General features: G+C 44.0%; 1 protein-coding gene across 28 annotated transcripts; it reads left to right on the forward strand.

Annotated features, from left to right (window-relative positions):
- The first annotated feature begins 31,991 nt into the window (after positions 1-31,991).
- Positions 31,992-60,041, forward strand: TPM1 (tropomyosin 1). Of its 28 annotated transcripts, none has more exons than XM_090270722.1 (10): positions 31,993-32,208; positions 32,985-33,110; positions 33,301-33,426; positions 45,303-45,436; positions 47,529-47,646; positions 48,873-48,943; positions 49,203-49,278; positions 50,246-50,308; positions 50,610-50,679; positions 52,105-52,187. In XM_090270722.1, the coding sequence occupies exons 1-10, from the start codon at positions 32,095-32,097 to the stop codon at positions 52,185-52,187; spliced, it is 981 nt and encodes a 326-aa protein (XP_090126848.1). In that variant the 5' UTR covers positions 31,993-32,094. The 28 variants fall into 28 exon arrangements, with proteins under 28 accessions (XP_090126834.1, XP_090126838.1, XP_090126848.1 ...); XM_090270721.1 differs by lacking the exons at positions 49,203-49,278; positions 52,105-52,187 and adding exons at positions 49,725-49,800; positions 58,671-60,041 and having other exon boundaries at positions 31,994-32,208; XM_090270703.1 differs by lacking the exon at positions 32,985-33,110 and adding an exon at positions 53,574-53,639 and having other exon boundaries at positions 31,995-32,208; positions 52,105-52,183.
- Positions 60,042-65,950: the final 5,909 nt, after the last annotated feature.

A 65,950-nucleotide genomic window follows, 5' to 3' on the forward strand; every position in this document is an offset into this window, starting at 1 on the left:
AATATCTTGGCCTCCTGGGGCAAAGGTCAGACTATGGTGGAGCCCAGGGTGAGGCAGTTCAGGAGCAGCTTCCCCTCTATAGAAAGTTTCCTTCTGGATCTCTGAGCCTATTTGGCCACTGATCTTCCTCAATTGTATTTTCACTTTGTATAAGCCAGGGATTAGAACACTGTGGTCCATGAATCACTCACCTGTTTTTGTAAATATCTACTATCTGGACTTCTAAGGAAAAGTGTGCTGACTCCTGGTAGAAACGGTCACAGCATTGTTGGCTAGCACAGCTGAGAGCCGAAGGGGCAGCATCAGTTGTCCATACTCTATTCCCAGCGCAACAGAGAACAGAGGGACACTGTAGCTTCTCTCTTGCTCTCTCTGAAGATGGACTTTACAACAAGACGAAGAGTAGAAATGTCAAGAGGAATCTCACCAATCCTGACATGAGTCCATTGCTGTCTACCCTCTTGCATTAGTTATCTGTTACTATGTAACAAATTACTCCAAAACTTGATGCCTTAAAACAATATGCAATTATTCTCTCTCACAGGTCCTGTGAGTCAGGAATCTAGGAGTGGTTTAGGTTGGTGGCTTGGGGGTCTTTCATGAGGTCAAGATGTTCCCTGGGGCTGCAGTCTCCTGAAGGCTTGACTGGGGCTGGAAGATGTGATTTCCAGGTGGCTCACTCCCGTGGCTGCCAAGTCACTGCTGGTGTTGACAGGTGGCTTCAGTCCCCACCCCAGCAGCTCTGTTTTCTGCTATCCCTTCTCTGAGTTGGGGAAGCTGGTCCATGATGTTTCACCTTCTCTAAGAGTTGGCCCTGAGCCTAGGGTGTTTGTAAGAAGTGATTTGCAAACCTCATCCCAGGCTGCTCTAAGAACTTACACTCTCATCCCAGTGTGTGCAAGAGATTGACACTCCTCCGCCACCCCACCCCGACCCCAGCACCAAATCCTGGCCATTGGGTGAGGGCACTTATGCTGGTTGCATGAGTAATGCAGATAAATGGGAACCTCAGGCTCAGGGGATCATCCTAAGATGGCAAGAAACCTCACTTGTTCTGAGAATCCCTTCTGGAACTTACAGTCAACTCTTCAGGGCCCTCCTTTGCCCTCCAAAGCATCAATTTGACACTGAAGAATACATTTATTATGTTCACAGCTTAATAGCATCCTTATTTTTTTCTCATCTAGAGTGTAAGCTGCCAGAGTAAAGAGCCTTCTTACATGTTTCCTGCCCCTGCACACGTGGCCCATTGCTTAGAGAGGAATCAGAGCTTACAGATGTTTGTCAACTAACTGCATTGACGGCATAGAATACAGGCTGCAGACCCTGCCTCCCAGGACCCAAAGTAGCAAATATCGGGGTCAGTGGGACAATGGAAAGCAGAGGGACCTCTCTGGGCCAGGATGATTAAGAAAGTCTGCTGGCAAGAACACACCCGCCCATGACAGCCTGTGCGTTTATTCAGGTTGCAGACAGGACATCTCAGAAGCAGAGCGGAACCCCAGCAAGTGTGCTGCTCAGAAAGCTGGTGCTATCTCAGCTGAGATTTCAGGCCTGCTGGAGCGAGGTCTCAGGTTACACCCCATCTCCGGCTCCTGAGCTTTTGATGAGAGCAGCTTCAACACAGAGCCGTCACCACCACCCCATCAGTGCAGGAAATATTTGCCAGAGAGCGTCACCCTCCAGGAGAATGACAACTGAAGATCAACGTCTCATTTGCTGCAGGACTCTTTCAGTTTGCATGGATACCTCGACACTTCCTCCTTCCCAGCTGGCTCAAAGATGTGCAGACCCTCCACGCACTTAGTGTCCCTTTTAAGTTTAGGAATTGACTTATCCATAATGTCTCCTTGCAACATCCTTGCAAGTGCCCTCGGGGGCATGGCCTGGATTACCTGCATGTCAACACTGTGAGGCAGGACGAGGAGAAGTTTTGATGAGTGATTAATAATGGAATAACTACAACAGCTAACATTGTGCTAAACATTTTACAAACACTATCATAAGTAAGCCTCAGAACAACCATACAAGAGGGGAATGTCACTATCTCCATTTTCAGGTGAGTAACTGAGACTTAGGCATTTTAAGAAACTTCCAAAGTCACCCACCTGGGAAGTGGTGAGACCAGGATTCAAATTCAGGAGTGTCTGGTTCCAAAGCACTGCCAGCTTGACTCTCAAGTATTTAACCTAGTCAGGGAAACAAATATTAACATAGTTTTAAATTATATATTATGATGTGATATTTATCATAAAAATATGTATGTAGGAGTGATTCAAAGGATGGTAATTACTTCTGTCCGTAAGGGAGGAAGAGAGATTAGGAAAAGCTGCACAAAGGAACATTCAAAAATAGAACTTTAGCCCTGACTGGTGGGGCTCAATTGGTTGGGCATCGTCCTGCAGACAGAGAGGTCAGTGGTTTGATTTCCGGTCAGGGCACATGCGGTTGTGGGACAGGTCCCCAGATGGGGGGTGCAAGAGGCAACCAATTGGTGTTTCTCTTGCACATCAATGTTTCCCTCCCTCTATTACTTCCTCCCTTTCCCTCTTTTTAAAAATAAATAAATATTTTTTTAAAAAGAACTTTATTTTCTACTTTGAAAGCTTGAGCCATCCTCTACCCACACTGGCATCTACTGACTGAGTCATTGATCATGTGAGCAAGATCCAGGCAAAAGGAACCCCTTCTTGGAGCCCTTATTTTACTAGGTATCACATGTCACTAACACAAAATAAGTTACTGTATTAAAGAACATGAGAGTGCTTCTGTCGCTCAGAATCCAGAGCTCGGCCCATAACCGTAACCATCTGCTCTCATGAGTAACACCCCTGAGGCCCCAGGGAAACACTTCTCCACATCTCTTGCCCTGTGTCTAGGGAATAGGAAACTATTCAAATGCCATGACGTTTTGTGGGTTGTGCTGCTGCCACAACTGGAAATGGTCTCCTTCCTTCAGAGGGTGGACAGGATTTGAGCAGCAGACACATTTAGGGAAGAGCAGACAAATTGATGAACTTCTATTCTTCCTCTCAAATATGAATGCAATAATCGTGCAAAATGAAGTATTCTTTCCTAGCAATGCTGAATGCCTGTTTCTCGCTTCTATGTTCTAATGTGTGGTTCTGAAGATACTCAAAAATTAATGCAGTATTCACAAGAGTTCCACATGATGGCTAGGGAATATTCTACAATAGCACACAAATCACAATAACGTTAATTTGGAAATTTGCAGGCCTATCCATACCATACAGGAACCACAATACTAATTCTTTATGTTGTCTACAGCCAGACACCGAAAGCTAGAATTGTACATAGTTTTGTTTTTATAAAAATCTTTTTTAAGATTTCATTACATTTCCAAAGAATTAAGTAAATTTTATCTAAGTCATGTTGACTTTTAAAGTTGACAGGAATTTATTATAACTTCTATTTTGTGACTTCATTTCAACAGATTATTTTGCATATTTGTTTGTGTGAGTATTCAATCACATGAAAACATTAGGTGGGTCCGCTCCCCACTCCAGCCACACTCATTCATCTCCACCATGACCCTTCCTGAGCAAACAGTGAATTCACCAGGTGTGGAGCCTCAGCAGCAGCACCTGGCCAGCAAGAAGACGTGTAACAGGCACCCTGGCTGGGACAGGAGGGGCCTCAGTTATAAGCTATTACTGCTCATTGCCTCACTCTGTCTTGCTTTGCCTTCTGAACATCTCCTGGTACCTTACTATTCACCTGGTTTCCTGGTCTGCCTCAACTCATAACTTCAGCCACTGTGCTCCTGAACCTGGTCCTTGTCAACTTAGCTTTGATGATTACAACCCCTGCTTCTCCCCCAGTAAGTATCCCTTGACATCCATTAGCCTGGCATGATACAATTCATTAATACAAAAATACGCGTTTAAAGAAGGCCTCTTCACCCTTGCCCAAGAATATGCAAAGAATGGCCTTATTTATCATTCATGTTATGTAAATTATTGTATAGACTACCCTGATCCTGGCCTCACCTTGCCCCCTTTCAGGATAACTCATAAATAAACCTAGAAAGCAGATCATTTAGTTCATCACACTCTTTATAACTGGGGAAGCTGAGGCATGAGGCAAGGAAATGAGTAGCCCATGATTACCTAGCAAAAAAACTTGAGCCAGCTCTCCAGGCTCCAGGCCTGGCATCCGTTCACTGTCCACACCATCTACTGGGACAAGCATACGGCATTCCCGCAGCATCCCTCTCCACCCCAATAAATCTCTCCATGGCATCCCAGAGAACAGTCATTGTAGTTGTAGGGGCGGGAACTGTGATGCTGGGTGTGCAAAGGGAAGGCGAGGGAAGTGCAACGACACGATGGCACTCTCCAAAGCTGAGCTGCAGGGAGAGTCTGCCTGCCTTTCTGGTAACTGAACATTTTCACAGTTCCTTTGGCCCAAAGGTTATTTTTTTGTTGGGAAAAATGGGAAATCCTCCTTACAAGATGGTAAGAAAAATAACTTCAGCTGGACTAATCCAGAGACAAAGTTTCTTCAGAAAGTGGAAGAGGATAGAGGAGTCAGGGGAACAAATATTTATTTTAAATAAATTCAGACTGTTTCTCCTGGGTCCCTTTATTTGCTCATACCTAAGAATTCCCCACTGGCTTGTTAGTGAAAGGCTGGGTCACATGCTTCATAGGGGGAGCTGGATGGTCATGACCCTGCAGAAGCTCAAGCTGACTGGGGTCCCCTGCCTGGCCATGGCTGTTAGGAGCTGCACCCCACAGACCCTGGGCTAAGAAGGAGGCAGCCTCCCCTTACACAAATAAACCCCTCCCTAGAGATGAGATTATGAACTGCCCAAGACCCTATTTATTATCTTCAATAAATTTATCACCTCAATGAATTACTGCTTTTGGCACTGAAATATCTCGTTACGATTTGTTTCTTGATATCAGAATAATTTATGTCCATTTCATCAATTTCACAATCTATTAATTTTTATCTCATTTTTCAGTTACTTAGCTGAAGAAAAATTAATTTCCTTAAGGAAAAATCCGAGTTAGTATCTATATTTAAAATTCTCCACGTATGAGACAGACCCAAAAAGAGAAAATGGAACTGTTGGAAAACACTGAAACTGTCAACAACTTCAGTTATCACGGGACAGAGGTTTCTGTGGAATTCAGGAAATCAACTGGACATGACACCTGTTCCAAGAACTGATTGATGTTGTTACAGAATACTTGCAGCTGCATTGTCATGAGTGACTGTGAATGTTGTCAAACAGCTGGTTATCTCCTTCTAGAATGTGTTTCATTTGGTTGAATGAAGTCACAGATAAATGGTTTTCACTTGCCGAAATGTTTGGAATTGCCTTAGAAAGGCCACTGCAAGTGAGAGGCCTTACATGTCACTAGCTTCACAGTAAATCCTCCCTGGGAACCATAAAAGGGGGTTAGCCCAGTCTCCTAAGGTCATTTCACCTCCAGTTTAAGTCACTCACCTCACAGCCTATAGGCATGGGAAATCCTCGCGAACTGGGGTCATAGCATGGTCGTGTGATATGTGTTGACCATGGGGGAAGGGGCATCAGATTCAGGCTGAGTCACTTTGTGCAATATTTTACATGTCTGAAATAAAATAATATCAATAATGCTTTTGATGCTTCTATAAAGTCGTCGGCAGCCGTCCGTCTCGAGAGACGATGGCGTAGCTTCTTGAGAGTCTATCTGCACCGCCGAGAATGGCTGTGCAGTCCGATTCGGGAGTGACAATCCCTGCCGCACTTGGTACAGGTGAAGGCAGATGGCTGTTGTTGCTGCTGCTGACGCTGCTTCCGCCTCGATCTTTTCTGGACCGCCTCCTCGTTGCGCGCAGCCTCCACGCGTGACGTACCTTGCCTGACCGCGAGCCTCCAGGCTAGGCGGTCGTCTGCTTGAACTTCCCATGTGTTGAGATTGATGGAGCATTGTGTCATGTCCTTTTTGCAGATGTCTTTGAACCGCAGTTTTGGGCGCCCTGTCATCCTCTTGCCTTCTGCTAGCTCGCCGTAGAGGAGGTCTTTGGGGATACGGCCTGCATCCATTCTTTTGACATGGCCAAGCCACCTGAGGCGTCTCTCGCTAAGAACTGCATGCAAACTGCTCATATTGGCTCGCTTCAGCACCTCGGTGTTGGGGAGCTTATCCTGCCAGGCGACCTGCAGGACGCGTCGCAGGCACCTCATGTGGAAGCTGTTGAGTTTCCTTTCGTGCCTTGCGTAGGTGGTCCACGTCTCGCTGCCATAGAGGAGAGTGCTGAGTACGCAGGCTTGGTAGATGCGCAGTCTGGTTTTCTCAGTGAGGCTGGAATTGTTCCACGCTCGCCGGTTCAGTCTGGCCATAACTGTGGCTGCCCTGGCGATTCTCCGGTTGACCTCCAAGTCGACTGACAGAGAGCTCGAGATGGTGGACCCGAGGTAAGTGAAGTCGTTGACAACCTCCAGGGTGTATCCGTCGATGGTGATGCATGTAGCTTCAGTTTCACTCTGTAGCTTCTATAAAGTAGTGTTAATAATACTAGCCCTATCTACCTCATAAAAATGAGGACCAAATTGTATAAGATCTGGATAAGTACTTTATAAATGACATGGCATTTCCTGAAAGTAATCTATATTGCTCACTCAACCATGCATTCACTTTTATCATGCATTTGATGTTTACTGAGTACCTACTATATGCCAGGCAATGTTCCAACATTGGAGATAAAGCATTAAACAAATATTATCTTTTTAATATATAAAATCGACTTTCTTCCTGATCTTTAAGCTGAATGGTTCTTTGTGTGGTGACCAGCATCCAAGACAATGCCTAATAATTCTTACCTCCTGTAATCTATGCCCTTATGTTGTCCCTACCACATTGGATTTGACCTATGTGACCAACAGAACATGGCAGAAATGACAGTCTGTGACATCCAAGGTTAGGTCATAAAAGGCATTGTTGCATCATCCTTGGTCTCTTGGATTACTTGCTCTAGAGAAAGCCAGCCACGGATGTCATGGGGATACTGACGTAGCTAAGTAAAGCCTTGTAAGGAGAAATGTGGTGTTCTCTCAGCACCCAGCACCAAATCTGACGTAGCTAAGTAAAGCCTTGTAAGGAGAAATGTGGTGTTCTCTCAGCACCCAGCACCAAATCGCCAGGTGTGCATCACTTGGTAAGTAAGTCCTCCAGCACAATCAAACCTCAGATCACTGCAGTCCTGCTGACATCTTGACTAAAACCTCGTCAGAAACCCCAAGCCCAGCTAAAACCCGACCCATGGAAAATGTGAGATAATAAATTTTTGTTTGGAGGTAGTTTGCTATGCAGTGTTAAATAACTTATACATTTAGCCAAATAATTCTTCCACAAGGAGAAATCAAGAGAATTCCACGTTTGGTCTCAGATCACTGCAAACTGACGTTTGCTGCCTCTCAATTGTCATTTATCAATACTTGAGGAACCTTGCTCCCATAGCACCAACCATATAGTCAGAGCTCCATAAAGAGCTGCTAGTTGGCTGTTAGATTAACAATTTTAAATTCCCTGAGCACAGCTATGGCTTAAAGGGCAGGGGATAGGTTACACAAGGTTAGCCAAGACAGAGAGAGACCCACCAAGGCAGGGCAGGTGGTCAAGGATGGTGTCAGCAACAGGCTGGCCTAAGGAAAGACTGGGAGCAACCAGTGGACATCCCAGTGGCTATGCAGAGAAGGACATCCAGGCAGATCTGGGCTGGAGAACCTGGACTGGAAGGAGCAGAGTATTGGTCAAGCATAATATGAGGGAAGGGCAAAGGGCAGGTACTCAAGGGCAAGGCTGCAGACATGATGACTGCTGGGTGGGGCATGGTGGGGCAAGATAGAGAACCCAGTCTTGGAGGCTTACAGAATCAAGATAGAAGAGGTAAACAAGTCAGCCCACACCTGGAGCTCAGGCCCAGGTGGAGCCGAGAGGTCTAGCAAGGACCAGCTACCAGGCTGACACAGTGGGGGCCAGCAGAACTACAGCTCCAGGTCTCTTCCATTGCTTCTAAGATCTAGCTTGACTGGGAGCGCAGAACCCAATCCAGTGTGCAGAGGAGGCAGTTAAAAGAGGCCCCATTAGTGAAGTAGAGGGAGGAGTGGGCAGAAATCAGTTCTGTCTGCAACTTGGGGGAGGGCTCTGGCTGATGCGTACTGTTTGATCTCTTTCCCCAGAGTGGGTGAGGCAAGGGGGCATAAACCAAACCATGAGTTGAAATGCTTGCTGATTTACACCTCTGATCCTCCATCAAAACTGTTCTTTTGTTCCTGTTACTGATCGGTGACTAAGTGGATGCTTGTATTTTCTCTATGCCTTCTTCTCCCGAGCCACATTGAGATGCAGGCTCAGGTAGACAGGTGGATTCAGCCTGTCATAGCAAAGTCTACACAGCAAGATAGCTCAGAAAAGCAAACAGACATGAAGGTGAGTTCTGTAAATTCTTTTTTTTTAAGTATATTTTATTGATTATGTTGTTACAGTTGTCCCAATTTTTTTTTCCTCCTCTCTGCCAAGTACCCCCCCTTCCCTCCATCAATCCCACCCCCCTTAGTTCATGTTCATGCATCGTGCATATAAGTTCTTTGGCTTCATCCTTCCCTATATCTATTTTGTAACAAACAATTATGCTTCTTAATCCCTGAACCATTTCCCCATTTCACCCCCTTCCCTCTCCCAGCTATAACCCTCTAAATGATCCCCAAACCTATGATTCTGTTCCTATTCTGGTTTGCTTAGTTGGGTTTTGTTTTATTTTCTAGATTCAGTTGTTGATAGTTTGTTGCCATTTTAATGTTCATAATTTTGATCTTCTTTTTCTTAAGTAAGTCCCTTTGACTTTTCATATAATAATGGTTTGGTGATGATGAACTCCTTTAGCTTTACCTTGTCTGGGAAACACTTCATCTGCTCTTCCATTCTAAATGATAGCGTTGCTGGATAGAGTAATCTTGTTTGTAAGTCCTTGCTTTTCATCACCTTGAATACTTCTTGCCAGCCCCTTCATGCCTGCAAAGTTTCTTTTGAGAAATCAGCTGATAGTCTCACAGGCACCCCTTTGTGGGTAACTGCTTTTCTCTTACTGCTTTTAAGATTCTCTATCTTTCACCTTTGGCATTTTAATCATGATGTGTCTTAGTATGATCCTCCTTGGGTCTAGCTTGTTTGGGACTCTCCATGCTCCCTGGACTTGTATGTCTATTTCCTTCACAAAATTTCGGGAGTTTTCCTTTGTTATTTTCTCACATAAGCTTTCAATTTCTCGCTCTTCCTCTTCTCCTTATGGTACCCCCATGATTCGGATGTTGACACATTTAAAGTTGTCCCAGAGGTTCCTAAGCCTCTCCTCATTTTTTTTCAATTCTTGTTTCCTCGTTCTGTACTGGTTAACTGTTTATTTCTTCCTTATTTTCCAAATCGTTGATTTGAACCCCAGTTTCCTTCCCTCCACTGTGGGTTTTGTGTGGATTTTTCTTCATTTCACTTAGCATAGCCTTCACTTCTTCCGTTATTCATTTGCCATACTTATGCATATCTGTCAAGCCTGTGAGTATCTTTAGCACCAGTGTTTTGAACTCTACGTCTATTAGGTTGGCTATCTCCCCATCGCTTAGTTCTCCCTCTGGAACCGTGATCTGTTCTCCCTTTTGAGCCATACTTCTCTGTCTCCTCATCTTGACAGGCTCCTGTGTTTGTTTGCCTATGTCTTAGGTAGAGCTGTCGCTCCTGTTACATTGTAAGGAGCAGAGCCTTAGGTATTCATCAGTACAGGGCAATCGTTTCACCACACTGTGGCACTGTATGTGGGGGAGGGGTCTGAGAGGGAACAATGCCACCTGCTCAACACTCGCCCCTTTTCCAGGAATTCTCCCACTTCCATATGGAACTGGCACTTCTCTAGCTGTTGCCGTGGCTGTCGTTCCTAGAATTGGTGGGTCTTTGGACATTCTAGGACTGTGGGGCCCTTTAAACAAGTGGACTCTGCTAAAAGACTGGCAGTTTCTTCCTCTACCCCACCCCCACTGGTTTGCACAGTTAGAAGCAATGAGGCTTTATTTTCCCTGGCGCTGGGGCCATGAGCTGCGTGGTCTGTTCTGGTGCTGGGAGCGCTTCCCAGGTGTTCCTCCTGACTTTAAAATGTGTGACTGCACTTTCTTCAGGCCTGCTGCTGCCGCCACCACACTGCATCCCCTCCGCCCCTCCTACTTGTCTGGATGAGTATTTCTTCTTTATATCTTTGTTTGTTTCACTTCCATGCACAGAGGCAGATTTAAAGGCAGGCACACTGGGCACGCGCCCTGGGCCCCAACTTCTGAAGGGCCCCACAGAACCCCAACTTTACACTTTTTTCTAATGACACCAAGTTTGGTTTCATTACTACACTGCATAAAATATGGTTAACATGTATTTTTATTTTCCCTGTCTCTCTTTTTCTTAAGGGGCCCAATATTTTCTTCTGCACCCAGGGCCTCAACTGACCTTAATCAGCCTCTGTCCATGTAGCTCAATTTTCTGGGTCTTTTGGTTGTCTCTAGTTTTGAGGTAGTTGTATTCCTTCTTAGTTGTGGAGGGAGATGCAGCGTGTCTGTCTACACCTCCATCTTGGCCAGAAGTCTATAGATTCTTGAGGACTCTGGTGAGTGTTCATCTCAGCTGGCCCCTAAGAATCAACACTTTCCTCTGCAGAGTGACCCAGTCACTGGGTGTCAAAGATGCTCTAGTATATAATTCCCTTCACCCTGTAGCCCAACATCTTTCTCCAACTCTGCCTTTACTGTTCTGCTCCTTCTCTTCTGCCTTAACCTTTTGGATTTGACAGCTGCTATGGGCCCCACGGTTTCAGCTTTGACCTTCTCCCCAATGTGATTTTTTATGGTCCATCTGGCAAAGCATCCTTGAGCTGCCACCCTAAGGAACACCCTTCCCCCTCACCCAGAACTTGGCTAGGCACCCCTCCAACTGATAAGCTTCCACCAGACTAACCCCCAAGATTCCTGACTCCTAAGTCTGAATTGATTTGGGATGAGGGTGCTGTACCACCATCCTGCTGTATCAAAATCTTAGGGGGAGCTATCTCTCCTTAACTATACCTTTACAGTTTTCCCTTTGTAGTCTCTGGGCTACTGGGGATATAAACAATGTCACCAAAATAGGTGGCAATGAAAAATCTACCAATGACACCAAATTGTGAAATTCCAATAGTGAGTCAAGGCAGGAAACTTCACTGAAAAAAAAGGACTTAGCACAGGAACTCTGGGAATAAGCAAATGGAAACAAAATACAGAGTGACCAAAATAAGACTATCACTTCCCAAATAAGGCAGACACTTCCCAAAATATACTTACCTTCTCCTAAAGCTAATACCTTAACCACAAAAGTATAACAATGTGAAATGACAAACTCAAATCCAAATTCCCTCCTAACACTGTAGAGACTGACTACCTGTGGCATCTCCTAGTTTTTCAAATATATCAGAGACAAATTTTCAGACATTCATCCCAAAAGTAAATTCTCCAAAAAAAGTGTATCAGCCAAAGATTATGCAGACTGACACTTCACTCTTCCATGTTAACCTCTGCCCTTTCCCACCCACCCTCAATACACAACGTTCAGGTCCTGGGAGAGTTTTCCTTAGCAATTTCTCTACACAACGTTCATCATTGTTAGCCGAATTGGCATGGATATTTGTGCCTAACTCAAGCCGTAAGAATTGTTGCTATTGGAAATGTTTTTGAATTAAATCAAATCAGGCTCCAATTCCTCAAAAAACAAGCTCAGTATGAAGTTCCATGTTGGTCATTTTTTGTGGCTTTCTTGCCATTTCTTTCTGGGGCTTTCATGACCCATGAGAAATAGAGACAAGGCCCCTAGTTGTGGTCCACCAGGGTCACTGTTGGAGTTCCTGGTGCACGCTGGTGGAGTCCATTCAAAGATGGACTGCTTCACAAACATATCCATGACCACCCTGCCAGGCTCAGTCATGGGACAGAGTCAAAGATCCCTTGGTGTGGTGTTTGTGCCATGGTCCTTAAGAATCCAGGCAGCCATCCCACCCTAGGTCTTGCCACCCTCAGGAATGACGGTCTCCCATCCCCTCCCACCCCCAGGCCCCAAGCCCCTGATCCTTTCTCCTCTAGGACAATCAAGCCTGCCTTGTACCTGGGTCTGGACCTTCCCAGAAAAGCCCAGGTGCTTTTCCTCTTACTCCTGGAATCACACACACACACAGAGGTGACCATCACCAGCCCTTCACCCCATCCACCAGAGCAAGCATGCAGGACTCAGAACAGGAGGGCTGGCTGCCCTATCCAGTGAGGCTCAGGGGAGAATTAGCTCCATTCTGCTGATGTGGCTGCTGCAGCAGGAAGGACAGAACCCTCACTTTATTTTTCAATAACTTGATTGTTAAGATCATTTATGATCACCTAAACACATTGCATGTTCTTGATTCTAAAATAATCTACTTCTTTAAAGAAGAAGGACCAATGGAATAGAACTCACTCGTGGCCAGAGCACAACAGGGGTGCAACGCAGCTTTGTTTTTGAATATTGAGGGCTGTGTGATACCCACTGTGCTGCTTTCAGCTCACTGAGATCTGGCTCATTACGATTTCAGGAACTAAAGGGAGGCTCCAAAAATACTACATCCAGGGACTGGCTGGTGCCATGAGCAAATATACGTTACTAAGAATTTGTCTATTTTGTTTGTTGAAACAATCTATTGCATGTTTGTCTGGCACTACTAAAGATTTAAAGAAATCATTGACATGACCTCTATCCTAAAGACTTCTATTTTCTACTTGGGAAGGTATGCAACCATGAGAAGCTTTAAGTTTAATAATAGTGTAAAATAACAATGAAAGTAATGTCCCAAGACACATTGGCATATCTCATTGGACTCCTGCAGTGGTGGGTATTATAATTTTGTAGATGAGGAAACTGAGGCCCAGAGAAGACATGCTGTCCTCCCGTAAGCCACGCCTTCAGAGGTGGAAACTAACATGGGGCCGGAGGAGGCCATGCCCAGCTGTTAAGCCCTGACTGGCTTGCTCCTGACCTGCTCTGACCTGCAAACTTTCCAACACACACACACTCTACCTAACGGGGCAACTGACTCCATAACAGTCTATAAAAGTTTTATTGTTCCTTCTTTTAGAGACGTTGCTAGATCTCCCCAGCACCTGTAAGTAATATAGCACTCCAACTCCTGCCCCTACCCTGTCATCCCTAACCATAACCCAGTGAAGCTGAGGAAACTCAGGGAGTTCTGAGGCACAGGCCTCCACCTGTGGGTTATCAACCCCCCGTCCCAGCTGCCCCAACCTGTTGAGGAGACAGTGACCATGGCCCTGGTGAGAGACACTCTGCTTTTCCAGTCTCATCTTCCACTCTCCCCTCCAGCCTCCCCAGGACATCAAAGACTTCCTATTATTTCCCGAAACCTCTGCCTCCCCAGGCTTCAGCTCATGTCATCGCACCCTCCTATGATGCCCTTCCCTCAAAGTATGCTTGTCCAATACTGCCCACCTACAAGAGCTAGGTCTAAACATCACCTCCTTCTTTGGTCCTTTCTCAATTTCTTCCATCTGTAGATGAGCTCACCAGTCTCCAAAATACCACAGAATTTCACCTGGATCATCCAAAGGCCTTCTTCACCATCTGCTCCTTATTACAATTATTCGTGGATTTGCCTTAGGGGATTAGAGTCAGAGTCCTGAGTTTGTGTCCAACCTCTGCCCCTTAGGACCTGTGCAAAATTGGGAACCTCATCCATAAAATGGGGTTTCTCACAATGAAATAATAGGAGGAAAGCATTTTATAAACGATCATGGGCTTTACTTGTGTTACACTTAACCACCCTCTGACTCAGATTGTACATTCATAAAAATGAGAAGTGATAGAGTCTCCCTCTTGGATTTGCAGTAAGAATTAAAGGGCTTACAGATGTAAAGCAAACTGAGCCCAGTCCCCTGCCCCTGTCTCTGCCCCACACAATATAAGCAGAGCTGGGACTGTCGACCTAGCACTAGCTCTTCACTCTGACCACAAGTTTCACGTTTAGGGTGACTTGTGGAATCAAGGAAGGAATTTCAATGCTCTGCAATAATCATCATCATCATAAACAGTTGGTGGTCCCTTAGTCCAGGAAATTAGTTTTCAGGGGCCAGGTCTGTACTGTGGTGGAACACGCCCTTCCCTCAGAGGGAGAAACTGCAGAGTATGTGTGTCTATAAAACCACAGCTGATTCTCAGAACCAGATGGAAGAGCCACCATCCCAAGTGGCTGGCTGTGGTGAGTGAGTCGAACATGCCCCTTTAATGGCAGTTTGGGGACCACTGGCTCTAGTCCTCCAGGAGCCATATTATATAGTTACTTCAGTTCAGATTTGGTACAGAGGGTGGATAAGTCACTTTAGACTTTAGGCCAAGGATTGACTCTGAAAAGAAAAGCAAATCACCGAGCTGGAAAGAGGCAGTGTGGACCACAGTCCTCTCTGATAACCTCAAGCCATGCCCCTCCCCCTTCCTCAGCAGCACCCCTCTTTTGGGGGGTGGGGCTTGGAGGTGCACAGCCTTCTAGCATCATGTGTCCCTATGCCTCCAGCCATAGTTGACATGACCAGGAGTGAACCAAGCCAGGCCGGTCCATATACTCTCTCCTGGAATTAGAGAACTGGGAACCAAATACACCGGTAGGTCTCTGTTGGATCTTTATCCAGGAAAACTCACTTACATGAATGAGCTGCAGAGTGGAAGCCCAGCAAGAGAGAGAATATGGGAAACTTGCACGTCATTTTGGAGAGAAACAGCTCAAGGAGGCAGTTCCACAGGAGAAATGTTTCAAAACACTCACCAGACACTGTATTTCTTTTATCTTGTTTCTTTAGTTAATTACCATGGTGCCTTGCATGTGGCTGCTGCTGGATAAGTTTGTTGACACTTGCATTAATAACCAAAAACAGATGGAGACCTAATCACAGTGTAGTTTGGGGGAGAAACAAATATGCAATGAGCTGCTCAAAATCAGGAACAAAATTGTTATCGAGTTCAAAAGTAGGAAATAATCAGGATAGTGGTTACCCTTAGGGGGATGGCATGTCAATGGGGCACAAGGGGCTTCTGGAATGTTCTGATTATTACTCTGGGTGCTGGTTACATGGGTCTATTGAGTTTGTGAAAATTCCATGAGCCATATGTGTACACTATATGTGCGTACATCATCGTATGTATGATAAATGTCAATAAAAAGTTTAAAAATAAAACAAACAGGAGTCAGTTCTAAACTTGACCCCAAAGCCTCATATAGTTCTTACAGGGCTTCAAGGTCCCACCTCCCTAGAATTTTCATACCAGAGATACCTGGTTAAAATAAAAAATCAAAATGTCCTGGAAGAGAATAGGAACCAGGGGATCAACTCACAGAAGAGCAGCCTTGTTCTGTGAAGAGACTTTGAGGTAAAAAAGAGTTCATTGCCAAGAAGACACCCCAAATGATGTGATAATAATGGTTTGGACTAATGTTTTATACACAAACAAACGTGTATGCACATGTTCACATGCTTTGCGCATTTTGATAAGTTCGTAATATAAAAGTAATATTTATTGAACCTTTCTACATGGAAGGCATTGTGGTTTACATTCATTAAATAGCTCAGTTATTACAACAACCTGATGAAATGGGGATTATTAGTTATCCTCATTTTTCAGATGAGGAAACTGAGGCACAGAGATTTACTGGTTTGGCTAATGTCACACAGCTAACAAATGGCAAAATTTGGTTGATCTAATTTCAAAGCCTATACTTTTTAAAATAGCACTTACCAACTCCCCAAAAAGGTACAAACAGAAGTGTGTATTCTTGATTCCTCTGTGTGAAATATAAGACAAAAGATGTTCCGTTTCATTCATCAATGGATTATACTAAAGACATATGTGGTAGCAAGACAAGTGAGCTTGTTTGTTTCAAGGGGTAAATAGGAGATAATTAATTAGCAGATCATTTTCCCAAATGTTAGAGGAAAAGTAGTAGACACACTGGTTCTGGTGTCACACTTAATCCTCATAGCAATATTTTTAATGTGAATTATACTTTATTTTTTTTTATTGTTTTTCTATTACAGTTCTCCCACTTTTCCCCCATTGCTTCTCCCCACCCTGCCCACCCCCTCTCCTATAGTCAATCCCCACCCCGTTGTTCGTGTCCATGGGTCATTTATACTAGTTCCTTGACTAGACCCTTCCCCTTTTTACCCTCCTTCTCTCCCTCCCCCTCCCCCCTTGTCACTGTTAGTCTGCTCCTTGTTTACATGCCTCTGGTTCAATTTTGCTCATTTGTTTGTGTTGTTCATTAGTTTTCTGTATTAGGTGATATATGGTATTTGTCTTTCATTGCCTGGCTTATTTCGCTAAGCATAATACTCTCCAGTTCAATCCATGTTATCGCAAATGGTAGGGGTTCTTTCTTTCTTTCTGCTGCATAGTATTCCATTGTGTAAATGTACCACAGGTTTTTTTTTTTTAAGTATGCTTTATTGATTATATTGTTACAGTAATTCCTATTTTTTTCCCTTTGCTCCCCTCTGCACAGTAAACCCCTTCCCTCCAGCAATCCCACCCCCCTTAGTTCATGTCCATGGGTCATGCATATAAGTTCTTTGGCTTCACCCTTTCCTATATTATTCTTAACTTCCCCCTGTCCATTTTGTACCAACCAGTTATGCTTCTTAATCCCTGCATCATCTCCCCATTTTTCCTCTTTCCCCCTCCCAGCTGATAACCCTCTAAATGATCCCCAAAACTATGATTGTGTTCCTATTCTGGTTTGCTTAGTTGGGTTTTGTTTTTATTTTTTAGATTCAGTTGTTGATAGTTGTAAGTTTGTTGCCATTTTAGCATTTATAGTTTTGATCTTCTTTTTCTTAAGTAAGTCCCTTTGACTTTTCATGTAATAATGGCTTGGTGATGATGAACTCTTTTAGCTTTACCTTGTCTGGGAAGCACTTCATCTGCCCTTCCATTCTAAATGATAGCTTTGCTGCATAGAGGAATCTTGGTTGTAGGTCTTTGCTTTTCATCACATTGAATACTGCTTGCCAATCCCTTCTTGCCTGCAAAGTGTCTTTTGAGAAATCAGCTGATAGTCCTATAGGCACCCCTTTGTAGGCAACTCTCCACTTCTCTTGCTTCTTTTAGGATTCTCTCTTTATCTTTCACCTTTGGCATTTTAATCATGATGTGTCTTAGTGTAGTCCCCTCTGGGTCCAGCTCACCCGGACTCTCCATGCTCCCTGGACTTGTATGTCTATTTCCTTTGCAAAATTTGGGAAGTTTTCCTCCATTATTTTTTCACATAAGTTTTCAATTTCTTGCTCTTCCTCTTCTCCTTCTGGCACCCCCACGATTCAGATGTTGGCACATTTAAAGTTTTCCCAGAGGTTCCTATGCCTCTCCTCATTTTTTTCAATTCCTGTTTCCTCATTCCGTACTGGTTGACTGTTTTTTTCCTCCTTATGTTCCAAGCCATTGGCTTGAACCCCGGTTTTCTTCCCTTCACCATGGGTTTTGTGTGGATTTTCCTTTGTTTTACTTAGCATAGCCTTCACTTCTTCTCTTATACGTTTGCTGTACTCAAGCCTGTGAGCATCTTTATCACCAGTGTTTGGAATTCTGCGTCTATTAGGTTGGCTATCTCCTCATCACTTAGGTCTCCCATTGAAACCTTGATCCATTCCTCCTTTTGGGCCATACTTCTCTGTCTCCTCATCTTGACAGGCTCATGTGTCTGTTTGCCTCTGTTTCTTGGGTAGAGCTGTTGCACCTGTTTCATTGTAAGGGGCAGAGCCTTAGGGATTCATCAGTACAGGTGACCCGGTTCACACGTTGTGGCGCTGTAAGTGGGGGAGGGGTCTAAGAGGGAACAATGCCACTTGCCCAGTACTCGCCCCTTTTCCAGACAATTCTCCCACTTCCATATGGGACTGGTGCCTCTCTAGCTGTTGCCCTGGCTGTCGTTCCCAGTGTGGATGGGTCTGCAGGTGTTCTAGGACCGTGGGGGCCCTTTAAACAAGCAGCCTCTGCTGAGAGACCAGCAGTTTCTGCCTCCACCCCAACCCCACTGGTCTGCAAAGTCAGAAGCAATGGGGCTTGATTTTTCCCTAGTGCTGGGAGTGTAAGCTGCTTGGTCTGGTCATGAGCTGGGAATGCTCCCCAGGTTTCCCTCCTGACTTTTTAAAACGCATAAGTGTGCTTTCCACCAGCCTGCTGCTGCTGCCACCACTGCTGCCACCACCACACTGTATCTTCTCCGCACCTCCTACCTGCCTGGATGAGTATTTCTTCTTTATATCTTTGTTTGCTGGACTTCCATGCAGTTTGATTTTCTGGAAGGTCTGTTTTTTTCTAGTTTTGAAGTAATTGTATTCCTTCTTAGTTGTGGAGGGAGATGCAGTGTGTCTGTCTATGCCTCCATCTTGGCCAGCAGTCACCATAGTTTTTTCATCCACTCATTTACAGATGGGCCCATGGAGAATGAATAATGTGCTATTAAATAATGAATAGGTTAACAATGACATCAAAGAAGAAATTAAAAAGTTTCTGGAAACAAATGATAATGAACACACAACAGCCCAAAACCTATGGAACACAGCAAAAGCAATCCTGAGAGGGAAGTTCATAGCAATATAGGCCTACCTAAAAAGGATAGAAGAATCTCAAATAAAATATCTAACCCTACAGCTACAAGAACTAGAACCACAACAACAAACAAAGCCCAGAGCAAGTTGAAGGAAGGAAATCATCAAGATCAGAGCAGAATTAAATGGCATAGAGACTAAACAAACAATTCAAAAGATCAATAAAACTAGGAGCTGGCTCCTAGCAATTTTATGAGGTGGGTGACTCCAAAGCTTAATAAGCCATTTTTACCCTCAAACAAGGCAATCTATACCTTGATGTTGAGTTCTGAAACTGGATCCACTTGGCTGTTAGGTTGGACAGGAGGGCTGGAATGTGGCCTGGCCTCAAAGTGCACCAGGTGTGCTCAGTGACTATGTTGGTACTTCTCAGAGCTTGTTTGTCTCTGGCAATACTCAGGCTCCCAGGTTCACCAGCTTTGCAAGCACCAAGAAAAAATGATGACACTGAGGAGCAAGCCCACTCTGAGTTTGATGCCTGAGAAGTCAGCAACTATACCAGCTTCCCCAGGGGAGAGAAGGACGTGAGTAACAGCTGCCCCACTGACCTCACACCTCAGGGAAGCACGTCATTCCCAGCAGGAGTTCACCATCCTTGCTCAGCCTTCAAGGCTGAGGAAGAGAGAGCGCAGTGAAAACAGACTAGAGTGACATTTGCTTTATCTCTTCTCTGGCTGCTGGCTTTCCTATTGTTATTAATGACGTGTAACTACAAGATATTACAGCTGTAATTTTTTTGAGATTTATTGAATATGGATTTAATTTAGGGAGAGATGACATCTTCACAATGTCAAGGCTTCTAATGTATGAATGTGGTCACTCTCTGTATTTGGGTTTCCTTTAATTTTATTGGATAATATTTTACAGGTTTGAGTACAGAGGTTTTGCACATGTTTTATTAGATTTCTTACAAATCTACTGAGGTTTGATGCTATTTCAAATAACATTTTAGAAATCTGCTTTCTCTACAACTGTAATTTTTAATGTACATGTGGAATATCTGTTTGCTCAATAAATATGTGTTGTAGGTCTATTCCCATCAAGCACTGGGAGGACTGGTATAGTCTAGTGGTCAAGAAGGTGAACTCTGGTGCCTGTCTAAATTGGGGTTAACTCATAGCCTTGCTCAGGCCTAGTTTAGTGAGAGTTCCCTGCTGTTATTACTTGTGTTATAAGTAATGTGGAAGTCCTAAGCTGGGTTCTGGTGAGAGGGGGTACAATACTCAAGGAGTGTTCGTGCTAGGAGAGGCATTAAATATGTACACAACTAACCCATGATTGTGAAATAGAAAACATGCAGACTATGATGTAATGGGTAATTCAGAGCCATATGCCTCTCTCTTTCAAAACTGTCCCTTTAGGAGGCACATGTTTATATTGTTGCTGGTGGTTAAAGAAGTTTTAAAACATTTATCAATTTATTATTATAATGGGAAAACATGTTCATTTTTGAAATTTTGGAAACTATAAAAAGTTTTTCAGAAATGTCTCATAATTCTATTATCTAAGAAAACTAGTCAATATTTTGCTGTTCTTTTTTTAAAATTATATTTTATCGATTATGCTATTAAAGTTGTCCTAATTTTTTCCCCTTTGTCCCCCTCTATGCAGTTCCCTCCACTCCCTCAGGCAATTCCCCCACCATTGTTCATGTCCATGGGTCATGTGTATAAGTTGTTTGGCTACTCCATTTCCTACACTGTACTTTACATCGCCATGGGTATTCTGTAACTACCTATTCGTACTTCTTAATCCCCTCACTTCTTCACCCATTCCCCCATACGCCCTCCCATCTGATTACCATCAAAACATTCTCCATATCTATGATTCTCTCTGTGTTCTTCTTGTTTGCTTAGTTTGTTTTTTAGATTCAATTGTCGATAGGAATGTATTTTTTGCCACTTTATTGTTCATAATTTTGATCTTCTTTTTCTTAAATAAGTCCCTTTAAGATTTCATATAATAATGGTTTGGTAATAATGAAATCCTTTAGTTTTTTCTTGTCTGGGAAGCTCTTTATCTGCCCTTTAATTCTAAATGACAGTTTTGCTGGGTAGAGCAATTTTGGCTGTAGATCTCGGCTTTTCATGACTTTAAATATTTCTTGCCAATTCCTTCTAGCCTGCAAAGTTTCCTTTAAGAAATCAGCTGACAGTCTTATGGGAACTTCCCTATAGGTAACTAACTTCTTTTCTCTTGCTGCTGTCAAGATTCTCTCTCTATCTTTAACCTTTGGCATTTTAATTATGATGTATCTGGGGGGTGGCTATCTTTGGGTCCAACTTGTTTGAGACTCTGTGCTTCCTGGACCTGTATGTCTATTTCCTTCACCAAATTAGGAAAATTTTCTTTCATTATTTTTTCAAATAGATTTCCTATTTTTTCTCTTCCTCTTCTCCTTCTGGGACCCTATGGTACAAATGTTGGACCTCTTGAAGTTGTCCCAGTGGCTGTTTATACTATCCTCATTTTTTTATATTTATTTTTTGGATTCTGTTTTCTTCCTGTTGTTCTGATTGGTTGCTTTTTGCTTCCTTGTATTCCAAATGATTTATGTGATTATCAGCTTCATCCACTCTACTATCGTTTCCCTGTAAATTCTTCTGTATTTCAATTAGTGTACCCTCTGTTCTGACTGGATCTTTTTTATGCTGCTGAGGTCCTCATGAAGTTCCTTGAGCATCCTAATAACCAGCATTTTGAATTCTGCATCTCATACATTGTTTATTTCCATTTCATTTAGCTCTTCTTCTGGAGTTCTGATCTGTTCTTTCATCTGGGCCATGTTTCTTCTTTGTCTCCTCATTTTGGCAGTCTCCCTGTGTTTGTTTCTATGTATTAGATACAGCTGCTTTGACTGTGTCTTGGTAGTTGGCCTAATGTAATAGGTGTCCTATAGGATCCAGAGGCACACCCTCCCCTATCACCCAAGCTGGGTACTCAAGGTGTGCCCTTTGTGTGGGCTGAGTACACCCGCCTTTTGTAGTTGAGCCTAGGTTGCTGTTGGCAGATCAATGGGAGGGATTTACCCAGCCAGTCAACTGCAAGGATTGGCTGAGACAACTTACCACCAACCTCAGCCATCTGTGGACGATCAACTGTGCATGGGCAGCGTGTCGGTAGTCTGATGTGGTCTGTAGCTGTCCACTGGGTCTGCAGGCTCTGGAGTTTCCTGGGTGGTGCAGACTAAGGTCAGTCCCCACCTATGTTTTGCCTGGGGCCACCTTCCCTGAGCTATAAGCAATCTGAGATGGCTGCTACTTGCACTGGGCTTGGAGATTCCCAGGTAAAGCCAACTGTGAATCTAGGCTGGCTGCTGCTAGTACTGGGCCTGGGGCTCCCTGAAGCCAGCTGTTGTTGTTTGATAGGCTTTAGGAAGTTGTGAAACATGAACCAAGACTAGCCATTCTTATGGAAAAGCTGCTTGGGTGAGCCCATAATAAATTGGGTGGGGCAGACTCTCTGGGTATATCCATGGCCAGTCAAATGATGTTAGCCAGGTTGATGAAGTCTCAGGTATGGCACCAAAAAGTGCTGGTTCTGTGGTGGGAGGGTTTAGAAAAGGGACAATGTCCTCTGCACACCTTGATGTCAGAAATTTCAGTTTCTCCCTGTATACCACTGGTACCTTTAAAGCTGCTACCCTGGTATTAGAGCTCAGAGTAAGTCTGAGTAGGTAAGTCCATGTGTGGGTTCTTTAAGAGGAACCGCTTGGGGGTCCAGAAGTTTCTTCCACTGACTCAATCCCCACTGCTTTTTACAGCTAAAAGTTGTGGGTACTTATCTTCTGGCACTGGAAACCTGGGCTAGGAGGGCCTGGTGCAGAGTTGGGACTCCTCAGTCCTTGGATATCCCTCCCAAATTTTTATCCACCACATGTGGGTGTGAGACCAGCCATTTCACATCTGTGCCCCTCCTACCAGTCTGCATGGATGTGGTTTCTTTAATTCCATAGTTGTCAGACTTCCATTCAACTTGATTTCTGCTGGTTCTGAGTGATGGTTGTTCTATATTTTAGTTGTAATTTTGATGTGATTGTGCGAAGAGGTGAGCCATGTCTGTCTGTGCTGCCATCCCAACCAGAAGTGCTATATGTTCTTGGATTATTTTGAAAAGTATTTTTGAGCTCCACATTTGCAGCCTCGATTTCATTAGACAATGTAGCACATTTTTAATACTTTACCTCAAGAGTCAAATCTTCATCCTTTGAAGGCAGGTTGATATTTTGGAAACATCCATTAGTTATCAGGAACCAAGTGCAGCAAATTTGATAAAGTGATTGATCTGGGGGCGTGTTGCTTTTGGCCCAAACACAGGATAGTAAAGCAATGAAATTAATTTTATTGGATGGCTTTTAAAATAGCACTAATGAAAGTTCCAGTGAGTAGCTTAAGATTTTGAGTTCACCACAAGCAATGACTTAGAAATAAAGGATCTCATGGAAGGCCAGAATTTTGAGTTGCTTGTTAAATGTCTGGTGCCCACTGTTATGCCTGACAGATAATAAGTACTTTAAAAAAAAACAGGTGCCCTGGAGGAAATAGACTACTTTATTGCTTTTAATTGATTTTTTTATTGCTGTGTGGCTTTGAGTAGTGTATATGCCAAAGTGAATTTCCCTTCCTCTAAGAGACACAGGTAATTATAAGCTCTCCAGAGTTGTTTGTAAGAAACTGAGAAATGCTTTTTTAAATAGCAGTAAATAAAAATGAGATTGCTAACACTTTATATAATCCATAAAAATATTCTACTTATACAAATTAAACCTTGAAGATATGGCTATACTTTCTTCTGACCACCACATTCAATACTATTTCCCTGCCTACATTCTCAAAGGAAGTGAATTCAGTAATCAGATTGATGTATAACTTTTCAAAATTTTTGGTTTGTATGTGAATACATATACATTACACATGTATATAATATGTATTGTATACCATATATGTAACTTTTTACTACATTGTATTACTGTATGTATGATTCACTGCTTGCATTTTCCACTCAAACTAAATGAGCACTGACCACATTAAAGGGCACAAAATTCATTTAACTATTTAAGATCCACTTCAGTTCCTTTTGAAACAAACTGTTAACTTCATAACCAGGCCTCCCAGGACATTTGCAAGAATTTAGAGTAGCCAGAGAAATTATCAGAGGCACATAAAAACTTCAACACCAGGCTAGCCCTGGAATTATCAGCCCAGTATTGTATGCCTGACAGTGGCACCAAGGAATGCAATGGATAGTATGGGCTGATGTCAAACTCCAGGATTAGAGATATCCTAAGACTCTCATTATCCTTCATGACCCATGGTGAATCTGTCCTCTACAAATGTATCAGGCTTCTTGAAAACATATTTCTATTTCCAGCTTGTCCCATCTTTGGAGAAAAATGAGTTCAATGCATTCTATCCACTATGAGAATGATGTTTATATCCCCATTACCATCGTCTGAGCTAGAACGTTCACTGGACTTTGTTTCTCATCTTCATATACTTGTATGGATATCAAAAGAGAATTTTTCTGTGTAGACATTCTCTTGCTGGTTCCATCTGGCATGAATAGTAAAGGGAAAGAATGAAGTTGGGAGCCAAGAACACAATCAACATCACAGAACTATCTGGCATTAAGGGATACAAACCCAGTGGTTTTCTCCAACCTCTTCCCAAGGAAGATGCCACACATCTCAGCCAGGGTCTGTAACAGCTCCACAGTCTGGGGGGAAATAAGAATAAGAAAAGGAACAGAGCAAGTAATGAAAATGACTCCCTCAAGAAAAGCGTCCCTGGGTGGTATTTTAGGACATTAGCTCAGGCTGCCTTGTCCTCAGTCATCTTTCTGGCATTTAAGCATCCCCTTGGGTTACAGATCATGGCAGGTGCTGGTAAGGAAAGAAGGCCATGCTAAAAATACCCAGCCTCTTCTGGAACTCTGCCGGCAGCCCAGAGCTCCTTCCTTGAGCAGCAGGACCTCAGAAAAAGAACAGGGAGTTTCCTCTGCCCCGTGCAGTAAGAAAGGTCTAACTCCCTTCTCTACTTAACTGACTGAGGTAGAAACAGTCCTCTGGAGAAAACATACTCAAAGAAGCATTTCCATTGAGAAGTGACAATTTCTACTAAATCAAGAAACAGTAGATATGGACAATAGGGGTCTCTAGAGGGGAGGGGGAGAGATCAAAGTGGGTAAAGTGGGTACAAATACATGGTAACAGAAGGAAACTAGATTTCAAGTGGTGAGCACACAGTAGAGTACATAGATGTCAAATTACGTTATACACCTGAAAATTTTATAATGTTATCAACTAATGTTATCCCCAATAAATTTAATAATTAAGAAAAATAAAACAGGCTCTCTTAAGGAGAAGCCAGGGTCCCAGTAGAAAGTATTTGGGAAGAAGGGTCTTGCTAGTCAACCAAGAAAAGGTCTTTACAAAAACAAGGGCACCCACTGCCTATTTTCAGTAACATGGGCCTACCCATAGTCCTCCAAACCAAGTAGCATTGACCAAAAATTAAGCTTTTGGCAGCGGGGATGGTATAGGCACAGGAACAAAATTCAGTAATCTCAATATTGAATTTTCCTAGTGCAGTGGCCCTCCTAGAGCCCAGAGGAGCAGTAGGTGGACATCAGGGTCGTCCATATCCACAGGTGTTTTTGCATCAGCTTTCACGGTCTACAGAGTAAGAATGTGGAGCTCTGCTAGCCACTCAGCAGGCTGCAGAGGTCATGTTCCCATATGTTCCTGTTAAGGACATCACTGGAAACTTGAGAACCAAGTATAAAAATATAAAAATGAACAGGTGGCCTCCAATACAAAAAGAATGTGGGATTTGCTGGAAGTAATGATTAAAACCATTCCAAAGTTTAGATGTGGCCCCTGAGGCTGGCTCAGGTGTCTGGACTGCAAAACCTGGGGATGCTTTTATTTCTGCACAGGCTGTGTCTTAAGGAGGCACTGCATGCTGTCCTGACCACATCGTCTGTCTTCATTTCCCCCAATCATACTGCCGGGATTGATTAGTGGTGCTCATTCCTTTGTCAACCCAAGGGTTTTGAGAGAAGCAGGTGTAGATTTCTAATGATTACCTCAAACTCTCCCTGGAAGCTACTAGGAACAAAATCAACATACCTGCCTTTCTATCTTTGTGAAGATGTTCTTTTTGTCTCATTTTGGGCCATAAACACAAGAGTAGGAGAGGTTTCCTTGGCCCAACCACACTCTCCCACTAGGTTCTCCCATTAGCGGAATATGGGTGGGTTCAGGAGTCTGGGACACAGTGCTAAACTGGTCAGGCAGGATCAGACACCCTTTAAGTCCCAGTCTCATTACTCTCATCTTTTTTAACCATGTTCATCTATAGAAAAGACCCTTGGCGGTCCCCTCTCCTCCCTCTTTTACCTTATAATGTGTTGCCTTTAAATATGAAATCAAATATTAATGTAAAAACAGGCTGTGTAATGGTTAATGAAAAGAGCATTGTGCCTGGGACCTGGGACATCCTCACTCTTGTCCCTGCACTGTCACCTCCCAGCTGGGTGATCTTGAATCAGTCACTGCCCTTGGTTTTCTAATCTATAAAGTGGGGATAATAGCATGCATCCTGGTGCTGTCATAGGAAATAGTGTGGTGATAATGAACTCAAAAGTGCTTTTTAAACTTTACATACATAAGCAATATTGCCCTTCTTGAGACAGCTAAATTATACCATACCTCAGCTTGATTGAATCTCTACATAGTTGCTGCTGTTGAAAGAAAGAAGATGAGATGTCAACCCTAACCAGCATAGCTCAGTTGGTTGAGCATTGTCTGCAAAGTGAAAGGTCACCAGTTCAATTCCTGCTCAGGGTACATACCTGGGTTGTGGGCCAAGTCCACAGTTGGGGGTGTGTGAGAGACAACCGACCAGTATTTCTCTCATACATCGATGCTTCTCTTCCTCTCTCCCTCCCTTTCCTTCTCTCTAAAAATAAATAAAATCTTATTTTTTTTAAAAAAGATGAGATGTCAGGCAGGAAAACTCATTGCCTTTTTCTCAAATGAGAGAACCATTTTGCCCTGGGGCAAATGCCCCAGGTAGCAAGCATACTCAGAGGCCTCACAGGACAATCAGAACAAGCTGGGTGTCACTAAGCAGTAGAAAGAGGCATCTACAATGGCCTAAAGACATTTCTCGGAGTGCCAAGCCCTCCCAAGAAGCAGAGCATATTTTCCTTGGGTCCTGATGGTAGTTTCACAAACCCCTGAGAAAGAAAACTCTCTTGTATTGTATATGAAGAGAACATGCTGTATCTTGTTTGGTGGGACAATGAGCCCTGAACATAGCAGGCTGCATTCCAGAATCCAGTGGAGAAGCAATTGTCTCTGAGTTTAATTATAGATTTTTCACTTTCCCTTAATTGCCTGAGTCAATACTGTTGACTCCAGGGGAGTCACGAAACACAGGTACAGCTCTTGCTGTTAAACAAGGTGTGACTATCAGGTAATGAGCTTTTTGTTCTGTTCTGTTTTTTTAAACAAACCCTTGATGTATATATTCAAGTGAGTCTTGACTCTCATTTCTAAACAAATATTGGGAAATGTAGTATAGCAGGCACGGGTGCTCTTGGGGAGGACAGTATATTTCCTATTAAAGTTCTCCTAGACCAGCTGAACGATGGAATCTTCACAGCTACAGGGCAGACCAGGCAGCATTTGGGACAATGGTAACGTTATTGGAAATACACATTAAATGACCCTCAGAGAGAGACTTTTATGCCACAACATACATAGATAAATACTTTTCCTACAGGAAAAAAAAAATCATGTCTCTTATCCAGTTTCCTTGATCCCATAAAGGCTAGTTAAATGCTTTGTACACAAAAGGTATCCAATAAATATTTGTGGGACATTTGTCCTACCCTCACAATACTTAAATTCATTCTTCAGAAAATAAAACAGAGACTCTATTTTGAATTGAAATAAGTCTTTAGAGCCTAGTTTTTAAATCTTTCCTTCCTAGACATTGTTTCTCTTACTTAGTTGTATGGCTAATAGCCAATAAACAATCATTCAACAAACATTTATTGAGAAATGACTAAATGCCAAGCATTGAGAAAAAAATTTCCTGGAAATTCCACAAATATTCTTAATGTGCACACAGAACCTAAGGGCCAACGGTGCTGTGCAGGCTCCCATGGAACACAGGCTTATGTAACCTCAGGAAGGGAAGGGAATTATTATAAGAACCCCTAGAACTGAAATTTGGTCATAGTCTCCCAGTTTTTCTCTCAGTGGTGCTTCTGTTTATCTTGCTATCTCTGCTCCGTTCTCCTTCCTCCACAACCAGGCTTCTTGGCTTCCCTATAACTTAATTGATGCATGGCCTATCATGGTGTTTCAGTCAGGAAAAGCTAGTGATGCTTCAGTAACAAATGACCCCCAGATTTCAGTGACCTAAAATAGCAAAGATTTATAGCTCTCTCTTGTTACACATCCATTGAGAGTTAGTTGAGGGGACAAGGGGGAGTTCTGCAGGATGTAGAGCAGAATGACAGAGCAGCAACAACCTTAAAAATGAACATGGTGAAGCATATGCTATCTCTTTAAGTGTCCACCAAAAGTCACTTCTGCTCACATTTCCTTGGCCAAAGTAAATCAAATGACCATACCAACCTTCACTGGGAAAGGGTGAGTGAAGATATCCAATCCTACCAAGACCCTAATTGGGGAGAAAGCCTAAAATAATGTCCAATTTCGAGGTCTATTTTAAAAATGAAAAAGCCCATGATTATGAAAATATTTATTTATTAACATAATTTCCTTTGCTTTCTAGAACCTCATTCCATCTGTCAACTAGCTTATAAATGCCATGCTTGTAAAATTCTTTAGGTTTTGAAGCAAAATATGAATCCAACTCATTTTCAACCTCTTTTCTTGATGTCAGCCTAAGACCGCAAAATGGTTCTGTAGTCCCCGAAACAAGTGATAATCAGAAGGAGCAAGGTCAGGAGAATATGGAGGATGAAGTAATATTTCCCAACCAAGCTCTTTCAAGAAATTTTTGGTGAGTCGAGCTGTGTGAAGACGAGCATTATCGTGATGGAAGATGACACCCTTTCTGTTGACTAAGGAGGGTCACTTTTTGTTCAAAGTTGCTTTCAAATGACAAAGTTGTTCACGGTAAAGATTAGCAATAATTATTTGATTGTTGTCTAACAGTTCATAACGAACAATTCCTTCCATATCCCACGATACACTCAACATGATCTTCTTTGGATGAAGTCCTCTTCTTGGTTGTTGAACTCTTCTTCCTCCTCGACTGACCCATGACTGGCATCATTTAACATTATGGTAAAGGATCCACTTCTCAGCACCTGTAACAAGCCTACCTAAAAATGGTGCCTGAAGGTGTCACAAAAGCAATGATTCACAACAAGCAGCACGCTGTTGCAGATTCTGTGGAGACAGTTCGTGTGGGACCTGTTTTCCAACAACTGAAACCTTTCTGATCCTTTTCAGCTGGCGTAGCATGGTTATATGGACTACGTTAAATTGTTCTGCAAGTTCCCTAGAGGTAATGGTGGGGTTTTCTGTGACAACAGCTTCAACTCTTCGGAATCAAGTTTTTTTGGATGATTCTCTTTTGGCTCATTTTTCAAACTGAAATCCCTACTTCGGAAATGGGAAAACCACCTCCTGCATATTCTTTCAGTCCCTGCATCGTCCCCATAGCGCTCTGAATAGATGTTGCTGCTGTACTTGCATTGGCACCTTTATGAAACTCATAGAGTAAAACATTTCTAATGTGGTCTTTAGATGGAACAAACATGGGTGCAAATGTTGCGGATGATTATGAACAATACTTTTATAATCTGAAAAAATAAGGTATAAATTAGTCACTGTGATATCAAAAAAATTATAAGAGGCATAAATTTAATAAATACTATCTAAATTTTTTTTTAAAAAAGTCAGACATTACTTTTGCACCAACCTGTATTTGTGACTAGCCTTAACCATTCCCATACAGGCATCTCCAGCCCAGGACTGCAAATCCTTTTAGTTTTGTCAGCCTCGGCTAATGATTCATACTTTCCACATCCTTTATTTCAAACTGCAATGAGAGAGTGTCCCAGTCCATCTTTGCCTGACAGGTCACAACACTAAGTCCCTGTTTAGCCTATGGATCTGTCCTTGAGCCATAGGTCAATCAGCTGGGGAACAGGAATATCCAACTCATATAACCGGTGCTCACCAATGGTGCGTTGGATGAATTGTCCGTAGAACCTGTTCATTTAAGGAAACTTGAATGAGTTCCTCTGCTATGTTAGGCACAGTGGATAAAGGCAGTAATATATGGTCCCCCCAAGAGTTTCTCTTGTTCAGTTGCCTCATTTTATACGTGAGAAAACTGAAACCCAGAGAAGAGAAACAACTGGCCCTCCGCCACCCAAGCAGCCAGAATTTACTGAGTACTTTGCTATGTGCTAGACAAAACACTTTTCATTCTTTATTTAATTTTCATCCTTGTAACAACCCTAAGAGGGAAGAATTGTTACACCTACTTTACAAAAGAGGTTGTAACATGGTTAAAGCAACATTGCAAGGAAGAGGCTAGTCCAGGTTTTTAGATCCCGGACTCTACCTCCTGAGTTCCTACTCTTGCCCCTATGCTGAGCTCCAGGCTAGGGAGTCAGCTCTCTGTGGTCCGTGCATTTGTATATTGCTCATAGGCCTTGAACTTTGTAACTGGGTTGACATATGGTGATTAAAGGATTCTGGTGAGTTTCAGTGCCGTGCAGCCCCTGCACATGCAGATCTACTGTTCTGACCATTAGGTCAGGCTATGTTTTCCCTCCTGGGCAGTTGGATTAGTGAAAGAAACCTGATAAAATCCCGGAGAGGAACTTGATCTTTCTCTGAAGGACTTACAAGTTGTTTGGCCTGCCTAATCTGCTCAGATACTGTCCAGGGAATATTCGGTATCCGTGTAGTACAGGTTGTGAATTATTCTGTGGGGACTGTTAACAAGACCCTCACCTCAACCAGTCTCAGGCAGGGCCTTGGGGCAACCCCCTTTCTTTCCCTCCCACCAGGCTCTGGAAAGAGCAGGCTTTTCCCCATTGGAGGCTGGGAGGAGTAAGAGATGTAAGGGAACTCCTACTGCCTTCAAGCTGAGCTCACTGTACAGAGCTGGGCCTGTTTCCTCCTTGGAGGTGAGACTATGGATACAGTGACTTAGCTGGGTTAATATTTATCCCATGTTTTGGCAACCTGGTACCTGAATGTCTAACATGGCAAAAGGCCAAATCCCTAAAATCAGTGCAAGAAAAATTATAAAAAGTTAGATGTGGAGGCACCTCGGGGATCATCTACCCCCTGGATTTAAAGATGAGGAACCTGCAGCACAGAGGCTAACTCCTCTCCTCACACAGTTGCTAGGCATAGAGACCAAGACCAAGTTGCCTGAGTCTAAACTCAACGTTCTTTCCTCTTCAACTCCACTCACCCTACCCTTTACAGAAGCACTGCACAGGCACTCGCAGAACTAAGCCACTGGGTCCTGTGTCCCTAAACTTTAGGGCCTAAAGTATTTGACTAGCCCTTCTGAGGCGAAGGGCACGCAGAAGACAGATTTCTAGACATTCTAACCCACACTAACAGAGAAAGTCTCCGCAGTGGTCCCCAGATCTTGCTTTCAACTCTCCCTTTCTCTGCTCCAGTTTAGTTTCCGGAAAGTGAGAGCCCGGGATGACACCTGGCAAGCTGAATGCTGCTTGGGAAGTGCTGGACAGATGCCTGGAGCGGCAGCCTGGGTGCGGGGTGCAGTGGCTGCTTAGGACCCCGGGGGCCTGATGCTTAGCCCCCAGCGGCTCACAGGGACCACGCGCACCCATCACCTGCCCCGCTCCCCCGGGGACTCCTGTGACTCGGGGGCGTTCGGCTGGCGACCCTAATGGCGGGGCAAAAGGAGAGAGTGCAGAGGGCAGAGGTTAGCGCCTGGCTCCCGGCTCGGCCCCGGCGAAGCCCCGATGCCTTCTCGCTGGCGTGCAGGTTTGGAAACAGGGCGGCCAGGGCCTACCGCCGTCTCCGTGGCTCCGGTCCCCATATATAGTCATATCCACCGCCAACTGGGAGGCCAACAGGCGGCAGCGAATGGGCGAGCAGCCCCCGCGGGAGGAGCGGGGAGGGCGCTGGGGGCGGAGGGAGGAGAGGGGAAAGGGGCAGGGGAAAAAAGCTTTTCCAAAAAAGTATTGGCTGTCTTGAGGAATGCGGTCGTCCCCTCGGGAAAGTACATATCTGGGAGCAGCAGGCGGCTCCGCGCTCGCACTCCGGCTCGGCTGCCCCACCGCGCTCTCGCCTTGCCGCTCCTGCAGCAGCCCCCGGGCCCCTCGCCGCCGCCACCATGGACGCCATCAAGAAGAAGATGCAGATGCTGAAGCTCGACAAAGAGAACGCCTTGGATCGAGCTGAGCAGGCGGAGGCCGATAAGAAGGCGGCGGAGGACAGGAGCAAGCAGGTCTGCCCCTCCTGCCTAGCACCCGCCGGGCGCCCGCGCTCGCCTGACCACTCGGGTGCCCCCGGGCCTTGGGACCAGGACTGACACCCCCTCCCGGCCCCTTACCCCAAAGACTCGGGGAGCCACCCCCTTCCCAGGACAGCCAGGGACCCGCGTCTGAGTGGGGAGGGAAAGAGCAAGACTCGGGCTCATTCTAACTTTTCAGTCTGGTCTGAGAACGCGTATTTCCCTTCTCTGGTTCCCAGAGCCCGTGAAGTCAATTCAAGCCCTTGAGGCACTTGATTCTCTGGATCGGGAATCAATTTTGGATCCGTGGGGGTGAGGAGGGGTGGGGGTGGGCGTTGAAGGGAATCAAGTTCAGAAAGTGTTATAAGTTATTCTGGTCTCATTTGCCTGGGGAGAATAAACCCTTCAGCTGGGAAAGAGACTGGGGAGTAGGGGGGAGGGTCGTGGAGTTTTCCCCTAAGAACAAAGATGGGACCGGATAGAGCGGACGGTCCAAAGGCCAGGAAGATAGCAGCGTTCTTCTGCACCGAGTTGTGGACTTGAGCCCGCTGAGACCTGACAGGAGTCTCGTCCTGGGGGAGGTCGGGGTGGAGGGTGAGCCAGGGTGCGCCCCCAGCTCCCGCGAGAGGAGGTTATCTGGGGGCCCTGGAACCCAAACTTGGTGACACTCCATGCCGGAGGGGCCCCAGCCAACCCGGCGTCTGTGTGTTGTGTGTGTCTAACACCCGGTCCGTGCTGGCTGCCCGCGCCCGCCCGCCGCTGCCCCGCAGCTGGAGGAGGACATCGCGGCAAAGGAAAAACTGCTGCGGGTGTCGGAGGACGAGCGGGACCGGGTGCTGGAGGAGCTCCACAAGGCGGAGGACAGCCTCCTGGCCGCCAATGAGACCGCCGCCAAGGTACCCGGGACGCGCGCGCGGCTAGGCGCACGAATGGCTAACTGTCTCTCTCTCTCTCTCCCTCCCTGTCTTTCCCTCTCTCTGTCCTGCTGTCCCTGTCCTTTTGGTTCTGTGCACCCACACCCCTCCCCTGCGGGATCACGCTGCCTGCTGCACCTCCCCCTCCCCGTCCCCCACGGCCACCTCCCAGCTGGAAGATGAGCTGGTGTCGCTGCAAAAGAAACTCAAGGGCACCGAAGATGAACTGGACAAATACTCTGAGGCTCTTAAAGATGCCCAGGAGAAGCTGGAGCTGGCGGAGAAAAAGGCCACCGACGTAAGTGCATGCACACATTACCTCCCTCACCTCCTGCCGTGTCGCATCACCACTCTGGAGTCACCACAGGGGCCAGAGAGCAGTGGAGGAGGATCACTTCCTCCTGCTGGACACCTGCATATAGCCCTGCCATGGCCCAGAAAACTGGCTGCTGCCTCAGACTGCTACAGCACACGTTCATTCAGATTTCATCCACTCCTCTCTCTTTTTCTCCTTCTTTGCCTCCACCCCTGGGGGTTGGGGGGTGAGAAACTGGGAGGACAGAGCAGCTGAAATTGGATGCAGGGGGGTGAACCTTGCCTCCCTGGTGGCAGAAAACCTCTGGGGTGTCCTTACCAAGGTTTGTGCAGGCAGAATGCCTGATTTCTTCACTTTATTTCCTTTTGCCATTTCTGGTGGGTGGGAAGGCCTGGTTTTCAGTGGAGAGTGTAGTCAGGGTGCAGAGGGTCTGGCCTCTAGATTGAAGAAATAGTTTGGGACTACTTTTACTTAGAAGGCTGAGCTTGATGGTGGGGCACAGAGACACTTGAGGCCTCCCTTCTTACTAGGGAAGCCTTAATTCAGCCCTTAAGATCTGCCTGGGAAGATGATACTTGCTTGGGTCTGCAGTCTAAGGGCACTAGATCCAAAAAGTAAGCTGCAGGTTATATATAGCTCAGTGCTTTATATGGTATAGTGAGCTAGCTGCCCCCTGCCCGTCCTGCTCACCCCACCCCCACCTGTCAGCCTTCTGGCAACCACCACATAGTTTTACGTGTGATGCGTAAAAGCTCTACCAGCACTCTGTTCACTGCCCTTTGGGGGAATCTTTTTAGCTGAAGAGCTTGCCTCTTCTGCTGCGTAAGTCAAGCCATGCATTAGATTTCCCAAGGACTTCTTTTCACACTGTTGGATTCCATTCTAGAAGCTAATTAAGCCTAGAGGCCCAATTAGGAAAGAATTCCTTGGGAACAATTCCAAGAATGCATGAGCACTGGGGGAAGAGCTATGCCCAAAAGTTGAACTGGTGCAGTATTTTGTCTGAGTAAAATACAACGCGCTGGAGAGTCTTGGGTCTTGAAATCAGGAAAGGTTTTTTGTGGTATGAAAAAGGCTTGACATGTAACCTCCAACTGTGCTTTGTCAGTGAAAAATCCAGTCTTGGGACATTTAAAAGCTGACAAAAAAAAATTTTCCAGTGAAAATCAAGATTTCTAGAAAAGGGGTTCAAGGAAGCACTGATTTAACTAAAATATTTAAGTTACAAACTACCTGGCTTTAGAAAAGAGCCAAAGAACACATAACTCTGCCTGCTTTGTGTAATGTAGATCAGATGTCTGCTCCGTATAAGGCTAAATGGAGAATATCTGTCTCCCCAAAATTCTCCAGCAGGACGTTTATTTAGCTTTTTCAAAAGAGCCGCTGATAGATCAAGGAGAGATATTCCTTATAAGGCAAAGAATGTAGAGAATTTGAAAATAGCTCAGTAAGCCTGAAGGCAAGAGAAGGGGGGAAAAGATAATACAATTCTTAATGAAACTAGATCATAATTATTGTGACTATGCAGTGCTACAGGTCTTAATTGAAGTCTTGTTTAAGAGAGCCTAGGAATGAGATCGGGCAGAAGTGGAAAAAGGATATTTAAAGCCAGTTTGGGGGGGGGGGCCGGCAGAGGAGGGTGATTTTTTGCAACCCTGTTTTGATTGATTGATTGATTTATGTAGTATATATTGATCACCTTCCCCTTTAAGACATTTTAGGTTCTTGGGAACCTGTTGGGATGTTGAAGAAGTTTGTGAAGAAATGCTGTATTTAAAGTGATTCCTAACTAGTAAAAACAGTCAAGACTTGAGCAGAAAAAGACAGATGTCACTAGAGAAAGGGGGAGGTGGAAGAGAGGTCAGCTTCCTGAGATAGTATTATATCTGTGATTAGGACATTTCCCTGTCATTGCCTTGTACGTACATAGTTAAGAACTGTAAAACTGTTATATTTTTCCACTACTACTGCTACTACTAAAAACATTTTTCTAATTTACCCATACCTTATATATCCTATTCCAGAAGTGGGCTCTTCCTACCTTTAAAGGTGGTAATTCGTGAGGTAGCATGCCCCATGATTTTGTTTTGAATATTTTGTTGTCATTCCACCAAAGTGAAGCTGAAGGGAATGGAGGGTTCTAGCCCCCAACCTCTGCCCCAGTAACCGTACGTATCTGATATTTATTCTCCGTAGGTCTTTGCTTGCTAAATTACTGTTTCTCAACCTTATCTAAGCAGAATCACCTAGGGAGATTTTAAAACTCAAAATCCAGGCTATAACCCAGGCCAGTTAAGTCAGAATCTCTGGGACTGGAACCCAGGCATTAGTTTGTTTGTTTTTAATACCAGGTGATTCCAATGTGCAGCCAAGGCTGAGAACTGCCATACACTCTTGTATAATGACATCAGCATGAAAATGAATTCACCTGAAACTGACTTTCTGTGGTATTTGAAAAGCAGGACAGTAGTTGGCTGCTTAAAGCACTTGCAAGTGTCCAGCAGTTTCCAGGCTCCTCCTGGAGGCTCTCAGACATCCCCTTCCTCCATCATCAAAGTTGGAGGCACAAGATCTGTACTCCTTTAGGAGAGGCATTTTAACAGCCCGCCAGACCCATAGAACTATGTGGAAACAAAGCCACAGGCTCCACCTACAGGCTGTGAGGGCCCATGCAGGGGTGTGGGAGATCTCAGCAAAGGCTGTGAAAAGCTCCATAGAAAATGAGTCAGGAAAGCTAAGCAAGTTTGTAGTTAGGGCTCTGGAGGAATAAAGGGAGGTCAAGTCTGTTTTCTTTTTCTTCGTTATTCCCACGCTTAAACATCAGGAACTGACTTGAAGGGTCTCTTCTGAGAAATGGGAGGATTGAAAGCCGGAAGACTTAGCGGGCATTTAAAAACACAGCCCAAGGGGCAAATTGGCAGAGGACAGTTCTCAGAGATTATGTCCATGCTGGTTTTCATCCAGCTGTAGTCAGACGCTCTGATAAAGTTCTGTAGCCTTTCTTGGTGTGCCTTTTAAAGGCAGCCCAGTCCAGCCCAGAATTGGTTAGATTCCAAAAGATCTCAGAGGCTAATCTAAAGTCAGAGAAGGTTGTGACCAGAAGGGACCCCTAAAATAATTGTTTTCACGGACAGGAAAGTGAGTCCCAGAGAGGTTGGGATAAACAGCTGGTTATAGGCCCCAGCCTGACTCTTAAAACAGTATCTGCCTATATATTAACTAAAGCTATCATTTGAGTTCTTAACTAACGTATGTACAAGGTATTGTGCTAAATACTATATATTATTTCATAACCCTCACATCAGCTCAATGAGAAAGTACTGCCATTAACCCCACTTTTAGAGGTGAGGCTGAGAAATCAAGCTATTTGTCCAAAGTCACACAACCAGGAAAGAACTAGAGCCTGATTCTAACCTAGGAAGACTGCATTTAGAATAGGTTTTAACCACTATGTAATATGTTAGTGGTTTTCACTTCGCGAGTTTTGGAGAGGAATGGTTATTGTTAGAATCGTGTGTTAAGCTGTTCTTTACAAAGAGGAACAACCACTTTGGGGCACATTGAGATCCCGAACTCCTAGTTCAGATCTCTCTTCTGGGCCTGGGAATACGTGATCGGGGCAGAGAGCTTCTGCCGCCAGGAGGCGGCACTATAGCCCTTAGCAACCAGACCCGTTACCAGGGGACAACTCGGAGCCGGGGAGGGGCGCTGGGGATTGAAGTAAAATCCCTCGAGCGGTGGCCTCCTTTCCTGCAGGGCCCACCCAGTCCGCCAAGTGTCTTGTAGTTCGCCCCCAATGCCTGCCATCTCCGCTGCAGCGAGCATGCGCAGCGCCTCCCGCCGTTTGCAAATTCCCGGGGTCCGCGGCGCGCGCCCTGCTTCGCCCGCTGTGCCCGCCCCCGGCGCTCGCGCACCCGCCTGCGGTTCTCCGGCGCTGCCCCGGAGACCGCGACTTCCGGACTGGTCCTGGGCCGCCGGGGGCGCCGCGGTCGCGCGGCGAGATCTGGGCGGGGCGGCCGGGCGTTCTAGAGTGCCGTGGCGGCCGGAGCGCAGCTGCCGGCCTCTCCCACCACAGCCCTCCCACCGCCGCCCCGCACCATGGCGGGGAGTAGCTCGCTGGAGGCGGTGCGGAGGAAGATCCGGAGCCTGCAAGAGCAGGCGGACGCCGCGGAGGAGCGTGCGGGCAGCTTGCAGCGCGAGCTGGACTACGAGAGAAAGCTGAGGGAGACCGTAAGGGACCCACCCATCACCCACCCCATCCCCCCCACCCAGAGGCGCCTCCTCCCCAGTCGGCTCCACCGCGCGCCGCAGAGCCCTCAGGAGCCCACCTGTCCCTGCCCCCACGCTCCAGGGCGCACCCAGGCTGCTGACGTCTGGCTCTGCGAGGGGGCCCTCCCGTTCTTTTCTGTTCTTCCATTCCATCGTTCGGGGCTAAACTAAAAGCCCCGAGGGGAAGCAGGAGTGGTGTTGAGAAGGTTCTGGAAGCAGCACTTTCTCAGAAAGGGACTCCATTTCTGGGGTGTTTGGTTTGGCCCGGTGTCTCGGGTCCCCGGGAATGTGCACTTTGCGCTGTTGGCATTATTTACTCGGAGGGTGGGAAGGAAAGAGGGAAATCCCTTTCTTTGCGAAGGGGCACCGATAGGTCAACTCTGATAAGCTGCCGGACTTTGGGACCCAGGGATGCTAACCTCCACCACCCCCGCTGGCCCTTGGTTTTCTGGAAGCCTGTTTCTCTATGGTGGTAGACACACTTGACGATGCTAGGTTGTGGCTTATGTAGTTTGTGGCCCTTTGACCTTTTCCTTTCTCTAATCATCCACATTTTCTTATACAGATAGGTATTTCTTTGTTACTGAGTCTTGAAAAAAGTTGGCTAAATGTCAACGATTATTGGGTGTATTCTCCTGCCGGCTTTCCCCTCCCCCATGTTGAATGTAATACCTGGCTTCCTTTCTTTCTGCTAAGGCAAATGTATCCAGCAAACAGGAACAGGATTTCAAAGGTAGTTTAGGCATTTGCTATTTGCTGATTTGTGTATGTATGTATATATTAAATCCGGATACTCAAAACACCTTAGGAAATTTATGACAAGTGATACTATGGTGTCCAGCTGTGCTTAATACTGACTGGCTCGTCCTCAGTTGAGTACATCGTTATTGGTTAAGTGTACAATTGGCTGCAGAAACTACGAGACCTGTTTTGCATAAAATACATAAAAGCAAACAGCTCCTCCTAAGAGGGAGGCCTAACTAGAGGAAATTTCAGATAAAATACAGACAGGAATCAAAATCAATAAGCAAAAGACAGTTTTCTTCAGAGGACAAGTCAGAAATGGCCCCGTGGGTGTCTCTGAATTTAACCGGGCTGTAAATTGATTCCAGCTGCCTCTCTTAACTGGTTAGCAGCTGTCCTTGAACCATTAGAACTAATGGAACGAACATGATGGGTAAGAACAAGAACCCGGGACCCAGTTGGCCAGGATTTGAATCTTCCAGTGCTTATTACCTGTGAGACTTTGGGGTAATTAACGCCTCAGTCTCTCCGTTCCCTAATTGTAAATGTAGATAATGATGGCACCTACCTGTTGTGATCGTGAAAGAAGTTAGTGTGTAGAGGAATTACCGTGGTTCTAGGCACAACAGAAGGGGTGCTGTGTGTCAGCTGGTATTAAAACGACACAGCACTTGGCATAGCTCATTGCCCCTTCACCTTCAATCCCCAACCTATCAAAGCGTCTTGGAAATAGCCTGCTCATTGCATTATATCTTAAAACACTATACTTAAATGCTTTTAACCAATCACTTATTTTTTTTTTTTGGAACTTGGAGAGAAGATGTAGGCAGCCTGAAAGGAATGTGTGGTGGGTTGATGTGGTATTAATGGTGGAAGTCAGTAGAACCCCCCTCACCCTGCTAAGAAAGGGAACATGTGGTCTTGTACAAGAGAGCCTTTTATTGACGCCTGGCCTAGTGATTGATGTTAGACACAGGAGATAAATTGCATGAAGGACACATTGTTACTTTTATACTCACTTTCTTTTTTGTGCGTTTTTATAAGTCATCTCCCTATGCCAGTTGGCTAACGGTGATGCCTTCATTCTTTTCAAAGCTTTATATTAAAAATAGCTTAAGTTGCTTCAGTTTTTTAAGTAATTTTGGAAAGGAGTTGTCTAGGTGATCGGACGCAGAACTTTATTTTTTTTTAAGGTTTTATTTATTTATTTTTAGAGAAAGGGGAAGGGAGGGAAAGAAACATCAATGTGTGATTGCCTCTTGTGCACCCCCAACTGGGGACCTGGCCCACAACCCAGGCTTGTGCCCTGACTAGGAATCCAACCAGGACTCTTTAGTTCTCAGGCAGGCATTCAATCCACTGAGCCACACCAGCCAGGGAGACACAGAACCTTTTAAGACAGCAGCTTGAGGACTGAGTCGTGCCATTGAGAGAATTTCTTATTGGGCGTGGTTTCTAGCTTCTGAAACTGGAGCTTAAAGATAGCTGATGCAGGGGTGGCTTCTTGGTAGCTGTCAGACACAGCTGTGAGTTAAAGTAGTAGTCACATTTTCTCTGGGCAGTGAAGATGGAGGTTTAGGGACAAAGCCATAAGCTACAGCAAAAAGAAAAAGAAAGAAAAGAAAAGAGAGACTGTAATTAATTGGCCCTATTATACCAGCACTTACCTTAGAAAGATCAGCCATTCCTTATTTCCTGCTGGTTTGCTTTCCCAAGGTGTATGGGCCCTTCACATTGTTGGATTGGGGCTGCTTGGCTTGATGTAATGGTTGAGAGCTGCTAGCTCTTGTGACTCAAGAGGGTTTTGTTTGTTTTTTTGTCATTATCAAAGGAAAAAGTAGCAAGGAGTCATTCCTTCCTCCTTTCTGGATAGTACCCAGCAAACAAGGAGGCTTAAAACGGCAACCTGCAGGTTCTTAATTGGTAACTTTATTAAATCATGGAAATAACCACTTTACAACATTCCCAGCCCTTTCCCTCTTTAGAGTTGGTAAATATTTCTGAGACCAGCAAACTGAGGGGCGCATTTTTGTGTTCTTGTTGGCACCCCCAGGGTAGCAGTAACTGGAATATATATTCTCAATTTCTGTTTTCATAGATAGGCAAGGCAAAGGCACTACAATGCCCTGTACATGTCCGTTCTCCCTCGTTATACAAACATGCCTCATAAATTACAGGCCTTGGCACAGATAGAGGAGGCTGTGTTTATCTGTTATCCATGGGAGTGCCCCTTAATGTCATCAGTGCTTTTCCCCCCTTTCCTTACCATATAAGGGCAAAAGTTTAACTTGGCTGTAGTCACTTAGTCTTACACAGCAAGTCGGGTGTAACCTCTGTATAACTACAGTTTGCGTAAAATAAGAAGGCCTGACCTTTGATCATCCCTTGCTCCACTCTGGTTCAGGCAGGATTTCAAACATATATTCCAGATATTCAGGATTTAATAATATTCTCCTACAATTATTTACTTATTGCTATTTTTTTAAATTTTATTATTAAAGATTTTATTTGTTTATTTTTAGAGCAAGGGGAAAGGAGGGAGAAAGAGGGAGAGAAACATGAAAATGCAAGAGAAGCAGCGATTGGTCGCTTCCCCCACTCTCCCAGCCGGGAACCTGTCCTGCAACCCAGGCATGTTCCCTGACTGAGATATCGAACCAGCAACCCCTCTGTCCACAGGCCAGTGCTCAGTTCACCGAGCCACACCAGCCAGGGTGTATTTATTGCTAAATTTTTAATTATTTTTTAAGTTGTGTTGGCTGAAATATCTGGATGCCCTGACAATCTACTCTTGTAAAAGTTTTCTTTCAAATCTGATTTTGGAGTAACATTTTGCTACATTGGGTCAGGCATGCTCTTGATTTCTGTATAGTACCTTGTTGGGGTGGCAGTGGGGGAGGGAAGTGGTGTCTGCCCTTGTTTTCTGTATAGGTAGCTAATACCTTGGATGGGGTGGGGCAGACCACAGAGGAGGAGACAGGACTGACCATGCAACTAACTCTAAGGTCCTTCACAAGATGGTCGTTTAACAGCAGAACTGCAAGAGGACAATTGATAGCCTTTACTAATATAGCAGTCCAATTTCTGAGTAGCTCATTACATGTTGGGATACAATAGCACTTTTGAAGTAAAAGAAAGTAGCGTCCCAAACTGAAAGACTTCACCAGCAGCATCAACACATGCGCTGTTGTTAGAAGGAGCTAACCCAGCACACCCAGGGTAATTTCCGTGCCTGGAAATAATTTGCATCTGGGGTCTTGACCTTTCCCAAACGCTTTGTTATTTATATCTGCTTTTTAAATAACAGATGGTCATGTGGCTGTAGGCTTGTACTGGCAGAGGCAACAGCAGGTTAAGGCTTAAGCAGACTGCCCAGGTGCTATGATGAAAGGAACCTTAGAAAGTGTCTAACTCGGAACTTATAAGACACATAGTGGAAATAAAAAGCTAATGAAGGTAAGGTATGTGGGCCTTTTGAACACAGAGCATAATTCCATCCCCCTTCTAAAAAATAAAAAGGAAAAATAAGAGAAAGAGAGATGAATTCTAGAGAACCAAACAAAATTGTGATTATACCAGTATGGTGGGACCTGAGAAGCCAGTGAGAGTCCAGGTTTTTCCAGGGAAACCTTACAGAGTGAGATGTGCCCCAGACATGGCTCTCAAGTCCAGGCTGTAACCTACAGGCACCTTTGTCCTGCTCTGAAACCTCTGTGGCAGTAGGCATTGGCTTCTGGGATTGAGAGCAAGTGCCCTGTGTCCCTCTGTGAGCTCTCACCCATCAGTGTTACTTGATGATTTCCAATTTTATGCCACCCGCTTATTTCAGAAAGGATTGAGAGGGCTTGTTTAGTGGATGCTATTTAATATGGTAACTGCTCTCCTCGTCCTGGTTAGTCACTGTCACTAAAGGCCATTGTGTAGGTGGGGGTGGCTGTAGAGAACCTCCACCCTGACCTAGAGAAAAGACGCCAGGGTTTAGAACCGCCAGTTCCAGGGCTTCTGTGAGGTTCCAGACGGCCATGAGGGAAGTGACAGAGCCAGCACACAAGGAGTCAGACAACGTGGATTTTAGTTTTGTCTCCCACTGATGGCTGTTGATCTGAATCTACTTCAGCATGCTGGGTCGAAGCTCCCACTCTCCTATTTTCTTATGAAGGAAGAGCTAGAAGAGTGATTCCCACAGGATTTGCCAGCTTTTAGGTGGGTGGAACAGGTTGCATATTTATAGTGAGGATTCTTGCCCTCCCTCCCCTCTAACCTGAATCAGAATCTCTAGGGATGGGGGCTGGAGATTTGTATTTTTAATATGCATCTCCTAGTGGATTCTGACACTCAGCCAGTTGTGGGAGCTGCTGGACGGTGCCTAGCTGGATGTTCAGCTAGTCCTTCCAGCGGAACAACTGAAGCCTCTGTTTTGCCCATAGGTCTCTGAGTGCACCAGTCCTGGCTCCTAGAGCAGGTCTCCATTCCTAGCCATTGCCTGTGTGCCCTGTATGAGGCCCTCTTGGCTGGTATTCCATAGTTTACACCCATAATGTCAAGAAGTACAAGGTTCTACAAAATGCTCCTGGGGAAAAAAAAGAGTTAGTGATGTTTATAAACAGTGTCCAGAGCGAAAGGAAAGAATGGTTGGGGGGTGGGGGTGGAATTAGAGGGAAGATACAGATTGATAGGGGGACATCTCAGGTAGGGAGATCTTGTGAGCAGAGGCGGAAGTAAGCATTGGATGTCGTCTCCTTACTCTCCAGTGCCCCAGCTGAGTGGGAAGCTGACCTAGACAGGCCTGTCACCCAGAAGCTTCAGTTCACAGATCACAAGCACTTTCCTTTCTATGGGTACAAAGTCCCGAAGGCTGGGACCCAGGTTGAAAGCAGAGCAGGGAAAGTAGAATGTGGTGGCTACCAAAAAAAAAAAAAAAAAAAAAATGCTCTTAAAAATCTCTGGCCACACCACCTGTAACAAGATAAGTGCCTTTATATTAATAATAAGGAAAGAAAGGGGGGATACTTTTGCGTATATGATCTAGACATTCTGCTGCGAGTTGGTGTGTTTGTTTTTGCTCTTCATTTTTGTTTTTAACTTAAAGAATTGCTTACTTGTCCCCCCCCCCCACCACTGTTCATAAAAGAATAGAATTTTACTGGACACTGGGGGAAAAGAAAAAGCGAAAAAACTGACCTGATCCAAAAGTATCCCTCATGTATACTACTTCCAGTTTCTTTTTTAAATAGGGCTAAAGACTTTTTAAAAGATTGTCCCCTGTACTTGAGAGTTGTGTTATTCCTATTACACTCACCCCTTCTCTAAAAAAACCACCAGTCACCTGCCGGTCAGACTTGGTGAGGCCCATTGCTCACTGTGCGTCAGTAATGATTTCCTTTGTGGACCAGTGCAGTTGCAAACCATCCTCCTCAGTTTCATTTCATGTTTCCCCTCACCCCCTGCCTCTGTCAACCAGTTTTTACAACATAGCTAATGTTTGACAAGATAAAAAAGTGTGTTTGAATGTTTTTTATAGAGTCCTTCACCAAATACCCTAATCACTTCCCTTTCCCAGACAAAACCTGGCACAGGTGAGCAAAGAAAGAGCTGAATGTTCTTGTATTCCTTTGATTCAAGGCTATCATCACAACCTCCCTATGAACGGTATGTGCATTTCAGACTGGCTATAGCATGGGTCCATGAATTAAGAAAGTTGCTCTTGTTTAAATTACCTTGGTTTTACTCATTTTATTCCATAGACATTTACTGAGCTCATACGCTGTGCAAAGAACCATGATTCCCTGCACGTAAGAAGCTTACAGTTGAGTAAAGAAGACAGGAATGTAGGTGGAGAACTAGCATATAGGTCCCCAAGTGTGTATTGTGATTTTTAGAAAACTCTCCATGTGTCCTGAAGACCCCATCACCCCGTAACTAGATACTCAAAGTCGATGAGGATGAAGCAATAGAACCCAATTGATAAGTTCCATATATTACATTCAGGCATCTTATTTAAAGAGCTACCAGTGTAAGTGTGTGTAATGGACCATTGGTCTTCAAGCCTATTGAGGCTCATACAGTAGTAACAAGGTTTTCAACAATAGGTAATCATTGTATCTCCAAGAAAGAGGCATCTTATTTCAGAGATAGGCACAAATAGAGACAGTATCCATACGACTTTTCTCCTAAGGAGTGTGAAGCTCTTCGTGTGGTAATCTTGACTTATAAGAAATTCCAGTAGGCTTTGTTTGGAACACTTGGGAAATTTGTATTGGCCTTGTTCCAGTGGGACTAGTTACACTAAAGCGGTTACCGAAAAGAGGGTGGGGGGTGGGGAGTACTGGATTTAGTTGTGTATGATATATATTTTAGAACCACTGAATTTTGAGATATTTTAGTTCCTTTATAAGGCCCCCTTGAGAAAATGGTCTGGAGAAAGGAGAATTGGGACTCCTAGGTCTGATTTCTGGCTGTACGGCTCTTCTGTGGCTGAGCCTGGATAAGCCGTGTCGTCTCTGTCCACACCTCAGGTCACCAGTGAGCCAAGTGGCTCTAGTGAGGTAAAGCCAGTGTGTTGAAATCTATGGAAGAAAGGAACTAAGCGAGAGAGCATTTGGTAATGGCTCATCTTTCCAAAGAGAAAGGTGTTTATAGATGTGTATATATATATATACACAAATGTGGGCATTCCATATATAAATCAATGTATGAAGGTACATTGGAGAACTCCGCCCTTAAGGGCAGCTCACCACAAGGCCCAGGCTTCCTGTCTGAAATCAGTATTTCAGTCTCAGCCACTTCCTGAAGGCACTACCTTCACCTCCCCCAACTCTGAAATGCCTTTCACTCTCTCTGCCCAGGCTGAAGCCGATGTAGCTTCTCTGAACAGACGCATCCAGCTGGTTGAGGAAGAGTTGGATCGAGCCCAAGAGCGTCTGGCAACAGCTTTGCAGAAACTGGAGGAGGCCGAGAAGGCAGCAGATGAGAGTGAGAGGTGAGGGCACTTCACACAGCCAAGTGCTTAGCATAGGCCATTCCTCTTGGTGGAACAGGAGGGCTTCTCTGATCTTGGGGTTTAAGAATTTTACAATTCCTTAGTGGGAGCATTTCCTCATTTGATCCTGAGTGTAACTATTGGTTTTGTTCGTTTAACATTAGTGGTTAATTTATTAGTTTTGTTTGTTTAACGTAGGCGCTTTTAGACAAAGCACACAGGGCTTTTAAACCTCAAGATTACAAAGAAGAAAAAAATCCTATTCCTGTCCTCATAGAGCTCACCATCCAACAAGAGAGATGGATGTGTGAACAAGAAATTCTAGGGATGCATAATAATTCTTTCCTTCCTGCTGACCCGAGAGCAATTATGCATTTTTAAAAAGATAACTTTTAAAACATACTAAGGAGGCTTAGATAAAAATGGGCTGTCTGTTGTCAAATAGCCCAGTGAACAGGTGTAAGAGGTAAGAGGAAACAGAGATAAAACAGAAATATGATCTGCAAAAGGAGATTGTTTTGGACTTGGTGACACGCACACATAAACACAGTCAGGCACTGTGTCTTCTGAGCCTGCTCCCACACTAACCTGGCTCTGCCTCACTTACTGCTTCAAGATGGAGCTTTGTGGTAGTAAAGGAAAACCGTGGCCATGTAGACCAGCACAGCTTCGTGTATTTTAGAAGGCATTTTCTCTTATGCCCAGCCGTTGAAGTGCATGTGTTCACAGTGCACAGGCACAGTCCTAGAAAGACTCCATGAGACCAGTGGGAGTTCTGCTGCTTAAGGGATGACAGAGCAGTGTGGGGGCTCTGAACACGGACGTGTGCATCTATGCTGTGACCGGGCACGTGAAGGCAGCCAGTCATTTTGTACATTTTTCGTCTTTGAAGTGACTTTCTGTTCCCCGCCACCGTGGATAGAGAGTGATTTCAGACTTTAGGGTTAAAGAAGCTTTTTAGCTGAAGCTTTCAGCTCATAATTAGCCGCTGCTTATTGTTTGTTCTCTGACCAAGAGTTTTTGAAATTCTTTAAGATGACTCATCTCTCACAGTGTACACATACCGATGGTTTTGTGGCCGGCTTTGTCCTGAAATACACTTGTTAATGAACCTAAAAGGCTATCTAAATCTGGCAATGTTAGACTTTGGAGTAAAAAGGAATTTCAAGATCATTTACTCCAGTCCCCTGATTTTACAGATGAGAACGCCGGGGCTCGGAGACTGATGTGGCCTGCCCAGAGTCTCACAGCCACCTTACGGCCGAGCCAAGACTAGAACTCACGTCTCCTAAAACATGTTTCCGTGCTTCATCAAAATATAGTGGCTTATTTATCTTACTGCCTATTTAGATTTTGGTCATGAACCCCATTTTAACATGAATTGTTATACCATAAGTCTGTAATATATTATAAATCAATTAACATTTTCCAAATCTTAACACCATGCAATAGGTGTATACAAACATACAGATTAGCATAGAAGATGGTGTCAGTCCTATCAATACCTCTATTATTAAAGAAACTCATAGTTTCTTATCTAAAGTGTTAGGTCAACCCATATGAAACTGCTATTTTTATGGGTCTGGCATGGTCAAATATCAGCAATTTCATATGTTCAATCTGATATTTACATTTGTGGCTGATGAGGTAAGAACAACTATCTTCTTTGTAGGAGGAAGTACATAAAGATAAATACGCTTTTGTTCTTACTTTGGTCCATATTCAAGCTTCCTACCAGGAAAAGAAATCCTATTATACTTATATAGCAAGTAAAGCATGTTGGCCTCTCCTGTTTCCCTACCTCCCAGTTTCAAACAGGATTCTGACATGGTCCCTTTTATTTAACATTAGATTCCTGGACAGTTTCGCCAGTACTGAAAGTGTGACGTTTCATTCACAACGAACAGAAATATATATCTTTCTGTCTTCAGCATTGGAAACTCTTGCTTCACAGCTTGGAACGTGAAAGTAGCTTTGTGCTCTGTTTTGATCTGCCAGTTACACGAAGCCTCACAAACCACTGCAGTGCATTGTGTGGGTCAGAGGAGGTCAACTCTAATTCTTGGGACTTGTTGCTTGTCTTCCTTTTCAGAGGCATGAAAGTCATTGAAAGCCGAGCCCAAAAGGATGAGGAGAAGATGGAAATTCAGGAGATCCAACTGAAAGAGGCCAAGCACATTGCTGAAGATGCTGACCGAAAGTATGAAGAGGTCAGATCCTGGGGCCCAAAGCCTCGTGGACCCCCAGCAGTGGCTGATGGGGGGGAGAGGGGGAGGGGAGTGGTGGCAAGAGCAATGTATATAGCCTTTATACAGCCTTGCGGTCTTAAGTGAAACGATCAGCTTGCTTGGCAGAAATGGGTGGTTTGGAGAAGCAGTTCCTTTGTCTGCAGAAAATGGTTCTTATTTGATCAGGCTAGGGGATCCCAGCATTCATGAAGCCAGTCAATAGCACTGGGAAAGACCAAAGCTTCTCCTCCTGCACCGCCCCCCACCCGCTAAAGACCAGAACAAAAGATCTTTGGCCAGAAAAAGGGAGAGTTGGGCCTCTTGTGTCTGTGGAAGGAGCCTCTCATTCTGTCACCATGCGAACAGTTCCTGGAGTGATTCACCCAGTGCAGTCCAGCTCAGGCCGCGTAGAGATGTGGACGATGCACTTGCTTGCGTGATGGATTCACAGAGGGCATTTTCATTGGTCCTCCTCTCTCTTCAAGGGGATAGCATTCCATTATCAGCATAGGTTCACAGTTAAATCAGCTTCTGATCGTGTCCCCATGAAAACAACTTCCTATGAAAACATGTTAAGGTTTTAGTTTTGCCCTTACTGTGCCGTGGCTGTTTTGAAACAGCATTGACTCCCCTTTTTATTGTGATTATCATTATTATTTCCAGATTGCATTATGCCCACTAATTTTGAAATGCTTCAAAGGAGCCCTTCTCTCCAGTTTCTTTCACTGAATCCAGTTTCCTTCCTGAGACATCTCACCAGCTCATCTCATGCTACTTTCTCTTGCTATTCTGTTGGCATGTTTAACCTCTTTCACAGAAAGGAGATTGAGGTGCAGTGTCTTCTTGGCAGCCCCTGTCTTTTGGCATGAAATTCATCATGTCTCATCATACTGCTATTTTTGAAATTGTGAACTTCATATTTCTCCCTTCTTCCACCCTCTGGTTTGGCTGCTGTGTAATTATACAGACTTCATCTGAGTCAGATTTTAAATGAGACTGCCCATTCATAACTAGCCATTCTGGGTCCCTGGTCTCCTCTCCATGGGCACTCCCAGTGGAGAGTAGCTTCTCTCCAGTCCACAAGAAAGGGGATCATCTCATTTGTAGACATCTTCCAGGGGCTGTTGGATCCATTCCCCACTCCGACATCTCCGTACTCAAAGCGTGCAAGCCCATAGTGTTTGTGTATATTGTGTGTCCTGCTGCAGGTGGCCCGTAAGCTGGTCATCATTGAGAGTGACCTGGAACGTGCAGAGGAGCGGGCCGAGCTCTCAGAAGGGTAAGCGGGCCCGGTGCTGGGACGCCATGTGTGGGGGTGCTGCAGAACAGTGACTAAACAGCATGACCTTCTGGCAGCTGCACATTTACCTGTTTCAGCTCCGGGCTCCTTATGTGCTCGTTTGACATGGATGAGCCACGAGTCTAGAACACGGAGGACTTGTGTGGGGTGTCTGTGTATGAATGTGTGTATCACTGCATGCCTTACCTGCACACTGATTTTGAGAATGGCCTTGTGCATTTCCTGTGTCCACTAACAGCCAAGTTCGACAGCTGGAAGAACAGTTAAGAATAATGGATCAGACCTTGAAAGCATTAATGGCTGCAGAGGATAAGGTACTGATGGCTCATGTGTGGTTTTTAGGTTTAACCTCCAACCCAGACGTTTTTCAGCTTCTGGTACCTACTGGTTCATTTGGTTTAATGACTGCGCCTTCACTACACCCTCTGCTGTCTTATATCTTGCTTTAAGTGCTTTCTTTGGGTTCTTTATACTTCTTTGTTTTTCCTTCACGAATACTCTTTGGTGCAGCCAAAAAAGGAGCCAAATTATCACACTTCAAAGTTGTTGGAGTTTGTCACCCTGCCTTTCTGCTTTTACAAGGTTGGAGGGCAATGTCCATGCTGAAATTGTGTGTTTTACTACCTGATGATTTGGCTACTTTAAGGCAGCCCTTTGTTCTCCAGGACTTGGTTTTCACTTTTTCCCATCCCTCTCCTTTTTCTCTCCTCCTTCCTTTGGCTTGTCTCCCACCCTTTCTGCCTCTGGTCGAAAACATTAGCAAATGTGCCGAGCTTGAAGAAGAGTTGAAAACTGTGACGAACAACTTGAAGTCACTGGAGGCTCAGGCTGAGAAGGTAGGCCAGGAGCATGGTGTGGGGAAAAGGCATCTTTCCAGAGCTGCTCAAAAGACACCCCCTGTTTCTCTTGCAGCTAAAAGCAATAGTCCATTAGACATTTTAGTAAATGGCATCATGTTGAGGTGATGTCCTGATGGTTATGGAATAACAGATTTTTTTCTTTTTTAGTAGAGAATATATTTTATGTTGAGTATATGAGTCCACTGTAACAATTTAATTTAAACCTAGTGCCAAATGGATGTTATCTTGTTTTTATCCCATGTAAAACAATAGGCAGGAAAACAGAGACTGTATTGTAGTATGCCATTTGATCTCAGAGGCTCTATTACCTCCTGAGAGATCCCCCAACATCTGTTGGCTGGCTGGCGCTCTCTTTGTATTAGAAGACATGAGCATAGAGTGAGCTGTGGTCTGACATCTGGAATGTTCTTTCTAATTACAGTACTCTCAGAAGGAAGACAAATATGAGGAAGAGATCAAGGTCCTTTCTGACAAGCTGAAGGAGGTAATGTGAATGTTTTAGGCAAAGCCACCTGAATTCTAAATGAGTTTGTTTTCATGGAGCAGCTCAAGGCTCTTTCATTTTAAAGTTGCGGTGATCCGCATCAGGAATATTCAGAGGTCATCTCAGAGTTCCCGTGCTGTGCTAGCTGCCACCCCTCACTGTAGTGACTGATGGACAAGTAGTTTGGGGCCCATTTTGTGGGTACTGTGCTTGATTTCCGTGTTCTCATTTTCCCCATATTCATAGCTACTGAAAACCTAAAACATCCCAATGTTTACTGAAACAAATTGAATCATTGCAGGCTGAGACTCGGGCTGAGTTTGCAGAGAGGTCAGTAACAAAATTGGAGAAAAGCATTGATGACTTAGAAGGTAAGAGCTCAAGTTTTATTTTTCATTTAATCCTTGAGTATTGACCTGGGAAAACGATTTCCTACTCCAAGCGCATTCACCTTGATATACTCCCTTGCTCTTGCACATTCCTCCTGTCTGTCCTTGGGGTTTCATTCTGTGGCTCTTAAACTCTTGGACCTGAGTCCTCTGCTCACCAGATCACTGCCAGCCACCAGACGGGCACCTCTTTTTTTTTAATGGCAGATGCCATCCCGTGTGACCTCACACTCCTCAGAAGTGTGGCAAGGTTATTTTTCATGGTGGGTAAGGTGGTTGTAGGTGAGAATGACTAAAGTGTATTTTCTGTCATTAGTGATACCTCCTAATTGTCAGAATGGTGTGGATTTGTTCTTAGACACAACCCGTCTTCTTCCAAGTATGAATTCAGTGTAAGGGGTTGGGGTTTTTGTCGTTAGTTATCTTAGTAAATGCTCTGTGTACTGAAGGAAGAGTGGGGGTAGGATATCATATTTTGAGATTATACTTAAGCATTTCTCCCCTAAGATATTTAGATTTTATTGTAACACCCACTTAGTTTCAAAGAAATTCTAAATGTTGAGCTCAGAGGCTTGTGAAGGATCAGCAGTAAAAAAGAAAGATTGAAAAGAATACATAAAATATATACATCCAAAGCAGAAGGAGCTGGAGAAGGGACTGGAGGTTGGTGCAGATGGCAATCAAGCCAGTAGAGAGGAGAGAATAACAAATGGTGGCAAAACAGCCTTTCCTGGTGCAGCAGAGTATGAAGCCATCATTACAAATTGAATTGCAGACTTGGCACAATAGTACCATAAAGTGTGGCTCTCCTCGCTCGTCAGGTCTTCTGGACCACCAGCAGGGCAGCTTGGGTGGGAAGACCATGGGTACTTATGTAGCTAAGAAGTCCGTGTCCCAGTGGTCTAGTCTGGTCAGGAAGTCAGTGGTTTGAAGGTGGAGCCAGATAAGGATTGCAGACTACAGTCACGAATTGTTCTTCCAAAACACTGCCCTTGGATATTTTTTCCACTGTTTATAGTTGCAGTTGCTGACTGCTCCAGTGTAATTAAAATAGAGCTCTGGAAGAGAAAGATGTTCTATAAGTCGCCCAGGAGGCATCCGTCCCTTTGTGGTTTTGTTTAGGGCTTAACGTTGTTCACTGATAGACCTACCATATTTGTTATGATTTTCATATTACATCTTGTTTTATTTTCTAATGGGTTTTGTTCTTCTTGTTTTTGTTTCAATTCATTTAAAAACAAAACGCACGCCTCCTGCATTGGCCACCCGCTGCGGCACCACTTCCTCCCTGCATTGCCCTTTTCTTGCTGCTGTGCCGGGATGGCGCCCATGCCACCCTCACTCACCCTCCATCTCTTGATCACTCTCCATGTCCTTGCACCTCTGCCTTCCACCTCCTGGTCATAGACGAGCTGTATGCTCAGAAACTGAAGTACAAAGCCATCAGCGAGGAGCTGGACCACGCTCTCAACGATATGACTTCCATGTAAATGTTCATCCACCCTGCCTGCTCACATCCGTGCGCTCATGCTAATGTGATCAGCTCAGCACTGCTCCCTTCTGTGCCTCCAGAACCCCCGTCTTTACTTTTCTGCTTACTCTCTTTGCATAACATAGGATAGTCATTGTTTTGTTTTTTCACGTTCTACTAATATAAAGGCCAAGTAGATTAAGTCCATCTATACAAATCATTTTCCCTTCAGAATCCATTCATTTCTCAATCTCTAAGCTAGATCGTCCCGACCAAGCAGGGAGCTGGAACATGAATACCTTGAGCACACTGTCCTTTCAGGAAATTAAACTAGGTTCAAGTAAAAAGAGAAGGCCCTGCAGTTGTACAGGAACTTCTGAAAGAACTATCAAGAATTAATTTCCTGAGATTCAATTAAATAAAATATCGTTTTCCAGAAAGAAATATAAATTTAGGGACCCTAATGTGTCAGGCTACTGAGGCCCTGGAAGAGGAAATTGATCTAATACAGCTGTAAATATTCATCTCTTCCTCACTATTAAGAATTAGAGAGAGAAATGAACCCTCTGCTGAGTAACCAAGGCTTCAATTTTCTGGTTTTGTAAAAGGAATTAAAATACCCCCATGAAACACCATGATTTGTGTTAAAGAAATGGGACATAAAAATATTACAATATGAGTTTTGGGAGTTGATGGCCCAACTTTTACTACTGTGAGTTAGTAAGTGGAGTAAATAATCTTGTTTTCATGAGAACCTTGAGTACACACAACTAATTTACATATTGCTAACCAAACTTAAACATTAAACTTATTCTGCCTCTTTAAATTCTAACCTGGAATGTTTCACAGAGGGTTCTCTTCATCATAATAATCTGGCAGTGAATTGCAGATGATCTGGAAATTTAATTTCCCAGGCCCTCCCATCCTTCCTTTACCTGTGCAGAAAAATGGTAGCTTGAGGAGTGTGGCATGTGCCTGCTGCCTTACAGCTTATAGACTCTCCACATTACCCTTAGAGACATGACAGTCACCATGGAAATGCTCTCCCCTCGTTTGTAAAGGAGAGGGTGGCTCAGATCATCTGTCTCTCTGGTCTTTTCCACCAGACCATAAATGTGATTCTATGGGGAAAATTTGAAGTATGAAAAATGGCTTTAGCTCAAAATCTTTCTAAATTCTGGTCATGGGTTTTCTTAAAATGGACCCTTAGCCCAGCGGCCCCTGCGATGCCTCAGATCCAGACCCTGTGGAGCGAGGGTGGTCCTCCCACAGGCGCAGCTGGCAGCGGTTTGCATGTCTGCTTCTCGCCTGTGTTCCAAGTGCTGCTCTCCTCTGTCAGTCTGGTTTTCCTTTGTTCCATTGTGCCACTTTTTTTCTTTTTCTCCCACCTTTTCTCTTCATGCAGATAAGTTTCTTTGCTTCACTTCTCCCGAGACCCCTTCATCAAGCTGGATGCTCCACCTCTCTGAGCTCTGCCGTCTGTCTCTCCAGCTGACCCTGGTTCTTTCCTTTAGCATCCTGCCCTAGGGCCAGCACACACTGTGCTTCCTGTTGTACAGAAGCTCTTCATCTCAGTGTAAAATAAACACTGTGTAAGCTATTTCTGTTTGCTATTCTTTTTACTTCACATTTTAGTTTCATCACCAAATAAAACTGCGAATATGCTTCACGCATGTGAGGGTTAATTTTTGGCTGTTCTTTTTTGTTTATTTTTGTTCTTTTTGTTTTTGCATTCTGAACATTATCAGTTAATATCAAGAGTTTCTAAGGCAATGGTTCCTTGTGGAACTTCTAAAAAAAAAAAAAAAAAAAAATACTCATACCTGGGTACCTCTCAGAATTTTGGTTTCCAAAGATTAGAGTGAAGCCCTGGGCATTTGTAGGTTTTTTAGGGATTGTAATGGCTCTGGCATGCAGCCGGCTTAGAACCTCTGCACAGGACACACTCCTTGTTGGAGTCAGAAGATCCACCTTGAGCAGGATCTTCCTCTGCCAGAGGTTTAGTTGGGGATGTGGTGAGCCCTCTGTGTTGATATTTAGGTAGCCCTGCTTCAAAGGATGTGGCTAACTAATGAAAGGCTCATGATGAAGGCTCCATAGCCATCCCACATTGCTAGGAATTTACATATTGAGAAAGGTGAAAAAGAACTGGATCAAACTATGTAAGCTGAGGTTATTGTTGATCCTCCTTTTATAGCACAAAGAATAAAGCTTTTTAAAAGTGTATTCTATTTAGCCATTTTGATTATGAAATGACATCTCAAGTTTTCTAAATCTGATTATGGTCATGTTGAAATTTTTGTGTTCTAAAGCACATCATGTATTCTTTAGGAGGGATTGTACATACATAATCTTTGCAGTAATAGCTGTTTTGAAATTTGTGGACACTTTAAAGTATAGTCATTAACGTTGATTCTTTTTTTCTTTTTCCTGAAATAGTAGTTAAGTGGAAATTGTTCAGAATACAATTACATTTTATTTGGGCTTCGCTATTCATTTCAAAAACAGCAATCAAGTGATTTTTTTTTTTTTTTAAACACTAGAACTTTATAATGAAGTGGAATTTTGTTTCCTAATTCCCACCATTTCTCCATCCTCAACAGTCTGGCTGTATGTATTTCTTCTGTGTTTTAAATATGGGTGATCTTTATCTGTTTGTGTGTAGTTTTTGTTAGCCTACGAGGTTTGATATACCACTATTGATACTCAAATAAATTTGGACAAGCTGAAAATAGTATCAGTTACTCTACAAAGACTTCAGAGCAGATAATAAATACTCTAAGAAGGCCATAAATTAAAGTATTTTAGTAATCGTACAGTTGATAGTTGACTTTTTAAAATTTAGATTCTGGACAATGTTTCTTCCTTGAGAGTATAAAGACTTCTATAATTTCATGTTTTTCTTCTCCTAAGGCTCCATGGGCCTGCTTTTGACTATGATTCCTGCCTTGTTCTTTTTTAAATTCAGAGTAGTAGAAGTGGGACCTTCTGTGAGTAACCCTGCTTCCTGCAAGAGGCAAAAGGGCAACTCTGAAAGCGCTGCTGAGCATGTGTTCAGTTCCTTCTGAAGGCACATGCTTGTTTTGAAACCCTCCCAGAGACCTTTGCACTTTCTCTAAGTATATTCTACAGGGCAAGGCAATTGATAGATTAGGAAGGTAAATCTGGAGTAGCCCAGGAAGGTATGGGTTACACAAGAGGATAAATAGCAAGTTGATTTTATTAAGAAATTGTCAGAGCTTAGGCTTCTAGTTTATAGTACCAGGCCATCGCTACAACTGCTGCCAAGAGCCTCCTCTGGACCAAACGAAAAGCATTGCTGAGTCTGGGAGATAGAACAGGAGGAGAAGATACTTCCAAGTGTATAACCAACTCTAGTCCCTTCCCTCAGGCCACCCAGGCATCCCAGCTCCATGGCAGCTGAAGTAGAACAGGTCCCAAGGGGGATATGGTAGGGGCAGCTATCATTGAAGCTGAATTCACATTGATCCTTTGGATTCTCTAGGGTTTCTCCAAAGTTCTTCCATTCTGGCTTGGCTGAACATTGGCTCAGCAAACCGAGACATCCTGCCTGCCCTTGGCAGCAGTTCCCCATGGGAGAGTGAATGTACTAGTAGGGTTTCAATTTGGAAACCCCCAAGCACACGCCATATACGAGACACTGTGGAAGCTAGTCAGGATATGGTAGAGATGAATCAGAAATGGTCTTCGCCATCTAGTGGGAAGATAGATGAGTGAAATGAGTCGGATCTAATAGATGGTATGTATTTACAGTCAAAGGGGAAGGGAGAACAATTCTGACTGGGAGCTTCTTGGAGGAGGTGACATTTGGCCAGGGTTTTGAATATAGTAGTCCCTCTATATCGCGGTTCACTTATCGCAGCCTTACTGTATCATGGGATTTTTAAAAATATATTTAATCATTTATCGCGGATTTTTTGCTATATGGTTAATAAGGGACTGGGAACGGTTTATAAGTGTGTGGGAAGGGTTTACAAAGCCTTAAAATACATATAAATAGTAAAAATAAATGTAAGGTTCCTACTTCACAGATTTTCACCTATTGCGGGGGTGTCTAGAACGTAATACCCATGATAAGTGAGGGAATACTATATTCAGAAAATTTGAATAAGCTAAGAGGACAAGGCGGATGTTTCAAGCTAGAAAGCATAATGAATATAATTTTTTCCCCATCTCCTGCCATTTATAAGAGAAAATTAAAATAAGACTTGATCAATTTCCCAGTAGACCTGGGGGCAAGAGACTGGACATTTTCATCTTCCCCAGGGGCAGGACTATCAGCTTTTCAAGATCATTAAGTAGAGTTTCTGGGTTCAGGTTGTCACATGGTTCAAAACAGTCTTGTGTCCTCCGGGTTTTTGTGGTAGGCTCCAGCCTTTTTCATTGTTTGGGTGTCCCAGGATCATCAGATACAGACTGATTCTTGTGGTTGGCTTCCTTACCATGTGAGTAGATTACATGCCAATGTGTAGAACTTACATCATGCTGGTCTCCGTGTGGATATTCGAGATTTTATTCATTTTATATACTTACGTGCATCTGGCTCCAAACATAAATGCCATCTTCAAGAAGTAAAGATAAATTTTAAGTCAGTTTTGGGTGGAGATAAGTGCCTGTTCTTCTGCTGTTATGAGTAGGAAAATACACACTGTATCAAAACTGAACCGGAATTCAGAACTTGCACCAATATCATGGTGATTGGAGGACAGGGACAGGGAGCTTAGTTCTGCTTTTCAAAGAGTGCTGATGCAGCAGTGGTAGCTGCCCCTTCTTGGTACTACCTGAAAGGAGGGCCAGCCCTTGGTGTGGCAATGAAGAGGGTTCTGGGAAGGGGTGAGCAGAAGTGGGCAGGTTGAAGCTTCGCCGTGGATCTCTCCACTGGGTGCTAGCAAGGAGCGGATGACGTCTGGACTCGCCTCCAGCCCTGTCTGGGCTCCTCAGGCTGTTGTCAGAAACTGCTCAGTTCATGCAGTGGTGGTCATGAGGTACAAGAGGGAAGTCCCCTCTCCTCTTCGTACCCTGTTGCTCCCTTTCCCTCCCTCCCCTTCCACCAAGAGAGAGAGAAGTCCTGGCTCTTCCTAAGTCTGCCAGACCTTTTCCATCAGCCTCCCTGGGCACAGGACAGATGACCATGGGGTAAGGGTGACCAGTGTCGGAGGTATCACTGTGTTCTGTCTGTTAACTCCCTCTCTCCAAGTCTAGCTAACTTCTCTTCTTCTGCCTCTTTTCTGCTAACCTGCTTGCTGACCTGTACAGATCAACTCTACCAGCAACTTGAGCAAAACCGCCGCCTAACTAACCAACTAAAGCTGGCCCTGAATGAGGATTAAACTTAAGTGGGAAAGAATTCGGGCTGGATTCTAGGAATTGAACCCATGGTCAGGAAATCTAAGACTATTATACCTTCAGCTATAGGGTTGCTTTCTGCAGAAATGTACATGAAAGGATTCAGCTGAAAGGCTGGCGTTGCCTGCATCTTCCTCTTATAATCCAGTTCTCTCTAATCCCCAAATAATTTTTATGGTAAAATATCATTATGTACATGAATAAATATAACAATTTAGCACTCCTCTTTGCAATAGTAGGTCCTCTTGTTTGAACTGGTATATAATGAAGACCTCAAAAAACGTTTTATATTTCCTACAGAGAATTGAGTCCCACTTTAAGTTAGCCAAAGCAGAGGGGTGTGTATGTGTATAACTACATATATATATTATATATAGGGTATAATATATAATATATATATTTCATTACATATTCATATTCCTAACTTATTAATATCTGGTACAGTGTTTGAAATATGTTTAAATGTACCTATGCTTGGGCAAAATAGCTTTTGAAAACAGGAACTCATGTCAGAAGTCCCTGATTGTCTGAAAGGTATGCTTTTATTCAGTCTAACAGTGTTGTAAGCATCTGGTGAGAAATGTCATGCTGATAATAAATAGAACACTGTAAGAATAGTAAGAGAATGTCCTACTGAAGTGTGCATGAAACATGTTGATAATTTTTTTTTAATCAACAGAAATAAATTATTTCAAAAGTTGTCAGAAAACCTACTTACGTCATTTTGTTTTCTGTGAAATTGTGTCACAGCACAACTCCCAGACTGTTAACTGCCTGTGGCTCCAAAGTGTCTGCTGTCATTAACTCCAGTTTTGCAAGCACCTCCCCCTGTTCCCACAGCGCACGACCCGTGAACCTTCACCAAACCCACGGGCCTTTCATTCTCAGAGTGGAATGTTGGTGAAGGCTCACCTGACTGCTCTGTGAGAACCTGCTGTGCCTGTGGTTCCTTCGGGTCAGAGACGGCTTCCTTCTTTGTAGGTCCTTGTCTGGAAATGAGTAATGTCGTAGAAGCATGCCTAGTCCTAATCATCTCATCCTGTGTTTGTGATTGATGTTGCCTGCCTAAATGTACAAACCACCATTGTGTCCAAAGCGCAGCTATTCATGACTTAATTTTCTAATCCCACCACAGAGAAAGTGGCTCATGCCAAAGAAGAAAACCTTAGTATGCATCAGATGCTGGATCAGACTTTACTGGAGTTAAACAACATGTGAAAACCTCCTTAGCTGCGACCACATTCTTTCATGTTGTTTTTGTCATTTCTTGTTTTATTTTGTTTTTTAACACCATGCTTACCATGAAACCCCTTAAATGCATTTTTATTTACTTTTTACCGCTGTCACAGAAACCTCCACAAAATACCAGCTACATCAGGGGTGGGAAAACACACACACACACACACACAAACACACACACACATATACACACACGCAGGCCCATGACAGAGCGACAACGATTTAAATGTGCCATTTCCCCAGGTTGACGTTGCCACACTTGGTAGAGAGTTTAGCAACACAGTATGCTTAGTCAATCTAGGAGTCCTCACTAAAGCAGAAAGATTTCCACTCAAAGTGCCAACAATATATTCAACAGGAAGATAAGATTACTGTGGGAAACATTCAGGTGTGGATTGGTGCTACTTTAAACAAAAGGTCCCACTGTGGTCTTCCGTTCAATATTGTACAATTTAGAATTCTGTCCAACTTATTTTCTCTTTTGAGTTTTACTATGAGATGAGCCTATGGCTTCTGTATGTCTAAATTCACTAAAGCCAAGGTTTGTAAGCCACACTGCTCTTTTAAGACTTCTGTTTCCTTCTAATTGGCACACTTGAAGCTCGTTTCAACTCATGGGATAGCATTCAATGTGGATTTCCACTCCTTTCATTTCTCCATGTTAATGTGAAAATGTAGGCACTACATACAGTTGATAAAGAAACATTTAAGAGTTATAACTGCAGTAGCCCCCTTTATCTACAGGGGATACATTCCAAGACCCCCAGTTTGTGCCTGAAACCACAGATAATAGTGAACCTTATATACTTCATGTTTTCTCCTATACATACATACCTTTTCACTTAAAGGGAACGCTTTCCAGCTTCTCTTTGGCATACCTGAACTGCGAGCATCACTCCTCTTGCACTTTGGGGCCATTAAGTAAAATAAGGGTTACTTGAACACAAGCACTGCTATACTGAGACAGTTGATCTGATAACCAAGACGGCTACTAAGTGTGGAGATGCTGGACAAAGGGATGATTCATGTCCTGGGCGGGACGGAACGGGACAACGCGAGATTTCATCACGCTACTCAGAACAACGTGCAATTTAAAACTTAGGAATTGTTTATTTCTGAAAATTTTCATTTAATATTTTTCAACCATAGTTGACTGCAGTTAACTGAAACCGAGGAAAGAGAAATCATGGATAAGGGGGAACTACTGTACATACAAACATTGTATAATGGTATGGAATAAAATGCACATTGTAGGACATTTTCTAAAGTTGGTGGTTCTGTCATTTGTATGTTTTTACTTTGTGAATTTTAGATCATGTGATTGACCTACCTTCCCTTAAGAATGGTTTCTTAAAACAGTATCCCAAAGTTCAGGGGAAGACTGAGTTTCATATATTATCTTCCCAGAAGCCTTCAAGGCAGCATCCCCTTTGGTCTATTAAAGTTACCACCAAGTTGAAAAGACTCTTTCCAAAAGTCTTTCTCCCTGTTATTGGTGTATATCTGCATATACATCTGCATATACATATTGCAGTAATTTTGCTGGTTTACTAAGTCTTCCGCAGCAGCACACACATCAACAAATTGTGGGTTAATGCGCCGAATCTACGCCTGTCCCCCAGCAGTGTGATTCTACTTAGAAGTATTGCTTTAAGGGGCTTTGTGATTTTCTACCTTCTAACAGTGAGTTCTAAATTGCATTACATGTTCATTTTCTCAGACTCGGAAACTGAAACTAGCTTAGGTTGCTCTTGAAGACTTTAAGCAAACAAAAAAAGATTATGAACAATATCAGTTGGCCAAGCGGGGAAAGGATGTCCTCATGAAAAGCAAACATGGTAGACTAGAAATAAAGAGAAACTCATTTGTGTGCATAGATAATACTTTCACTGAAAAGGATTAAATACCTCTGGAGCTGTTCTTCCAAGCCCTTGGATCAAGTATTTTCTCTCCACAGAAAGAGAGGGTGTAAGGCAAATAGAGGCTCTGGGTCCCAACTTTCCCACATCTTCCCCACCCTAGTCTCATTCCTGCCAGTCCTCACTGGACAAATGCTTCTCTGCCTACTTAGTCATAGAGGCCTTTCTAAACCCAGCACTCTTTCACTTTGGGATCTAGACCCAGCTTCCTCTTGACCAGCTGCCTAACCTGTCAAGTCCCTGAATCTGAGATTCTTCATCAGTGAAAAGGGGAGATTAGTACCTACCTCTTAGGTGATTACTGTGGAATTCAAATGTATAACCTCTGTAATATGGTAATAGCACAGCACCTAGGGCATCCCTCAGCTGCTCTTGTCCTCAGCCTGCTGCATGTGCTCCAGCGACCACCACAGAGCGTATTTAACATTCTACTTGGTGAAGCTGGGACAACTAACTGCCCCAAATGATGATGTTTATTAATGCTGTTCTCAGACACCGTAGGCCAGAGACTGTAGTAGGCGCCTGACAAGGGTGGGTGGTTTCAGCCTCATACCCATCCCCATTTTACTGATAGGCTCAGGGAGGCAGAGCGAACCTCCTCACAGCTCCATAGCTCGCAAGTAGTGAAGCTGGGTTCCAAACTCAAACCTGTGTGACAGCAAAGCCCTGTTTGGATGCTTTTTCTCCTTGTTTCAGACATTTTTTCGGAAGAAAAGCAACTACTAGACAGGTAGAAACAGGTGAAGCAGCAGGTATAGTTGGGAAAGGAGGAAACTGGGAAGATGTAGGTTAAGTCAGCTTCTATATGACAGTGATCACAAGTGGGTGGCTTAACATCCTCCTTGGGTCCCAGGGATCAGATGAAATCAATTAATGAAACGTCATTTCAAAGAATCATTACCTGATCTTTCTGATAAATAGAAAAGGGAGAACACCCCGTCTCCACCTGACACACACCTTGGATCTGACCCAGTGTGATAACCTAAATGTGCTCTTTTGCAAGGTCAGGGGCGGAGGGAAGATTAGGGCTCTTCAGTGTGGCAACACTGGGGCTGGAGGCTGATACGATCACCATTTAGAAAACCGTGAAGTACAGAGGAAGAATTCAAGATTCATACTCTGAATTCCATTGCTGAAACTTGGCAGGCCCAGATTTCAGAATGAAAAGCTGGAAAAGTTGCCCTGTTCAGAATAAAGCACTGTGGAATTCTGCAGAGAAAGGCTAGGGAGAAGAGTATAAGTATTTTCCGGAAATGTTTAAGTTTGTGATGAGCATTCTACAGTCTCTTATTAAGGGTGAAAGGAAAGTGCTGTGTGGATACATTCTGAGATTTTCCAGACTGGCAATGAAGAGAAGAGTTCCCCTGCTTGCTGCTCCTGGAGATACCATCCATGTGCGCTTGTGTGTACCCATCGGAGTTTGAATACTTTGGGTCTGTGTGTTTCTTCTCCATGGGGGGAAATATGTCTTTTTTTTTACTTGAACAAATATTTGAGTGTACGTTAACCATTTTTTCTACTTGTCAACATGATTTGTAAATGTGAATTATTTTTTTCAATCTGCTGTCAGAAAAATCTGAATTTTCCAACTTAAAAAAAAAAAAAAGCCCTGCGGTGCTCAGGGAGCCATCATTTCCAGAACTGGAGACAGGTTTAGAAAGAAATGTCAGGCGGTGCAAGAAGTGTTTCTTCCATTGTATATACTTTTTGACATTGAAAGTTTTCAGAGTTACATTCCTCTAACAGATGTCATGAATTTTCTGTGTCAGTTAATGAAGCTATGCTGAGCTTTCACTAATACGAATGCAACTTTGGCCGAATTTTGACAAATGGGTATCGACTCAGGGTGGAACCAGTTCCTGCTGCCTGTGGGTTTTATTTCCATCTGTTACCAAGGCCGTGGAGAAAGAGTCAAGTCAAGGCCTTATCAGGGCCTGCCAGGGCTGATGCCACAACTGAAATGCCAGTTCAGAGCGGGAAGAAGGCTCATACACATCAAGGCCTGCTCAAGGTCATTCAGCTAGTTGGGTCAACCCATGGAGTTCAGTTCTGTGGGGCAGGCAGCCCAGTGCCAGGCGTGGGCAGCAGAGGGGCCAGCTTTGAGTCCTGCTCCACCACTCACTGGGTGTCCTCAGGTTAATTCGACCATTTGAGCAGCAATTTCTTTAGAGGAGATGGATGTTTTGCCTCTTCACGCACCTGTGCGCTTCTTCACAAGGCTGAGAATGAAAGTGAGGTGACATGTGGAGAGCACACCCCCTTACTCCTCCTCATTCCCTCTCTGAGCCTCTTCCCCGACTGCACTGGGTCCTTGGAGAAGCTGAAAGGAACTTTCTTCCTTTAAAAAAATGAAAATCCCCTGTACCATTCCTCCAGAGGCCACTCCTCCACACTTAAAGATATTCAAAATACGTTTGTTCATAGGACAAATGGCCCAGACACAAATGCTAAAATAATCATTCTGGAGTCATTCATCACCTGTACACAGAAGGTGAAGAAGGTCTCCAAGTAATAGATTCAAATTTCATTTTTAAGCAAAACACTGGCCCTTGAAAACTAGTTTCTGTTGCTCCATTCATCAACTGCATTTGGACGTGTTGCATAGTGAAAGGAGACAGAATGTGGAATCCCATTCCTAGGCCTTGCTGTAGATGCAGATGGAGGCAGTTTAGCCCTCAGTCATTCTTGAGGAACCACCTGGCAGGACCTCTAAAGAATCCACCTTCTCCAGAGGAAAGCTAGTGACAGAAAGGGAAAAAGCCGCGCGCGCGTGTGTGTGTGTGGCTCAAGGGATGATTCTTCATTCTGTCTCCCGAGGGCTCAACTGGGCATGGCTGGGCTGGGGGCATGGAAGAGTCAGCTCCTCTGGGCAGCTGCTGCGTGGGGATGGGGGTGAGAAGGTGGTGGGTCCTGATCTGTTTTCAATTCAGGAGATACTCAGGATTTGAAACTCTTTCCAGTGGAATGCTCAATGCCTAGACTCATAAATTGGATATTAAACTCCCAGATACATGCATCGGAATAATATAGCCCTGTGACCTTCCAATGAGCCAAGTTTTGATATACTGACCACATCCTTCACCAGCCCCATCCCATCCCAAGCCCACTTCTATGAAAACCATGTTTCACAATAAAGCAAGTTGCCAAGTAACTATTTGAATCAGGCTGTGGTCTAAGGGCACTGGGGGAGGAAGAAATTTTCCTCTGCCCTTGAAGGTTCTTTCGGCTAGTCTACATGAGACAGATTAACAAGCAAAAATAACCAAATTTACTTGCATATGTTTGTTCATATGGGGAACCTCACATACGTAGACATTCAGGGATAGAAGGTTAAAATGAAGTATATATGAAGTAAGGATGAGGCAAGGCACTTTGGAGCTTCAGGGGGGAGGAAGGTTGTTTGCAGACAGTAAGAAAAGCAGATGTTCAGTAATTAGATATTGGCCCTGCTCTGTAAAAAGTTATCTCTAGAAATAACTCATTATGGGCAAGGCCCAAATTTAAATTCTTTAAAGTAGAGAGAAAAGTTTTTCATGAGCCCACAGGGTTTCGATTACCTTCAAAATAATTTAGATGCCAAAGTGGCATGTCTTGGGGTGGCCTATTCTGACCCCTTTCAACACCAGTATCTGATCTAAAATGGTTCAGTATTGTTGCTAACAGCCCAGTGATCAGCCTATTAGAAATGTATACCAGCACCCAGGCAGTAGGGTTTTTCTTTTTTCTTTTTTTTAAAGATCTTATTTATTTATTTTTAGAGGGGAAGGGAGGGAGAAAGAGAAACATCAATCTGTGGTTGTTCCCTGCATGCACGCCCCCACCTGGGGATCTGGCCCGCATCCCAGGCATGTGCCCTGACTGAGAATCAAACCGGCAACCCTTTGGTTCACAGGCCAGCACTCAGTCCACTGAGCCACACCAGCCAGGGCTGGATTTTTCTTTTTTGTTTTTAAGGTGACTTCATTGGGATGGCTAGCATATCTGTATCTCAGAACCAGCCAGGACACGAGTAATTGTTGGGTTACTCAACTTGAAAATTGCCATTCCGTGATTTGTCTTTTGCTAGAAAGTACTCCTTTCTAGAATGCTCCAGGATTGTCTACCTCTCCACCTTCCCAAGAAATTAAAAAGTAACAAGGCAAAATAATTTGCCTGGGAATAGGAATGTACTATGTATAAAGAAAATGTGCCTCAGTGAAGTGTTGCTAGTCTCAAATCCTGGAAAAAATACTCACTTCTCTTCAATCGCTAATCCTCTAGTTGAAAGTTCCTATCTGGAATGTCTCCTGTTTCTGTATTGTGCTCTGTTTCCCCTCTGGCTACATTTTAAAATTACTTTAACCCAGAGATTTTCAGCCTTTTTCATCTCATTGCACACATAAACTAATAACTAAAATTCTGCAGCACAGCAAAAAATATATGTTGCTACTCTACAAAAAAAGGTATGATTTTTATTGATTTATCAAAAATAATAATAGTAATTACCTACCCTTTTTGCTCCAAAGTTCCTTTTTGAAAAATCAGGTACCTGTACTTGTATATAAGGATTTCTGGAATCAAGAATTAACCAATCAGCCCAGGCTGGTGTGGCTCAGTGGACTGAGTGCAGAACTACAAAACAAAATGTTGCCAGTTCAATTCCCAATTAGGACACATGCCTCAGTTGCAGGCCAGGTCCTCAGTGGGGGCATGCAAGAGTCAACCAATCGATGTTGCTCTTGCATATCTTTCTCTCCCTCTCTTTCTCCCTTCCTTCCCCTCTCCTTAAAAATAAATTTTTTTTAGAAAAACAACCAGTCAAATGCAACCTTATTAGGTGATGTGACCAATAAGATACAACCCTATTATATGATTTATATATTTATGGTTCAAGACACAGCATTCACACTGAACTGCTATTGCTGTGTTGGCTGTTGTCATTTTCTTATTTGACAGTCTAAGGGAAAAGAGATCAGTGCCCCTGACTAAATATTCAGGTATTGCATGTTTTAAAAATTTTGCAGCACACCAGTGTTTGTGACACGCCAGTTGAAAATTGCTTCTCTGACCTCTTGTTCTGCTCATTTTCTATTAAAGAAAGGGCTTTCATATTGTCGTCTAGTCACTAGAGAGTATGTGGAAATTAAGATTATATATGATTTGGCCCATGACTAGGAATTAAATTCTATTTCCACTTAAGCCCATAATTTTAGGGAATATAGGGACAATATTTAGGGACAATAGAGAAAAGCATAAAGTAGACTTCTTGCCCTTAAGG

This window comes from Furipterus horrens, unplaced genomic scaffold, assembly GCF_987537825.1.
Source record: "Furipterus horrens unplaced genomic scaffold, mFurHor1.1.pri manual_scaffold_3, whole genome shotgun sequence".
NCBI lineage: Eukaryota > Metazoa > Chordata > Mammalia > Chiroptera > Furipteridae > Furipterus > Furipterus horrens.

Bases quoted from the DNA above. Each gene is read 5' to 3' on its own strand.
- TPM1 (XM_090270722.1), top strand. From the start codon at position 32,095: ATGGACGCCATCAAGAAGAAGATGCAGATGCTGAAGCTCGACAAAGAG. The intron at 48,944-49,202 runs GTAAGCGGGCCC...GTCCACTAACAG, and splicing joins CGGGCCGAGCTCTCAGAAGG to CCAAGTTCGACAGCTGGAAG. The intron at 50,309-50,609 runs GTAATGTGAATG...GAATCATTGCAG, and splicing joins TTTCTGACAAGCTGAAGGAG to GCTGAGACTCGGGCTGAGTT.